This window comes from Jaculus jaculus, chromosome 5 (assembly GCF_020740685.1).
Source record: "Jaculus jaculus isolate mJacJac1 chromosome 5, mJacJac1.mat.Y.cur, whole genome shotgun sequence".
Classification (NCBI taxonomy): Eukaryota; Metazoa; Chordata; class Mammalia; order Rodentia; family Dipodidae; genus Jaculus; species Jaculus jaculus.
Genome location: NC_059106.1, coordinates 72,296,144 through 72,354,570, shown reverse-complemented (window position 1 = coordinate 72,354,570; position 58,427 = coordinate 72,296,144). Strand labels below are relative to the sequence as shown.

Below are 58,427 nucleotides of genomic sequence, written 5' to 3'. Positions count from 1 at the left end.
AAAAACCGAAAAAAGAAAAAGAAAAAAAAGAAAGAAGCAGATAGAGAATGGGCACACCAGAGCCTTTAGCCTCTGCAAATGACCTCCAGACTCGTGAACCACCCTGTATATTTGGTTTTACATGAGTACTGGGGATTGAACCTGGGTCCTTTTGCTTTGCCAGCAAGTCTTAACCCCTTAACCGCTAAGCCATCTCTCCAGCCTGGTTAAACTTTATTGTCAACTTGATTGGGTTTAGAGTTACCATGCAGGGCTGGGGAGATGGTTCAGTGGTTAAAGGCTCTTGCTTGCAAAGCCTGCCAGCCCAGGTTTGATTCCCCCAGTACCCACATAAAACAAGATACACAAAGTGGTGCATGCACCTGGAGTTTGTTTGCAGTGGCAAGAGATGCTGATGTATCCATTCTCTCTCTCTCTCTCTGTCTCTCTCTCTCTCCCCTTCTCCCCTCTCTCTTAAAGATAAATAATTTTAGCATTACCATGGAACCACATCTCTAGTTGTGTTCATGAGAATGTTTCCAAGATTATCTTCACTGAGGAGGGAGGACACGTCTGATTATGGGTGGACCCACTCCAGAGCTATGGTCCTGGGATTGCTTCCTCAGGTGGGTACACTGTTACCATACGCCTGCAAATAAATTAAAAAAAAAAAAAAAAAAAAAAGAGCCAGGCAGTGGTGGCACATACCTTTAATCTCAGCACTCAGGAGAATGAGATAGGATAATCACAGTAAGTTCGAGGCCAGCCTGAGATTACGTAGTGAATTCCATGTCAGCCTGGACTAGAGGGAAAAAAAAAAAAAAAAAAGGTGCTTGCTTGTAAAGCCTGACAGGTCAGGTTTGATTCCCAAGTTCTCATGTAAAGCCAGAAGCACAAAGTGATGCACACGTCTGGAGTTCATTTGCAATGGCAGGTGGCCCTGGAACACTCATATTCATTCTCTCTCTCTCTCTTTCTCTTTTTCAAATAACTAGCTAAATAAATAAATAATATTAAAAACAATAATAAAAGATGGCCCGACAGTTAATGCTCTTGCCTATAAAACCTAACAACCTGGGTTCAATTCTCCACTACCCATGTGAAGCCAATTGCACAAGGTGACACTCATTTGCAGCAGCTGGAGACCCTGGCATGCCCATTCTTATTCATAGTCTCTCCCCACCCCCGGCAAATAAAATATTTAATTTTTTTTTTCTTGGGTTTTCGAGGTAGGGTCTCACTCTAGCCCAGGCTGACCTGATACTCATTACGTAGTCTCAGGGTGGCCTCGAACTCAAGGTAATCCTCCTACCTCACATATGCTACCACACCTGGCTTTACTTTTTCACTTAAAAATTTTTTTAAACCAGATGTGGTGGCCCAAGCCTTTAATCCCAGCACTCAGGAGGCAGAAGTAGGAGAAGCGCCATGAGTTTGAGGCCACCCTGAGACTACATAGTGAATTCTAGGTCAGCCTGGGCTAGAGTGAAACCCTACCTGGAAAAACCAAAAAAGAGAAAAAGACAGCTGGAACTTGCTTGTTAATAACTGATGACCTCAGCTTGGGAATGACACATCACTCCCACTCACAGACCATTAGCTAGAACAAGTCACATAGGCCCAATCTAACTGTAAGAGAGGCCGGAAAAAGCAAAGGGCACTTAGTCGGCAATATTCTCCTTGCCACAGTTCCCTGTAATCATATCCTTGACTGTTCTTAGACTCTATGGTCTCAATCCATTGCAGAGCCCCCTAGACAGCGTGGGAGAGAGGGGGTCCTTGTTCCCTGGTCAGATGGTGCTGAAGATGGTGTGTACCTCAATTCTAGTCAGACCACTTTGGTTCTTCTCCCTATGCAGCTGGTAGAAATGGCACTCAGAATTCTATCTTGCTGCAGGGTATAATGAGTGTTTTATTACTGTAATCCTGGCACTTGGAAGGCAGGCAGGAGGATCAGGAGTTTGAGGCTAGCCTGGGCTACATGAGAAACCATCTTAAAAAAAATAAATTCTGGCCGGGTGTGGTGGCGCACACCTTTAATCCCAGTACTCAGGAGGCAGAGGTAGGAGGATTACCATCCTGAGAATACATAGTGAATTCCAGGTCAGCCTGAGCTAGAGTGAGACCCTACCTCGAAAAACCAAATTAATTAAATAAATAAATTCTGCCAGGAGGTGGTAGCCCACTCCTTTAATCCCAGCACTCAGGAGGCAGAGGTAGGAGAATTGCCATGAGTTCGAGGCCAACCTGAAACTACATAGTGAATTCCAGGTCAGCCTGGGCTAGAGTGAGACCTTACCTCGAAAAAATATATAAATAAATTCTAAGCCAGGAGTGGTGGTGCATACCTTTAATCCCAACACTCAAGAGGGCAGAGCTAGGATGGTTGCTATGAGTTCAAGGCCACCCTGAGACTACATAATGAATTCCAGGTCAGCCTGGGCTAGAGCGAGACCCTACCTCAAAGAAAAAAAAAAAAAAAAAATTCCAGTTTCCTAAAAAGCCTGGCCTTGAGCCAGACATGGTGGCACACGCCTTTAGTCCCAGAACTTGGGAGGCAGAGGCAGGAGGATCACTGTGAGTTTGAGGCCACCCTGAGACTACATAGTGAATTCCAGGTGAGCCTGAGCTAGAGTGAGACCCTACCTTAAAAACCAAAAAAAAAAAAAAAAAGAAAAAAGAAAAAAGGAAAAGAAAGAAAGAAAGAAAGAAAGAAAAAGAAAACCCTAACCTTGGGGCTGGAGAGATGGCTTAGTGGTTAAGGCACTTGCCTGCAAAGCCAAAGAACCTAGGTTCAATTCCCTCATGTAAAGTCAGATACACAAGGTAGCACATAAGTCTGGAGTTCATTTACAGTGACTAGAGGCCCTAGCACACTCATATTCTATCTCTTTCTCTCCCAAATAAAAAGTTTTTTGAAAAATCTAGCTCTGGGCTGGGCGTGGTGGCACACACCTTTAATCCCAGCACTCGGGAGGCAGAGGAAGGAGGATTGCCATGAGTTCAAGGCCACCTTGAGACTACAGAGGGAATTCCTGGTCAGCCTGAGTTAGAATGAGACCCTGCCTCTAAAAAACAAAAAGAAAAAAGGGCAGGGGCTGGAGAGATGGTTTAGCTGTTAAGCACTTGCCTATGAAGCCTAAGGACTCTGGTTTGAGGCTGGATTCCACAGGACCCACACAAGCCAGACGCACAAGGTGGTGCATGCATCTGGAGTTTGTTTGCAGTGGCTGGAGGCCCCAGCATGCACATTCTCTCTCTTTCTCTCTTTGCCTCTTTTTCATTCTGTCTGTCTGTCACTCTCAAACAAACAAATAAAAAGTCTAGCCTCCAAGTATCTAAAAGTCTGCCTTAATTCAAAGGTGCCACCATAGGGACTTTGGCAGAAATTTGGCTTCTCCTAAATGGCATTAGACTTTATAGTGGCCTCATTTGCCAAGGATTCTCTTCTCTCTTGAATCATCACTCTTGGACAAAGAGCCAAAGGCAATTCCTCCCACTTTTTCTTCTGTATCCTTCCTTGATAGAAACTGGGGAGTGACTCAGTCATAGCATGAAGAGACTAGAATTCTCATCTATTCAGTCATTCAGTAAACATGTATTATACTTCCTTTCCACTAGGCTCTTTACCAGGTGCTAGGGTCATAATAGAGATGAAATACATAGTTTTATGGGGGTGATAGGCAAGAAAGCAGCCATTTGGGAGATTGGATGATGGGGTTTGGAACAAAAGCTATGACAGAGCTAATGGGAGTGGCGGGGGGTGGGATTGGCAAGCTCTGTTTAGGGTGGTCAGGGATGGCTTTCCTGTGGAATAGCTCTCTTAGCTACATCTCAGTAAGACTGGACAAGCTTATATGAAGAGAAGAGGAAAATTCCAAAATGAGGGAGCCAGAAGGAGATCCATACAGGGAAGGCAAAGGCATGATCATTCTGAGGCAGTTTGAGCAGCAGAGTGTGTCAGGAAGACAGCATGTCTGAAGTGGGGTCAGAGAGGTGAGAAGGGAAGGTTCTATATTATGTTTGCATTGGTGCAAGAAACAGAAGCCCACCATGAATAAGCCTGCACCAGAAGAGGGACTTTTGGTTCAAGTAACACGGTAAACTGTGAATACCACCACAGCTGGCCCCAAGGACCGACTGAGGATCAGTTGCGTTCAGGGAACCACCCAACCTCTGAACCCTGTCGTTCATCTTTGCTTGTTTGAAAGTCAGTTTCTTGTATGTTGTTGATGTGATTAAAAAAAAAAAAAAATACAGGGCTGGAGAGATGGCTTAGCGGTTAAGCGCTTGCCTGTGAAGCCTAAGGACCCCGGTTCGAGGCTCGGTTCCCCAGGTCCCACGTTAGCCAGATGCACAAGGGGGCGCATGCGTCTGGAGTTCGTTTGCAGAGGCTGGAAGCCCTGGCGCGCCCATTCTCTCTCTCTCCCTCTATCTGTCTTTCTCTCTGTGTCTGTCGCTCTCAAATAAATAAATAAATAAATAAATAAATAAATAAATAAATAAATAAATAAATAAATAAATACAAGGGTCTGGAGGGATGGCTTAGAGGTTAAGGCACTTGCCTGCAAAGCCAAATGAACCCAGGTTTGATTCCCTAGGAACCACATAAACCTGATACACAAAGTGGTCCATGCATCTGGAGTTTGTAGTCGCTGGAGGCCCTGGCAAGCCTATTTTCTCCCCACTGCGTCTCTTTCTCACTCACTCACTCTCTCTCTCTTTCTCTCTCTCTTTCTGTCTGCCTCTTTCTTTCTCTCTCTCAAAAAAATAAATAAAATTTAAAAAAAAAAAACAGGCCTGAGAGATGGCTCACGGTTAGGGCGCTTGCCTGTGAAGCCTAAGAACCCAGGTTCAATTACCCAGGACCCACATAAGCCACATACCCAAGGTAGTACATGCGTCTGGAGTTCATTTGCAGTGGCTGGAGGCTGTGACAGCCCAGTCTCTCTCTCTCTTTCATAAATATATGAATAAATTTTTTAAAATAAAAAAGAAGTGACAAGTTAAATCTGGGCGAAGGTTGCTCTGAGCAGTAGGGGGACTGCCTTGATGAAGGTCACATAGTGAGGAGACTTCCTGTCCTGTCTCCGGTCCTTCTTAAAAGAAATAATAAAAGGGGAAAGTGAGGGGGAAGGGAGGGTATTACCATGGGATATTTTTTATAATCATGGAAAATGTTAATAAAAATTGAGAAAAAAAACAAAAAATAAACAAACAACAACAAAAGAAAAACAATAAACCGTGTGTGGTAATGCACACATTTAATCCCAGCACTCTGGAGGCAGGAGAATCCACGTGACTTTGAGGTCACCCTGAGACTACATAGTGAATTCCAGGTCAGCCTGGGCTAGAGGGAGACCCTACCTTGAAAAACCAAAAAAAAAAAAAAAAGTAAATAAATAAAATTAAAAAAAAATAATAATATAAGCCTGTGTGGTAATGCACACCTTTAATCCCAGCACTCAGGGAGGCAGAGGTGGGAGGATTGCCTTGAGTTCAAGGCCAGCCTGAGATTACATAATGAATTCCAGGTCAGCCTGTACCCTGTCTTGCAAAATCAAAAACTTAAAAATTAGCCAGGTGTGGTGGCACATGCCTTTAATCCCAGCACTCGGGAGGCAGACACTGTGAGTTCGAGGCCACTCTGAGACTACTTAGTGACTTCCCAGTCAGCCTGGGTTAGAGTGAGATCATGCCTCAAAAAAAAAAAAAAATTAAAAATAAGGGCTGGAGGGATGGCTTAGCAGTTAAGGCGTTTGCCTGCAAAGTCAAAGGACCCTGGTTCAATTCCCCAGGACCCACATTAGCCAGATGCACAAGGGGGCGCACTTGTCTGGAGTTTGTTTGCAGTGGCTAAAGGCCCTGGTGCACCCATTCTCTCTTTCCCTCTTTCTCTGTTAAATAAATAAGTAAATAAAAATAAAATGTCTTTAAAAAGCAAAAAAAATAAAAATAAATAAAAATAAATAGCCAGTAAGATAGAAAGGAGATATAAAGGGAATAGAAAGGGGGGACTTAATAAAATGGGAGTGAAAAGGCCTAAGTGAGGTCAGGGGAAGAGATTGAGTAAAGGAAAGGTGGAGGGAGGCTAATAAAAATCTAAGAGGATATAACTAAGTCATATGGAAACCTACTTTTTTGGACAATGGAACACTCAAGAGCCATACATTATCACTAGAAAATTTTCAGTGCCAGGGATGGGATACCTTCCAATGAGTTGTTGGCCAGGGAGGTCCCTGGTACCCCCAAAACATTATAGGCCATTGCTAAGGCCCTTGGTTTCCCACCAGGAATAGATGGTAAGACCCTATTGCTGAAGACTCCACATACTTGGGCTGCAAGGTTACTGAGAAATCCTGCTGGAACCAAACCGAAAATCTCCTCCATGTAGACCAGCTGACAGAAAGCTGGAAAAAGCCACACTGCATGCAGTTCAAAGGGAGAGAGAAATCACCAGTGAAGATACACAACAGTGGACACTGCAAGCCTCATATTTGGTCAGCCAGGGCAAATAAGACAACAGGTACAATAGTGGCACTTCTGTTATGGGGGGAACCAACCACCCTCTAATCTGACTGGAGGCCCACTCCATGGGAGGGAATACATCCCTGATACTGAAAACATACAACAGGGGTAGTCATGAGTCCTAGGGGTGTAATGTCTGCTGCTCTTTGGCTAAATGTATATACTATGCTCATCAAACTGCCCAGTAAGCTCTTCTCTTAACATCCATACCCATATATTAATGATACTCTCACTTTTGGTTAGAGAATCTCTTTTCAGATGGCAGTGACCTTGGGATGACTCAGAAGGCACCATGGTGCTGAGAAGAAGTGACAGAGAACTGCTCTGCACTGCAATATGCAATATCTCTATCACACCTTCCAAGTCCATGGTGGAAGAGGTGGCGGAAAGAATGTAAGAGCCAAAGGAAGGGAAGGACTCCTTATAATGTGCTCCTCCAGACACAAAATGGCCTGGATATCCATGACCTCACAGTGCCTGATACTACCTACACAAAACCATCATAAAAAGAGGAAAAGATGATGACATCAAAATAAAAGAGCGACTGAGTGAGAAGGGGAGGGGATATGATGGAGAGGGGAGTTTCAAAAGGAAAAGTGAGGGAGGGAGGGGATTACCATGGGATATGGTTTACAATCATGGAAGCTGTTAATTATTTTAAAAAAATAAATAAATAAAATAAAATAAGGGCTAGGGAAACAGTTTACCACTCAAACCAGAGTACCTGACTTCAATACTCAGAACCCACATAAAAAGCCCGAAGTTGGGCTGGAGAGATAGTTTAGCAGTTAAACGCTTGCCTGTGAAGCCAAAGGACCCTGGTTCAAGGCTTGATTCCCCAGGACCCACATTAGCCTGGTGCACAAGGGGGCACATGTGTCTGGAGTTCGTTTGTAGTGGCTGGAGGCCCTGGCGCGCCCATTCTCTCTCTCTCTCTCTCTATCTCTCTCTGCCTCTTTCTCTGTCTGTCACTTTCAAATAAATAAATAAACATAAAACAAACAAACAAACAAACAAAAAAGCCCGAAGTCCTGGCAGGTTTTTGTAATCTAAGCACAATTAACAGGGAGTGACAAGGAAGGTGGAGACAAGAATTTTCCAGAAACAGTGAAATAACACAACAAATAGCAGAGTGAGAATGCAGAGAGAGACCTGAATCCTGAGAATCCTGCCTCAGGGGCTGGAGTGATGGCTCAGCAGTTAAAGGCTCCTTGTTTACAAAGCCTGACAGCCCAGGTTCAATTTCCCAGTACCCACATAAAGCAAGATGCACAAAGAGATGCATGCATCTGGATTTTCTGTTTGCAGTAGGCCCTAGTGTCCCCATTCTCTCTCTCACTCTAATAAATAATATAGTTTGAAAAGAGAAATTTTGCCTCAAACAAGGTGGAAAGTACCAACTTAAAAAGGTAGCCGGGCCAGGCGTCTTTAATCCCAGCACTTGGAAGGCAGAGGTAGGAGGATCTCTATGAATTCAAGGCCACCCTGAGACCACATAGTGAATTCCAGGTTAGCCTGGGCTAGAGTAAGACTCTATCTCAAAAATCCAAACAAAAAACAAACGTTATTCTCTGGCCTTCAAACACACACACACACACACTGTGGCACATACATGCCTGCACATATGTAATACCTCAAATCTACCATTTAAACCAATCTTTTTTTTTTTTTATTTTTATTTGTTAGAGACAGACAGAGGGAGGGAGGGAGGGAGAGAAAGAGAGAGAGAGAGAGAGAGAGGGAGAGAGCACTCCAGGGCCTCTAGCCACTGTAAACAACCTCCTGATGCACACACCATGTTCATCTGGCTTACGTGGGACCTTGAAAATCAAACCTGGCTCCTTAGGTTTTGGAGGCATGGGCTTTAACTGCTAAGCCATCTCTCCAGCCCTAAACCAATCTTAAGTGTACAGTTCAGGGACATTAAGTCCTTTTTACTATTATGATTAATAATCCTATTAATATAAGATCATCCATCTACAGTACTTTTTTTTTTTTTTCCCGAGGTAGGGTCTCACTCTGGTCCAGGCTGACCTGGAATTAACTCTGTAGTCTCAGGGTGGCCTTGAACTCACGGCGATCCTCCTACCTCTGCCTCCCGAGTGCTGGGATTAAAGGCGTGCGCCACCACGCCCAGCTTACAGTACATTTTTATCATTCCAAATCAAAATTCCATATCCATTAAACACTAACTTCACACTTCATTCTGTGTGTGCTCACATGTGTGTGGTGCTGGGCATGGAACCCATGGCCCCGTACATGCTGGGCAAATATACAACTAGAGCCCTGTTTCATTTCCTCAGACCACTTTTCTCTCTAAATTGGAACTGTTCCCCACAGTAATCCAGAGTTTATGCCTTCAGCTTCCTCACCAGAGAGATGAATGAGTATTTTTGAGCCATATCCTCAAAATCCTATAGAAAGACTCTGATCAAAGCCAGACGTGGTGGTGTATACCTTTAATCCCAGCACTCTGGGAGGCAGAGGTAGGATTGCCATGATTTTGAGGCCACCTTGAGACTACATAATGAATTTCAGGTCACTCTGGACTAGAGTGAAACCCTACCTCGAAAAACAAAAACAAACAAACAAAACAACAACAACAAAAACCAAAAACAAAAAACTCTGATCAATTAGGTTTGCTACATGTTCACTCACATCACTGGTCATGGGACTTGAAATGTCATGATTGATAGCCCTCATGTTATGGTTTTGACCTTAAATGTCATTCAACAGCTTGTGTGTTGAATGCTTAGTTTCTAACATAACTGTGTTGGTAAAACATCCTACATAGCCTCATGTATTTGTGATTAAACCTTGTGCTTATTCCCCAGCTGATGGTGCTTTTGGGAGGTTTATGGAATCTTTGGGAGGTGGAGCCTTGCTGGAGGTGTATTGTTGGGGGTGGGCTTTGGGATCTTATAGTCCAGCCCTGATTGCCACACTCAGCTCACTCTTATTTTTATTTATTTGATAGAGAAAAAGAGAGAGAGAGAGAATGGGTGCACCAGGGCCTTTAGCCACTGCAGACAAACTCCAGACACATGCGCTCCCTTGTGCATCTGGCTAATGTGGGTCCTGGGAAATCGAACCTGCTTAACTGCTAAGCCATCCCTCAGCTCACTCTTTTAAAAAAATCTATCTATCTATCTATCTATCTATCTATATTTGTAAGCAAAGAGAGATAGAAGACAGACAGACAGAATAGGAGGCACTCCAGGGCTGCAAACATACGCCAGACACATGTGCCACCCTGTGCGTCTGGTTTTATGTAGGTACTGGGAAATTGAACTTGGGTCATTAGACTTTGTAGGCAAGCACCTTAACCACTGAGCAATCTCTCCAACCCTCAGCTCATTCCTTCTACTTCCTCCCTGTTGGTGTGAAGATGTGAAACCTGGCTGTCTGTTCCTGCCGTGATGAAACTTCCCCTTGAGGCTCTAAGCTGGAAATAAACTCTTTCTTTCCACAGATTGCTTCCAGTTGGATGTTTTGTCCTTGGCATATTTCAAGATGGTTATTTAGAGAAACTGCAGACAGAAATAGCTCTGAAAATCTGTTCTTAGTGAAAGAAATTTCCATCTCTCTGCATATTAGTAAAGAAAGCAGCATTGGTGCTGGAGAGATGGCTCAGTGGTTGAGGGCACTTGCAAAACCTGCTGGACCAGGTTCAATTCTCCAGTCACCCACTTAAAGCCAGACATGCATTCATTTGCATGGGCAAGAAACTCTGGTGTGCCCCTCCCCCATGTGCAAATTTTAAAAAGATTAAAACAGCAGGTGCAAACAGAAGCTTTTCACAGGACGGAGATGGAAGATAGCCACTGGTGAGCTTCTGGGGGTGTTACCTGGGAGACTTTCTGCATAAGAGGTGGCTTTTGGTCCCCATGTAAACTGCTGTCCTTCACTATGGCTTGGGTTGTCATCATCCCACATTCAGGAGTCCCCAAACCTCTGTTCCTTTTTGTAACACATGCTGTTTTGTAAACTTCAACCATCTGGCCCTTTCCTTGAGTCTTAAATTTTCTATGTGGCTCTTGTATTAATGCCCATGATATAGTGTGTGTGTGTGTGTGTGTGTGTGTGTGTGTGTGTGTGTGTGTGTGTCTAAGAGGGATTGTAGGGAATTGAGCCCAGGGCCTCACTAACACAACAAATTTCATTTGCTTATTCTTTCCCTTTTAAAATAAACAAACAAAAAATTATCTATTATCTGTTTATTTATTTTAGATAGAAAGAAGCAGATAGAGTGGGTAAGTATGGGTGTGTCAGAGCTTCCTATCACTGTAAATGAACTCCATACACATGCACCACTTTGTGCATCTGGCTTTACATGGGTACTGGGAATTGAACACTGTCCATCAGGCTTTACAAACAAGTGCCTTTAACCACTGAGCCATCTCTCTAGCCCCTTATTCCCAAACTCTTTTATCAAAAAAAAAAAAAATTATTGGTTTTTTTGTTGTTTATTTATTTATTTTGTTTTGGGTTTTTCTTTCTTTCTTTCTTCTTCTTTTTTTTTTTTTTTTTGTTTTGTTTTTCAAGGTAGGCTATCAGTCTACCCAGGCTAACCTGGAATTCACTATGGAGTCTCAGGGTGGCCTTGAACTCATGGCAATCCTCCTACCTCTGCATCCTGAGTGCTGGGATTAAAGGTGTGTGCCACCACACCCAACTTTTTTGCTTTTTTCAAGGTAAGGTCTCACTCTAGCTCAGGCTGACCTGGAATTCACTGTGTAGTCTCAGGGTGGCCTCGAACTCACAGCGATCCTCCTACCTTTGCCTCCCAAATGATGGGATTAAAGGCACACGCCACTACTCCCAGCTTGTTATTTTTATTTATTTGAGAGCTATAGATAGACAGAGAGAAAGAGGCAGATAGATAGACAATGCCCGGGCCAGGCCTCCAGCCACTGCAAACAAACTTCAGATGCATGGGCCACTTTGTGCATCTGGCTTATGTGGGTCCTGGGGAATTGAACCTCCAACCGGGGGTCCTTAGGCTTCACAGGCAGGCCCTTAAAGGCTAAGCCCCATCATTGGTTTTTATGCGATAGGGTCTCCCTCTAGCCCAGGCTGACTTGATGCTCACTCTGTAGTCCCAGGCTGGCCTCAAAGTCACAGCGATCCTTCTATCTCTGCCTGTTTTGTGCTGGAGTTAAAGGCGTGCAACACCACTGCTGGCTGTTATTCCCTTTTTAATCTGCCTACTGTCAATTCATTAAGGAATCTTCAGAAAGAAAAGAAAAATTTAAACTCCCTATGTGTGGTGGTTTGAATAGATGGCCCCCAATATATTCAGTGTTTTATTAGTTTGTGGATTTGCAGCTACCTGGCTGGAGGAGGTGTCACTGGGCCGTCCAGCCCCAGCTGCAAAGTGTGGTGGTGGGTTTGAAATTCCAATATAAAGAAATGCAAAGTGAGCCCGGCATGGTGGTGCATGCCTTTAATCCAACCACTGGGGAGGCAGAGGTAGGAAGATTGTCTTGAGTTTGAATTCCAGGTTACCTTGGGCTAGAGGGAGGGAGACCCTACCTGAAAAAAAAAAAAAAAAAGATATGCAAAGTGCCAGAGTTCCTGAAATGTGTTTCTTGGCTTTTGGCTTGTGGTTTCTCTCTCTGCTTGGACCTGTGAAATCAGGCCAGCTTCTTCTGCCATTGTGGAACTTCCCCTGGATCTGTAAGCTTCAATAAATATCCCTTCCTCCATAACTGTGCCTGGTCTGGAAGTTCATTTCAGCGAACCTGAAGCTGTCTGCCACACTATGCCTGCTAGACTGTGGGTGTGACAAATTATAAACAAAATAGGGGCCCTCCCTCCCTACAGTCCTAAACATAGTTACAGATCAGGATAAATACAAAGAAGGGAAAATACTGAATATAGGGGTTAGGAAATATTTTGGAGTAAATTTAGCAGGTTTTTAAGGTCACCACTGGTCAGATGGGGAGTATTGAGGCGGAGCTGGCTCTCTTGGGTTTCTGCTTGAGAAGTAAGAACAGACTAAGGGGAAGGCGTGGAAAATGAGGTTGGGTTGGGTTTGGATGCGCGAGGCTTGAGTTGTCAGTGGGATCTCCCAGTTGATCTGAGCCCTCTTCACTTAAGCCGAATTGCGCTGCCCTGAAAAATTGTGGCAAGTAATGGAAGCCTGCCTGAGCCAGTCCAATAAGGCTGGCCTTTAGGTAGCCACAATGGAAAGTGGGGCTGGAAAAGGCAGAAGAGAAGGGAAAGGCTGTATTCTTGGAGAAGGAGAGCCATGCCCCTGGGGACCGGACCACAGGTTACGGGGACTCCCTCCCTCCCTGCTCCGCCGGGCCCCACGAGGGGAGGGGGCCGCTGATCGCCTAGAAACCCGAGCAGCCCAGGCTCCCCGAGCTGCGAGACCCGCCAATCGGGCTGCGCCTGGTGGCGATGCCACGTGACCAGCCTCCCCTCGCCTCCCTCCCGGGCCTTCCAGGGAAGACGGGCATCCCCGCCAACCCGCCCCCGGCCTCCGCGTGCCGCAGCCGCAGCCGCGTGGGCGGGCGCTCCCGCGGGGCGGGGATTCCGCCGCAGTCCGCTGCAGAGCCGAGGGGAGGGCGGAGGAGGAGCCTGTCGGTGGAGCGCAGCGCCTGCGGTGTTTTTCGCCAAGGTCAGGCATGCCCACACTCGCTGGCAAAGATGCCTCTGAAATCTTTCCTTTGCAGTCCTCCCAGCCATCCCCTTAGCCTCCGTCAGAGATGGGCTGCAGCATCCCTGGTCCTACCCGAGTGAGCGAGTGTGTGTGTGTGTGTGTTGCCTCGAAACCTTTCCCTTGCAGTCCTCCCAGCCATGCCCATCTCCTCATCGCCTCTTTCAGAGATGGGCTGAAGCATCCCTAGTCCTACCCGAGCGCCCTCTCTCCCCCCCCCCCCTCTGTGTGTGTGTTTGTGTACTCAGCAAGCTTCCCTGAGTGTTTCTCATTTGCACAGCTCTTGGTTGAAGCCTGACGGGCATATGCCAGGCCCCGGGTGTTCAACTCCTTGCACTGCAAAAGTCAATCAATTGGGCTGGAGAGATGGCTTAGCGGTTAAGCACTTGCCTGTGAAGTCTAAGGACCCCGGTTCGAGGCTCGGTTCCCCAGGTCCCACGTTAGCCAGATGCACAAGGGGGCGCACGCGTCTGGAGTTCGTTTGCAGTGGCTGGAAGCCCTGGCGTGCCCATTCTCTCTCCCTCCCTCTGTCTGTCTTTCTCTCTATGTCTGTTGCTCTCAAATAAATAAATAAATAAATGAACAACAAAAATCAATCAATCAATCAAAGCCCCATGGGACTCCCAGTGCCTTCCCTATAAAATAACATTTAGCTTCCTTTTATTTTAAATTTATTATAATTATTTTTTTTTGAGATAGGGTCTCACTCTAGCCCAGGTTGACCTGGGATTCACTCTGTAGTACCAGGTTGGCCTAGGAATTCACAGCGATCCTCCTACCTCAGCCTCCCAAGTGCTGAGATTAAAGGTGTGCACCCCCACAACCCTGCCCTAGATCCCTTTTCATCAACCCTAGCCTAAGGCTTTCTCAGTACCACGCTTCTTGCCCTGGAGAACCCAGCCCTCAGGACCCCACGCCTTTCCTGGAACCCATATGGTTTGCATACAGCACTGCTGTTCTCTGGGTGTGTCTTCTGCCTGGCTCTGTGGGTACCCAACTTCCAAATAACAAAACAAGCCGGGCGTGGTTGCCCATGCCTTTAATCCCAGCACTAGGGAGGCAGAGGTAGGAGGAGCGCTGTGAGTTCGAGGCCACCCTGATACTACATAGCGAATTCCAGGTCAGCCTGAGCTAGAGTGAGACCCTACTTCGAAAACAAAACAAAACAAAACAAAAACCCAGAAGGTAGAAAAGCCTTTTAGCAAAGGCCACAAACTTGAAAGGTTTGTAGGATTCAAGAAGGAAAGATAAGGTGAAGGGAAGATGCACAAGGAAAACCTGCCTGAAGGACAGGGACCCCGGCTCCCCATTCAGGCTAACTTGCTCATGGCACAAAGTGTTGGTCTTATGATGCCAGATTTTCTGACCTAAAAAAAAAAAAATTAAAGCCCCAAATCCATATTTTTATGAGTGAACTCTCTCTCTCAAATAAATAAAATGAAATGAATAAAATACGAAATAAAAAAGAAAATCCAAGCCAAACAAACAAACCATGTGTGTGTATATATGGAGAGAGAGAGAGAGGAAGAGGAGAGAGGAGAGAGAGAGAGAAAGAAAGAAAGAATGAGCATGCCAGGGCATTCAGCCACTATAAACGAACTCCAAACGTATGTGTCACCTTGTGCATCTGGCTTATGTGGGTCCTGAGGAATCGGACCTGGATCATTAAGTTTCTCAGGCAAATGCCTTAACCGCTAAGCCATCTCTCCAGCCCTGTTTTGGTTTTTTTGAGGTAAGGTCTAGCTCTAGCCCAGGCTGACCTAGAATTCACTGTTTTCCCAGGGTGACCTCCAACTCATGGTGATCTTTCTTTCCTTTGCCTCCTGAGTCCTGGGATTAAAGGCATGTACCACCACACCTGGATGAACTTTTATTTTTTATTTTTGCTTTTGTGTGCATTGACATAGACGATATAGATATATGGAAAGAGAGACAAGGTCTCATGTAGCCCCAGATTTGCCTTGAACTCACTATGTAGCTGAGGATGACTTTGAACTTCTAATCTTGCTGTTTCTACTACTTGAGTGCTGGTATTGCAGGAGTGTGCCCAGCTTCATTTGATGCAATAGATTGAATTCAAGGGTTTGTGCATGCTAGGTTAGCACTCTACCAATTAAACTGTATCCTTAGCCCCAAGGTCTTGAATTTCTTTCTTTCTTTTTTTATAACTATTTTATTTTCATTTATTTGAAGGATGTAGAGAAAGAGGAAGAGAGAAAGAGAGAGAATGGGTGCACCAGGGCCTCCAGTTGCTGCAAATGAGCTCCAGATGCATGTGCTACTTTGTGCATCTAGCTTATGTGGGTCCTGGTGAATCGAACCTGGATCCTTTGGCCCCTTCCTTCCTTCTTTCCTTTCTTAATTTTTAAAAAATATTTATTTATTTATTCGAGAGAGAGAGGAAGAGGCAGAGAAAAAGAGAATGGGCGCACCAGGGCCTTCAGCCACTGCAAATGAACTCCAGACACATGTGCCCCCTTGTGCATCTGGCTAACGTGGGTCTTGGGGAATTGAACTGGAGACCTTAGGCTTCGCAGGCAAACACCTTAACTGTTAAGCCATTTCCCCAGCCCCTCCCCTTTTTAAAAAAATCTTTATTTATTCATTAATTCATTTATTTATTTATCAGAGAGAGAGAGTGGGGGGGGAGAAGGGAGGGAGAGAATGGGCATGCCAAGGCCTCCAGCCACTGTAAAGGAACTCCAGATACATGTCCCCCCTTGTGCATCTGACTTATGTGGGTACTTGGGAATCAAACCTGGGTCCTTAGGTTTTGCAGGCAAGTGCCTTAACTGCTAAGCCATCTCCCTAGCCCAAGGCCTTGAATTTCTGAAAAGCTGATATGGAAGCACCAAAGAAAAGTGCCTGGATTTGGAGTTGCTCCTAATGTGACTAGCTGCTTTGCACAAGAGGTGCTAACTGAAAAACTAGGGAAGGCTCAGATAATTTGCCAGAATCTGGAAGACTGGTTTTGGGGGGATGGATGAGGGGACAAAGACACTAGGGAGTGTTATGCAGTAAGAAGCCAGCTACAGCCACCCATCCACCAAAGTCACCTGCCATGAATGGCGGCTCACGTGAAGTTCATGTGTTCTCCCATCTTTTGTTGTTGTTTTCTTTTCTTTTTAAATTTTTATTAGCATTTTCCATGATTATAAAAAAAAAATCCCATGGTAATCCCCCCCCCCACTTTCCCCTTTGTTGTTGTTTTCTTAAAAACATTTTATTTAGGGCTGGGCCTGGTGGTGTACACCTTTAATCCCAGCGCTCAGGAGGCAGAGGTAGGAGGACTGCCATAAATTTGAGGCCAGCCTGAGACTACATAGTGATTTCCAGGTTGGCCTGAGCTAGGGTGAGACCCTACCAACAACAAACACCACTACCAACAACAAAATATTTTATTTACTTATTTATTTGAGAGAGAGAGAGAGACAGACAGAGAGAGAGAGAGAGGGTCTCTAGCCACTGCAAACTCCAGACACATGCATCACCATGTCCATCTGGTTTATGTGGATTCTGGGGAGTTGAACCTGGGTCCTTAGGTTTTGCAGGCAAGTGCCTTAACTATTGCACCATCTCTCCAACTCTTTATCTATCTATTTATTTATTTATTTCTGAAGTAGAGGTTGGCTCTAGTCCAGGCTGATCTGGAATTTACTCTGTAGTCTCACAATGGCCTCAAACTCACAGGGATCCTCCCTCCTCAGCTTCCTGAGTGCTGAGATTAAAGGCATGTGCCACCATGCCAGGCTGTTGTTCTCCCATGTTTGGGAGCAGGTCCTGTGCTTTCTCTTGAGGGAGGTGGTTGGAGAAGCCAACTTCTGCATAATGCCAGAAGGAGGAGTGTTGTTAGAAAGTGTGGAGGTGAGGGCTGGAGAAGTGGCTTAGCAGTTTAGGCACTTGCCTTGGAAGCCCGAGGACCCAGGTTTAATTATCCAGGACCTACGTAAGCCAGATGCACAAGGTGGTACACTGTCCGGAGTTTGTTTGCAGTGACTAGAGGCCCTGGCATGCCTCTTCTGTCTCTCTATCTATCTATGCTTGCAAATAAATAATACATATATATATTTAAAAAGAAAAGAAAGAGTGGAGGTGCATAGCTAACCAACACTCGTGTCCATTACCAGGAGCTGCTGGGAGATGGTCTTTGGCTATGAGGCTGAGGACAGTGTGAAGGGAAGCAGGAGCCAGCTGAGATCTGGATGTGGCAGCACACACCGACTTTCCCATCACTCTGGAGGCTGAGGCAGGAAGATCCAGAGACTCAGGCCAGCCAGGTATGGTGGTGAATGTCTATAATCCCAGCATTTGGGAGGCAGAGACAGGAGCATTTGCCGATGTCTCTAAAACAAAGAACAATGGACTGAAGAGATGGCTCAGCAGGTAAGAAATCAAACCTGAGGGCCTAAGAGGGCAGATTTGCCCTACGTTTGATTCCCTAGCACTCACCTAAACAGCCGCACATGTCTGTCAGCGCAGTCTTGTGAGGAGCACTGGAGAATGATCACTGGGGCTTACTGGCCAGCTAATCTGGTTCAGTGAAGAGACGCGCTCTCAAGGAAACATAGAGGAGCAACAGAGGACTACACACAATCTTTTCCTCTGACTTCTACAGCATGTGCACAGGATGTACACATCTGCACACACACACACATATACACTACATACACACCATTGCATGCATACTACACAATACAACAAAGACAGCTGAGGCTATCTTCCAAACCCAGGGTTTATTAGCTCACCCAGAGGGTTTTTTTTTTTTTTTTTTTTTTTCTTTTTTTGAGGTAGGGTCTCACTCTAGCACAGGCTGACCTGGAATTCATTCTCAGGGTGGCCTCGAACTCATGGTGATGAACTCATGACTTCTGCCTCCTAAGTGCTGGGACTAAAGGTGTGCGCCACCACGCTTGGCCCCTGAGGGTTTTTTGGAGCTGCAATGTGATCTCTGTCTCCTATCCCTGCACTCTTTGGGGAAAGTCTCTCTCTTTTTTTTTTTTTTAATTTTTTGTCCATTTTTATTTATTTATTTGAGAGTGACAGAGAGAGAGAGAGAGAGAGAGAATGGGTGCGCCAGGGCCTCCAGCCACTGCAAACGAACTCCAGACGTGTGCGCCCCCTTGTGCATCTGGCTAATGTGGGTCCTGGGGAATAGAGCCTCGAACCGGGGTCCTCAGGCTTCAAAGGCAAGCGCTTAACCGCTAAGCCATCTCTCCAGCCCGGGAAAGTCTCTTAATATACTGAGAGGCTGCTTTGACTATGGTGTTTGTGAATGGCTCCATGTTTTACTATGTTTTGGTGTGGTGCTGATCCACAAAGGTACAGGAGTTGGGCCAGGAGAATACCTCCAGGATGGACTCTGCACTTTAGTTTATTCTGAGGAGGTCTCAAGGGATTAGGAGGCCCTACATATATCTATAAAGTATTAGCTGCAGCCTGTTAAGCTCCTTGCTGAGTTTGTGGAAGACATTGCACTGAATACTCTATGTGCACATCTCTGTACCCTCGCAAGGAATGCATGATGGAAATACTGTTATCATCAGCCCTACTTTACAGGTGAAGAAATTAAAGCTGAGGGAGATGGAGTGACTTGCCCTGTGCTCTTCCACTGAACAACGGGCTGTGGCCCCAGCCCTGCTTTGAAAAGCTTTGAATGAAATGAGATCAAGCAGTACATACATGGTATTCTATCATCGAAGACTGGATGATGGGCTGGGGCTATGGTTCAATGAGAGAGCACTTGTCCAGTATGTCCAAGGGCCTGGTTTCATTCTCAGCACTAGGAAAAAAAAAAAAAAAAAAAGACTGTGTAGTAATGTATGCTCCAGCACTCTAGTTGCTGAGGCAGCTGGACTGACAACCACTTCAAGGCCTGGGTTACACAGTGAGGCATTATCTTTCTCTCTCTCCACACATAGGCCCTCTACAAAGCATATGCTCAAATTATTCTTACAATTTTTTATATTTATATTTATATTTATTTTATTTTATTTTATTTTATTAAGAGAGAGAAAATGGGCATGCCAGGGCCTCTAGCTCCTGTAAATGAACTCCAGACGCATGTGCCACCTTGTGCATCTGGTTTTACATGGGTACTAGGAATCAAATCAAACATACATCCTTAGGCTTTGCACACAAGTGCCTTAACCACTGAGCCATCTCTCCAACCCTTTGAAAGCTTTTTTAAATTTTAATATTTTTTGTTTATTTTTATTTATTTATTTGAGAGTGATAGAGAGACAGAGAGAGAAAGAGGCAGAGGGAGAGAGAATGGGCACGCCAGGGCCTCCAGCCACTGCAAATGAACTCCAGAAGCATGCGCCACTTTGTGCATCTGGCTTACATGGGTCCTGGGGAATCGAGCCTCGAACTGGGGTCCTTAGGCTTCACAGGCAAGTGCTTAACTGCTAAGCTATCTCTCCAGCCCCCCCTTTTTAAATACCAAATTACTTTTATTTCCAAGAAGGAAAAATGTTAAAGACGATGCAATGTGACGTTCCCAAGGTGAGCACCTTAAGAAAGTGGTAGAAGCAGGATGTGAACTTAGATCTGTGTAGTTTTAAAATTCTTTTTCTGGACTGGAGAGATGGCTTGGTTTTTGGAGGTAGGGACTCACTTTAGTCCAGGCACATGTGCCCCCTTATGCATCTGGCTAATGTGGGTCCTGGGGAATCGAACCTGGGTCCTTTGGCTTTGCAAGCAAATGCCTTAACTGCTAAGCCATCCCCCCAGCCCTAAAATATTTAAATAAATAAATAATTATAATAAAACACTGGTCCACTCTCCTATCACCCACACTTCCCCTCATAGACAAGAGGAAATGTCAAGGTCTATTGAGTTATCTGCCTCCCTAACTAAACAAGAATCATCTTTCAGAGTTTGGTCATGGACTTCCTGAGTCCTGCAGAAAAGGCCTTTCACCGGGTTGCTTGATAAATGTTCTAATGGCTGGACATGGTGGTACATGCCTTTAATCCAGCACTTGGGAGGCAGAGGCAGGAGGATCACCAAGAGTTTGAGGCCACCCTGAGACTACAGAGTGAATTCTAGGTCATCTTGGGCCAGAGTGAGAGCCTACCTCAAAAACAAAAAAATAAAAACAAAATTATTCATTTATTTTGAGAGAGAGAAAGAGAAAGAGAGAGAGAGAGAGAGAGAGAGAATGGGCACACCAGGGCCTCCAGCCACTGCAAATGAACTCCAGACATATGCGCCACCTTGTGCATCTGGCTTACGTGGGTCCTGGGAATTGAACCTGGGTTCTTAGGCTTCACAGGCAAGTTCTTAACTGTGAAGCCAGCTCTCCAGCCCTGCATATTTTACTTTATAGTGCTGAAACCCCAACCCAGGCCCTCGAGCCTGCTGTTCCACTGAGAACATCCCCAGCTCTGGGCCATTGCTTTGGACTTGACTTTGTTTTTGCTGCACAGATCACTTCAAGTGTAAGTCCCCTAAGGTGAGGTGGAAACACGCCCTTGCCCCTTCTGTTTGGGAGTGGAGGGAGACCATGTAGTGATCAACAGTTCTCTCTGAGAGCATCCTTTCCAACTGACCTCTCTGTGTTTCTTTCCTCTCCTGTCTTCCCCTCTGCTCCCCTCTTCTCTCTCTGTGTCCTGAACTATTTATTCTACTATTCCTGAATGGTTTAGCCCCTCAGTTGGTGATGTAATGGTGCTTGAAAATCATTGCTTCTTCCTCAAAGCCAAAAGGACTGGAAACTTGCATTTAACATATGTTACATGGTATTAAAAAGAAATCCAGAAGGAGAGCCAGTCCAACTGTCAGAAGTGATTATTTCTGCATGAGGAAGTTATATGTAATCTCTATTTTCTCCTTTTTCTTCTTTCTTTCTTTTTTTCCCCCCTCTAGGTAGGGTCCTACTCTGGCCCAGACTGACCTGGAACTCATTCTGTAGTCCCAGGCTGGCCTCAAACTCAGTGATCCTCTTGCCTCAGACTCCTGAGTGCTGGGATGAAATGCTGCTCTACCATGCCCGGCTATTTCTTTTATCTTTCTTTCTTTTTTCTTTTTTGGGGTTGGGGGACAGGGGGTCTCATTCTACAGGTTGGAATGCACTATGTAGTCTCAGACTGGCCCCAAACTCAACAGCAATCTTCCTTCCTCAGCCACCGGAGTGCTGAGATTAAAGGCATGTGTCACCTGGCTCAATTTTTTTTTTTTTAATCCTAAGCAAGTAAGAAAGTATGGCTGGCCAGGCGTGGCGACGCACACCTTTAATCCCAGCATTTGTGAGGCAGAGGTAGGAAGGTTGCTATGAGTTTGAGGCCACCCTGAGACTACATAGTGAAATCAGGTAGGTCAGCCTGAGCTAGAGTGAGATCTTACCTGGGGGTGGGGAGGTATGGAGCTGGAAAGATGATTTAGTGGTTAAGCTCTTGCCTGCGAAGCCTAAGGACACCTGTTCGAGGCTCGATTGCCCAGGACCCATGTTAGCCAGATGCACAAGGGACACACACATCTGGAATTCATCTGCAGTGGCTGGAGGCCCATTCTCTCTCTCTCTCTCTCTCTGCCTCTTTCTCTCTCTGACACTCTCAACTTAAAAAACAAACAAACAAACAAAAAAGGGTATGGCTGGAGATGTGATTTAGTGGCAGAATTTTGTTCCCAGTACCACCATAAACGGTAAACAAAAGTATTTTAAGTATTCTTTATTTATTTTAATTTATTTTATTTTATTTTTGTTTTTTTGAGGTAGGATCTCACTGTAGCCCAGGCTTACCTGGAATTCACTATGGAGTCTCAGGGTGGCCTTGAACTCATGGCGACCCTCCTACCTGCCTCCCAAGTGCTGGGATTAAAGACATGTGCCACCACACCTGGCAGTATTCTTTATTTTAACAGTTATATGTGGTCCTAATGATGCCCAGCTATGTGGGGTGGATTACTAGTGATGTCCAATTATGTGGGGAAGTTACTAGAGATGCCCAGCGATGTGGGGGTTATTAGTGATGGCCAGCGATGTGGAGCAGTTACTAGAAGCAGTCTCCGAGGTTATTTGTCCTGAGCAGGGCAGAGTGGGGGAGGTGAGGAGATAAGAGGTCATAAGAGACTGAAAACAAGTCACTGATTATCTGGGTCCAGCCCATACCTAACTCATGAGATGCATCTCAGTCTTCACAACTTAGTTTAGGAGCCAGATGTGGTGTCTGCCCACCTTTACTACTAGCACTTAGAAGGCAGAGGTAGGAGGATTGCTGTGAGTTCAAGGCCAGCCTGGGACCACAGAGTGAATTTCAGGTCAGCCTAGGCTAGAGTGAAACCCTACCTCAAACTTCCCTCTACCCTCAGCAAAAAAAATAAAAAAGCTTAGAAGATGAGTTGTGATTTTACAGCTGAGGAAACAAAATATCTACTTTACATATAGGTCAAGAAACCCATACAAAGAGAAGCTCTGTTGCTTGCCCAGGGACACAAAGCTAGAAAATGATAAGGCAAAATCTGAATCCAGATCTGAGTGACTTCATCATGTGCATCCTTTCTTTGCTTTTTATTTTATTTTTTTTTAATTTTTATTAGCATTTTCCATGATTACAAAAAAATATCCCATGGAAATTCCCTCCCTCCCCCCCTTTCTTTGCTTTTTAAAAATATTTTTATTGGGCTGGGCATGGTGGCGCATGCCTTTAATCCCAGCACTTGGGAAGCAGAGGTAGGAGGATTGTCATGAGTTCGAGGCCACCCTGAGACTACAGAGTGAATTCCAGGTCAGCCTGAGCTAGATTGAAACCATACCCCAAAAAATAAAAAAACAAAACAACAACAAAAAATTATTGGGTGAGAGATTGCTTAACAGTTAAGGTGTTTGCCTACAAAGCCAAAGAACCCAGATTCAATTCCCTAGGACCTACATAAGCCAGATGCACAAGGGGCACATGCATCTGGAGTTCGTTTGCAGTGGCTAGAGGCCCTGGTGAGCCCATTCTCTCTCTGTCTCTCTTCTCTATCTCTCTGCTTGCAAATAAGTAAATAAAATTTAAAAAAAATTATTTGTTTATGTGCAAGGAGGGAAAAGAGAGAAAGGGAGGGAGGGAGAGAGATTGAAAGAAGGAGCATGCCAGGGCCATTTGCCACTGAAAATGAACTCTGGATGCATGTACCACTTTGTGCATCTGGCTTTGTGTGGGTACTAGGGAATTAAACCCAGACCATCAGACTTTGCAAACAAGTGTCTCTAACCATTGAGCAGGCTTCCCAGCTCCTCTGTATACTTACAACCTCTGGTCTTGGCAGCCATTCCAAGCCTCTCCTATTGAACAGTATTTAGATCAAACCAGCTAGTCACCCAGCTAGATACCCATCAATATTAGAATTAGTTGATGTGGTAACACATCTATAATACCAACACTTGGGAGAGGCTGAGGTAAACTCAAGGCCAATCTGGGCTGCATTATGAGAACCTATCTGGAACAAACAAAAAACAACAAACCAAATTTAGTAGAACTACTAGAGAAGCCAGGGAGGCAAGGATCACTGTTTCATTTTCTAAATAAGAAAATTAAGGCCACAGAGGCCATTGCTCAATATAGTTAGCCAGAATAGCAGCATTCCTTCTCAAATCTAGGTCTCCCCCACTTCCTGAGGTAGCCTTTCTAGCCCAGGCTGACCTGGAATTCACTATGTAGTCTCAGGCTGTCCTCGAACTCATGGGGATCCTCCTCCTCCGCCTCCTGCGTGCTGGAATTAAAGGCGTGCGCCACCACGCCCAGCCTTGGGTCTTTTTTCTTTTTTTGGACAGCTCTTCTCTCAAACTACCTCTGCCAACTGCTAAGGCTTCCTTCATAAAACAAATTACTCATGGTAAATCGCTGCCTGGATTTCCCCTTTCTCAAAAGACAGGAAGTCTGTGTGTTGACAGTCCCTGTGGGTGAACAATTTCAGATCAGTTATAAAGTGGGCAGAGCCCATTCTGGAGGGGTTGGACTGCCAGCTACTTGCACTGGCCCAGCTGCACAGCTTCCCCAGGGTCACGTGGCACCTCTGCTCAGCTGAGCAAAGTAAAGAAGAGAAACAACCTCCCCCCAGCGTTAATAAAAACTAAATATTATTTATGTTTACTTGACATTAACTTTTCCACCAACCACTGCTCTCAGCAGTGGACATGCGAACCTATTTGAGCTCCAAAACAGCCATAGAAGAAAGCTCTGTAACGCTGGCACCCAATGATACTAAATTCAAGTCACAGTCCAGACACTTGCCACTGTGTGACTCCATGGCAGTTAGTCACATTCAGTCAAATCCCCTTGAGCTCCTGCTACATTCCACACACCGTTCAGTGGACACAAGGATCATGCTCTCTCCAAGCTTGCCTTCTACAAGATGAAGTAGATACACAAACAGCATTAGACAATGAAAAGGCCTTTGGAAAAAATCAAACAGGGTGGGATGAAGAGCCACGACCACTGATACAGAACTGGAAGAGGGCCCATAGTAATTTCTCTGTTTGTTTGTTTAGTTTTGTTTTTTCAAGGCAGGGTCTCACTCCAGTCCAGGTTGACCTGGAATTCACTATGTAGTCTCCGGCTGGCCATGACTTCATAGCAATCTTCCTACCTCTGCCTCCAGGTTGGGTTTAAAGGCATGCACCACAACACCCAGTGTGTGTGGGGGGGAGGTGGGGAGAGAATGGGCACACTACAGCCTCTACCCACTGCAAATGAACTGCAGAGGTATGTGCCACCTTGTGCATCTGGTTTTATGTGGGTACTGGGGAACTGAACTCTGGTTGTTACGCTTTGCAGGCAAGTGCCTTAACCGCTGAGCCAGCTCTCCAGCCCTTTATTTAAACTTCAAAAAAAAAAAAAAAAAAAAAAAAACAACTGGGGTTGGAGAGCTGGCTCAGCGGTTAAGGCACTTGCCTGCAAAGCCAAAGGACTTCGGTTCGATTCTCCAGGACCCACATAAGCCAGATGCACAAGGGGACGCATGTATCGGGGGAGTTCGTTTGCAGTGGTTGGAGGGCCTGGCGTGCCCATTCTCTCTGTCCCTCTCTCTGCTTCTTTCTCTCTCTCTCTAATAAATATGTGAAAATAAAGTAAAAAAAAATTATGCTGAGCATAGCACAGGCCTTTAATCCCAGCACTCTTGGGAGGCAGAGGTAGGAGAATCGCGGTGAGTTCAAGACCATCCTGAGACTGCATAGTGAATTTCAGGTTAGCCTGGGCTAGAGTGAAACCCTACCTCAAAAAAACTCTAATAAATAAATTAAAAATAAAAAAGTATTTTATGCTGGGCATGATGGCACATGCCTTTAATCCCAGCACTTTTGGGAGGCAGGGGTAGGAGGATCATCATGAGTTCAAGGCCACCCTGAGACTACAAAGTGAATTCCAGTTCAGCCTGGGCTAGAGTGAGGCCCTACCTAAAAAAATAAAAATAAAAATAAACAAACAAATAAATAAATAAACATATATATCTCCATCTATCTATCTATCTATCTATCTATCTATCTATCTATCTATCTATCTGCACGAGAGATGGCTTAGCAGTTTAGGCACTTGCCTGTGAAGAGTAAGGACCCAGGTTGGATTTCCCAATACCCACATGAGCCGGACACACAAAGTGACGTATATGTCAGGGATTCATTTGCAGTGGCTAGAGGCCCTGGTTCACCCATGCTCTCTCTTTCTCTTTCTCTCTCAAGCAGATAAATAAATAAAGCATTTAAAATAAAATATTAAACACATTTTAAAAGTTGATTTGCAAGGGGGAAGAGAGAGAGAGAGAGAATGAGAATGGACTTGCCAAGGCCTCCAGCTGCTGCAAACTTCAGATGCATGCACCACATCTGGTTTATGTGGATATTGGGAATTGAACCAAGGTCATTAGGCTTTATGGGCAAGATCCTTAACTGCTGGGCCATCTCTCGAGTCCTATTTAAACTTTTTTTTTTTTTTTAAATCCTACTCTTTCTTTTTTTTTTTTTTTGAGGTAGGGTCTCACTCTAGCCCAGGATGACCTGGAATTCACTATGTAGTCTCAGGGTGGCCTCGAACTCATGGCGATCCTCCTACCTCTGCCTCCCAAGTGTTAGGATTAAAGGCATGTGCCACCTCGCCCAGCTAGCCTACCCTTTTAAAAAAATACATTTATTATTATTATTATTTTATTTATTTATTTTTACTTGAGACAGAGAGAGAGTGAGAGAGAATGGACTGCCAGGGCCTCTGGCCACAGCAAATGAACTCCAGTCACATGTGCCACCTTGTGCATCTGGCTTACATGGGATGTGGAGAATCAAACCTGGGTCCTTAGGCTTTGCAGGTAAGAGCCTTAACCACTAAGCCATCTCTCCAGCCCTAAATATATTATTTATTTATTTATTTGAGAGAGAGAGAAAAAAAAATGGCAGCGCACCAGGGCCTCTAGCCAATGCAAACGAACTCCAGATGCATGAACCACCTTATGCATCTGGCTTATGTGGGTCCTGAAGAATTGAGGCTGGCTTTGGCTTTGCAGGCAAGCGTCTTAAACATGAAGCATTCCCTCTAACCCTATTTAAACTTTTTGAAACAGGATTTCATGCTACCCTATGCAGCCCAGCCATGGCAACCAGGACTCTACCTACTTCTTCCTGTGCCATTGCAAGGGGGAAGATAGAAGGACAAGGGGTATCAGAGTGGAAGAATAACTACAGAGGATCCCTGGAGCAAGCTCTAGAATCTTCCTAGGGATGCCTTCTGGGATATTGTTCATGGTTATGTAGCTTTCCAGTCTGTCCCTCTGACCCTTTTCTTTTTTCCTGTTTCTTTTTTTCTTTTTACTTTACTTTTCTTTTCTCTTTCTTTCTTTCTTTCTTTCTTTTTTTTTTTTCGAGGTAGAGTCTCTATCTAGCCCAGGCTGATCTGGAATTCACTACGTAGTCTCAGGGTAGCCTTGAATTTATGGTGATCCTTTCAGTGCTGGGATTAAAGGTGTACACCACCATGCCTGGCTCTCTTTTCTTCTTTTCCTTCTTCTTTTCTTCTTTTTGATATTTATATTTTATTTATTTGCGAGCGAGCCCACACATGAGAGAGAGAGAGCGGCAGAGAGAGAAAGAGAGAGTGGGTGCGCCAGGGCTTCTGGCTACTGCAATGAACTTGACTCATGTGCCCCCTTGTGCATCTGGCTCATGTGGGTCCTGGGGAATCAAACTGAGGTCCTTTGGCTTTGCAGGCAAGCGCCTTAACTTCTAAGCCATCTCTCCAGCCCCCCACCTTTTTTCCTTTTGGTTTTTCATGGTAGAGTCTTGCTCTAGCCCAGGCTGACCTGGAATTCACTCTGTAGTCCCATGTTGGCCTCAAATTCACAATGATCCTCCCTCCTCAGCCTCGCAAATGCTAGGAGTACAGGCATATGCCACTGCACCCAGCTGTTCTCTTCCTTCCTTTCTTCTTTTTTTTCTTTTGAGGTAGGGTCTCACTCTAGCCCAGGCTGACCTGGAATTCACTCTGGAGCCTCAGGGTGGCCTTGAACTCACAGCACTCCTCCTACCTCTGCCTCCCAAGTGCTGGGGTTAAAGGCACTTGCCACCTTGCCTGGCAACGTTTCTTTTAGACAACCTGTAGTGGAATCTATTGTTTGTAATGGAGAAGGTTGACTGATAGATAACTTTTTATTTCTTTGTGTTTTTATTTGACAGAGAGAAAGAAGGGAGAGAGAGAATGAGCATACCAGGGCCTCCAGCACTGCAAATGAACTCCAGACACATGCGCCACCTTGGGCATCTAGCTAATGGGGGTCCTGGGGAATCGAACCTGGGTCCTTTGGCTTTGCAGGCAAACGCCTTAACTGCTAAGCCATCCCTCCAGCACTGATACATCTTTTTGGGGGGAAGGGGACATTGGGAAATGAATCCAGGGCCTTGCACATGCTAGGAAAGCACCCTACATCTGAGCAATATCTCAGCCCCATGGCCAAAAATAAAATAAAATAAATAAAAAAGTGTCACTTTTTTAAATGACACAGAGAGAGGGAGCGGGAGAGAATTGACGTACCAGGGCCTCCAGCCACTCTAGTTGAACTCCAGGTGCATGCACCACCTTGTGTGCATGTGCGACCTTGCACACTTGCATCACCTGTGCTCATGTGGGACTTGGAAAGTCTAACATGGGTCCTTAGGCTTCACAGGAAAGTACCTTAACTGCTGAACCATTTCTTTTCTTTTTTTGGTTTTCCACGGTAGGGTTTCACTCTAGTCCAGGCTGACCTGGAATTCACTATGTAATCTCAGGGTGGCCTCAAGCTCATGGTGATCCTCCTACTCCTGCGTCCCGAGTGCTGGGATTAAAGGCGTGCGCCACCACGCCCAGCTCTTGCTAAACCATTTCTTCAGACCTGTAGTGTCACCTTTTTTTTTTTTAGAGAGTGAGACAGACACAGAGAGAATTGGCATGCTAGGGCCTCAGCTACGGAAATTGAATTCCAGACCCTTGCGCCACCTAGTGGGCATGTGTGACCTTGTGCTTGCCTAACTTTTGTTCATCTGGCTTATGTGGGATCTGGAGAGTCAAACACCAGTCTTTAGGCTTTGCAGGCAAGTGCCTTAACTGCTAAACCATCTCTCCAACCCTAGTGTCACTTTTATTTATTTGAGAGAGAGAGAGAGAGAGGCAGACAGGCAGAGCAGGGGGAGGGGTGCCAAGGCTTCTAGTCACTGCAAAGGGGCTCCACTTTGTCCATCTAACTTTGCGTGGGTACTGGGGAATCAAACTCCGGTCCTTAGGCTTTGCTGACAAGTGACTTAACCACTAAGCCATTTCTCTAGCCCCCAGTGCAAATTTAATGCTGCATGCCTACTTCTGGACCTGGTATCTTACATTCATTACTTCAAAAACTCTACATAGATCTGAGAGATAGATAATCTCATTTTGCAGATGAGGAAATGGGCTGAGAAAGGCAGAGTGACTTGACCAAAATCCCATAAGCCAATGACTGGAAGAGTAAGGATTCAGGCCCACGTGCTTTCCCAAAGATGACATAAAAGCTCTGGAAGGATTTTCTATTTCAACATGTGCTTCTGTCTGCAATGACCATCACTCAGCTCTGCCTGCAGAGGGAATATTGTGAATCTGCTCTCTAAACCAGAGATGGTTCTGGCTGGGCATGGAGGTGCACGCCTTTAACCCCAGCACTTGGGAGGCAGAGGTAGGAGGATCACTGTGAGTTCTAGGCCACTCTGAAACTACATAGTGAATTCCAGGTCAGCCTGGGCTAGAGTGAAACCCTGCCTCGGAAAAAAAGCAAAGAGAGAGAGTCTTGAGCTGCCTGGAAGAGCTTGGGTCAGTACTTCAGTGTGTGAAACTCTTTTCCCTACTACCTCTTGGACCACAGTCATTTCTTCTCTGAGGTTCAAGCTCAACTGTCACTGGGTGGCCAGATTCCCAGGGAAATGTGAAGACAGAAAACATCTGGGGCAATGTGGTTGCCAGGCAACAATCTACCACTCACTCACATGACAGAATCAAAAGAGATTTTCTGATCTGACAGAGGTACGTCAATCTGCAGCCTGGATACCTAGACTCTATCTCTGATCTGTGATGTGATCTTGAGAAAGTTCCTGCCTCTCTCTAGGCCTCAGTTTCCCATCTTTTGTGTAAAGAGCAGTTGGGATTTGTGAGCTATAAAATGAATAGACGCTATGTGGTCAGAAATAGAATGACAAAAGCTGAGTTTGGTGGCTGAAGTAAAAGGATAGCTGTGAGTTTGAGGCCATCCTGGGGCTACAGAGGCCAGCCTGGGCTAGAGTGAGACCCTGTCTCAAAAAATAAATGGGTCAGAAGTAGTGGTGTACATCTTGTGAGACAGAGGTAGGAGGATTGCTATGAGCTCAAGGCCAGCCTGGGACTACTGAGTGAGCTCCAGGTCAGCCTGGGCCTCAGTGGCACTCTACTTTGAAAAACCAGAAATAAATAAATAGAATGACAAGGTCATAAGAAACTCCTCAGGCAGGTCATGGATGAAGAAAAACTTAATTCTGTCTTTTTTGCCCCAAGCTGTCCTGACCCTAGGTACTAGTTGAATCCAAAGGATTCCTGCCCTGAGATAATTCCAGCCGCCCAGAGTCCATCACAGGGCCACCCTTGCAGGACAGCATCTGGAAATCATCTTCATGCCCGCAGGAGTGCAGATGCTACCTACCCAACAGCCAGCTCCCCACAGGGAGTTTCCTCAGCTTCTACCAAAGTGGAGCCTCCCAGCCCTGGGCGTTTCCCTGGACACCCATCAGAGGACCTTCTGACGGTGTTTGCAGAGACTGTGCTGATGGTTAAACCCTGAGGGTGGTGGTGTGTTTCGTGGCCATCAGCAGGGCTGACACGTTCCATTTCACATCCATTACAAAATATAATGACAGCAGCTGGCATATGCTGGGCCTGGCACAGCCCTAAATGCTTTATGTCTATGATCTCACTTAATCTTCAAACAATCCAGAGGGATGGGGAGTGAGGCCACAGAGGAGGACAAATCAAGGTCCAGAGAGAGATGACTGGCTCATGGTCACATAACAAGTCAATTCCAGGTAAGTTCTAGGGTCGCTCTCTCCAAGGCCTCCCCATATCCACACCTTTCCAGAAAACAAAGGGAGGCCCAAGTAAAAGTAGTGAATACAATAAATCTCATTTTAAGAATTCATCAGGGGCTGGAGAAATGGCTTAGCAGTTAAGGCGCTTGCCTTGTGAAGCCTAAAAACCCAGGTTCAATTTTCCACCATGTAAGTCTGATGCACATACATGGTGGCACATGTGTCTGGAGTTCAATTGGAGTGACTAGAGACTCTGGCATGCCTATATTCTCTCTCTCTCTCATAAATACATAAATTAAAATAAAATATTTAAGCTAGGCATGGCAGTATACGCCTTTAATCTTAGCACTCAGGAGGCAGAGGTAGAAGGATAGCCATGAGTTCAAGGCCACCCTGAGATTACATAGTGAATTCCAGGTCAGCCTGGGCTGGAATGAGACCCTACCTCAAAAAAACAAAACATAACAACAACAAAAAGAATTTTTCTGGCCAGGCATGGTGACCTTTAATCCCAGCACTTGGGAGGCAGAAGAAGGAGTATCACTGTAAGTTTGAAGCCATCTTGAGACTATAGAGTGAGTTCCAGGTCAGTTACAGGTAGGGTTACAGCAAGGCCCTACCTCAAATAAACAACATCAATAGAAAAATCCTCAGAGTTCATAGAAAGTCAAACGGAATAAAGCATTCTCAGACAAGGATCTCCCAGAGGTTATCAGGGGTAGCTCACAGTCCCAGTATTCCCTTGGGCAGCAAGGGAGCTGGGGTATCACTCATATAAACCTTCTGGCTGAGATGATGTGCATGTGTAGAATATTCTCCCCCTTGATAGTCTTGCCTGGCTAATAATGCTCACCTATCCTCATTGAAGTTCAATGTCACTTCCTCTGAGAAGGTCTCTGTGAGCCCCCAAGTTCCCTCACCTCCTTTGAACCTCGTGGTTCCAGCTGTTTCTTTCTTTTTTGTTTTTTGAGGTAAGGTCTCACTCTAGCTCAGGGTGACATGTGGAATTCACTATGTCGTCTCAGGGTGGCCTCGAACTCACAGTGATCCTCCTACCTCTGCCTCCTTAGTACTGAGATTAAAGGTGTGTGCCCCAAGCCTAGCCCAGCTTTTTTTTTTTTTCCCCATAAGAACTCTAAGTTAGTTTACCCTTAGTTTTTTTTTTCTTTTTTAAATTTTTGTTAATTTTTATTTATTTAGTTGAGTGTGATAGAGAGAGAAAGAGTTGGAGAAAGGGAGAATGTGTGCGCCAGGGCCTCTAGCCACTGCAAACGAGCTCCAGACATGTTCGCCCCCTTGTGCATCTGGCTAACGTGGGTCCTGGGGAATCAAGCCTCTAACTGGGGTCCTTAGGCTTCACAGGCAAGCGCTTAACTGCTAAGCCATTTCTCCAGCCCTTAGTTTACCCTTTGGACTCCCATCAGTGGCACTTTTTTTTTTTTTTAAGGTAGGGTCTCGCTGTAGCCCAGGCTGACCTGGAACTCACTCTGTAGTGTCAGGGTGGCCTCCAAATCATGGCGATCCTCCAACCTCTGCCTCCTGGGGTGCTGGGATGAAAGACGTGCGCCACACGCCCGACTGTCAGTGGCACATTTAAGCTGACTTTAAACTAACCTTCTAACCACTGACCCCCAAAGATGCCACTTCAGAATTCAGTATCATCCTCATAAAATGGAAGTAATCTTTGAACATTTAAGAGGATGGTTGTGCACCACATATAAACAAGCTGGAATCCAGGCATGGTGTCTGTTACACACCTGAAATTTCACCAATTGGGGAGTCTAAAGTGGGCAGATAGTAAGCTCAAAGACAGCCTGGGCTACGGTGTCTGTTCAAGCTCAGCCTGGCCTGCATATTTAGATCCTGTCTCAAAACTAACTAACTAACTAACTAACTAACTAACTAACTAACTAACTGGCTAACTAACTATCAGCAGCTATTTCCAAGAGGTAGGCTCATAAGAATAGGAAAGTAGGCTGGTGTGTGGTGGCTCACACCTTTAATCTCATTTAATCTCTTAGCACTCGGGAGGTAGAGGTAGGAGGATCCCTGAGAGTTCGAATCCACCTGGTGACTACATAGTGAATTCCATCCAGGTCAGCCTGGGCTAGAGTGAAAAGTTACTTCAAAAAAAACCCCAATAAATAGCCGGGTGTGGTAGCACACACCTTTAATCCAAGCACTTGGGAGACAGAGGCAGGAGGATCGCGGTGAGTTCAAAGCCACGCTTGAGACTACATAGTGAATTCCAGATCAGCCTGAGCTAGAGTGAAACCCTACCACGAAAAACCAAAAAAAAAAAAAAAAAAAAAATCCAATAAATAAATATTTATAGAGAGAGAGGGGAAGGAAGGAAGAAAGAAAGGAGGAAGGAAAAGAAGAAAGGAAAGAAGGAAGGGGAAGTAAAACTCACAGGGCTCAGGAAGCTTCTGAAGTCGTTCAAAGGCCCCTCCCCCAAGGTTAAAGCAACTGCTGGCAAGAGGAGACTGTCCCATGGGCCCCGCTGCCCTCAAGCTTTGCAGGGAGCTTTGGTGAGTGGTCACCCATGCTGCGTGGGGCCTTTTGGTGATGCAGCTCCCTAACACCAATCGCCTTCCTCTAAGTAACCCCGATGAACCCACTGGATCACCAAGCTAGACTTGGATGGACTCATTTCTATGATCTGTTGTCAGTGCCCTGTCTGGGCTAAATAGACATTTGTTCATGTCTCCCAAGGAAGAGTCATACACAAACAAATTAATAAAACCTGAAAAACAAAAATAAGCAAACCAAGGGCTGGAGAGATGGCTTAGCGATTAAAGCACTTGCCCATGAAGCCCAAGGAACCAGATTCAATTTCCCAGGACCCACGGAAGCCAGATGCACAAAGTGGCACCATGTGTCTGGAATTCATTTGCAGTGGCTAGAGACTCTGATGTGCCCATTCTTTATCTTCCTCTTTCTCTCTGCAAAATCAATAAATATAAAGTTGTTTTTTTTTTTTTTCTAAATAAGCAAACCAAACCCAAACAGACTGGACTCAAGGAGCACTCCTGAATTCTCTAACCTTAATTCCTTTCAAGAAATGAATTCATTTTCTTAAAGGTAAAGGCCTGACCCTTGGTTTCCCATAAAGAATAGATGGTAAGACCCTATTGCTGAAGAGTCACATACTTGGGCTGCAAGGCCACTGAGAAATTCTGCTGGAACTGAGTTGATAACATCCTTCATGTATACCAGCTGAGAGAAAGCTGGAAGAAGCCATTCTACATGCAGTTCAATGGGAGAGAGAGAAATCACCAGTGAAGATACTCAACAGCGGACATGGCAAGCCTTATATCTGGCCCGCCAAGCCAAATAAGCCAATGGGTGCAATAGTGGCATGTCTGTCATGGTGGAAACCAACTGCTCTGTAATTGGACTGGAGGCCCACTCCATGGGAGGGAATACATTCCTGATACTAAAACCTACAACAGAGCCATAGGGGTATAACGTCTGCTGCTGTCTGGCTAGATGTATATACTATGTTCACCAAACTGCCTAGTAACCACTTCTCTTAATGATCATACCCATATATTAATGTTACTCTCACTTTTGGTAGAGAACCTTCTCTTCAGATGGCAGTGACCTTGGGATAACTCAGAAGGCACCATGGTGCTGAGAAGAAGTGACAGAGGAGTGCTCAGCACTGCAATATCTCTATCACGCCTTCCAAGGCTCAGGGTCAATTGTGGAAGAGATGATGGAAAGAATATAAGAGCCAAAGGAAGGGTAGGACTCTTTACAACATGCTCACCCCAGACACAAAATGGCCTGGATATCCATGACCTCATAGTGCCTGACACTACCTACATAAGACCATCATGATAGGAGGAAAAATCATGACATCAAAATAAAAGAGAGACTGATTGAGAGGGAGAGGGGATGTGATGGAGAGTGGAGTTTCAAAGGGGAAAGTGGGGGGAAAGAGGGCATTACCATGGGATATTATTTATAATTATGGAAGCTGTTAATAAAAAAATTGAAAAGAAAACAATCAAAAAATCTAAATAAAATAAAAGGACTTTTGTGAGCCAGGCATTGTGGTGGATATCTTTAATCCCAGCATTTGGGAAGCTGAAGTAGGAGGATGGCAGAGAGTTGGAGACCAGCCTGGGGCTACAAAGTGGGTTTCAGGTCAGCCTACCTGGCAAAAACCAAAACCAACCTACAAACAAAAAAAGTACTTTTGTTACAGGGCTTGGGAGATGACTGAATGGGTCAAGTGTTTGCCACGCATGAAGACCTGAATTTGGATCCACGGTACCTGTGTAAAAGCCAGCTATAGTGGCGTGTTCCTGTAATCCCAGTGCTGGGGAGGGGAGACGAGGATGCCTAGGGCATGGTAGTTAGCTAGAGAAGCTGAATTGGTGAGCTCTACGTCATTAAGAGACCTTGTCACAAAGAATAAGGTGGAGAGGAATTGAGGAAGACATCAACATCGACCTCTGGTGTACACACATAAGCACAAGCACACACTTCGACACATACCCACACACATATGAGCATGCATGCACATAACACACACTGAGAATAATAAAGTGAGCCGGGCGTAGTGGCGCACTCCTTTAATCCCAGCACTCGGGTGGCAGAGGTAGGAGGATCGCTGTGGGTTCAAGGCCACCCCAAGACTACAGAGAGAGTTCCAGTTCATCCTGGACTAGAGCGAGACCCTGCTTCAACAACTCCACACCCCCCCAAAATAAGGTGATTAACTGAAGATGACACCTGACTGACCTCTGACCTCTGCACACACATGTGTGTACTTTCACATACATGTATGTCCACACACATACATGCATGCCTACTGTAGACAGGCCAAGAAAAAAAAAAAAAAAAGGAAAGAAAGGATCTTTGTGATTACTTCAGGCTCGCTTAGTAATAATCCAGGATGATCTCCTCATTTTAGCACCCTTAATCGTATCTACACAATCCCTTTTTGACATCTAAGGCGACCTTCACAGGCTCTGGGGATTTCAACCTAATAACTTGAAGTGGCTGTTCTTCAGCCTATTTTTTTCTTTCTTCTTTTTTTTTTTTTTTTTTCTTTTCTTTTTTTGGTTTTTCAAGGTAGGGTCTCACTCTGTTCCAGGCTGACCTGGAATTGACTATGGAGTCTCAGAGTGGCCTTGAACTCACAGCAATCCTCCTACCTCTGCTTCCTGAGTGCTGGGATTAAAGGTGCACCACCACACCTGGCCTTTTCGGCCTATTTGCAGCCTGTCATGCCTTGCTCTGTGAGCGTGATGCTCAGTCCGTGGTGTTCCATGAATTGCATCATAGCAAGAGGGAAAATGACTGCCCCAGCAAATAGCCCACCACCTGACGACCTTGGAGCTGTGGGAATATTGAAATACTGGGTGTAGTACGAAAGAACCCAGAGCCCCTTTAACTCAGTGGGGGGAGGGGGGAGGTACCTGCTTCCTCCCCTCCCCCAGGGGGATTCTCTGTTCCTGGAATGGTGGTCATTCTTGCTCTAACCTGCTTCAAGGTGCAGTGTGAGCCTACTTTCTGGAGACAAGCGCTTTCTCCCAGCAGGCAGGGCACCCATGGCATGTTAAAGAATGATTCCATGGAAATTCTACCTGATGAACCAGTGAGTTTATCGGGCTTCCTTACGGGGCATGGGTGAGGGGAGACTTACAGGAGTGTGGAACTCTAAGGCAGCCATAGCGTAGAAAAGTCTTGTCCCAGCATGGACGCAGATGGAGATCCCAGTCCTTTCATCTCCCCCCAAGGCCAGGAAAGTTCAAGCATCACCGTATACCACTGGCACCAGGGACCTGAGATGGCTGGTGGATATTCCCACCCTCCTTCTAGGGGGAGTATCAACAAACCCAATCTCAAGGATCTCTCCTGAGCAGTCACAGTTGTTTTTATTTTTTTTTCAATATGTTATTTTTATTTATTTATTTATTTGTTTGTTTGTTTGCTTGTTTATTTATTTATTTACTTGACAGAGAAAGAGGGAGAGAGAGAGAATGGGTGTGCCAGGGCCTCCAGCCACTGCAAACAAACTCTAGATGCTTGCGCCCCTTTGTGGGTCCTGGGGAATTGAACCTGGGTCCTTTGGCTTTGCAGACAAATGCCTTAACCACTAAGCCATCCCTCCAGTCCTAATTTTTTAAATTTTATTTTAATTTATTTATTGTGGGGGGAAGAGGCAGGTAGAGAGAAAGAAAGATAATTTGCGTGCCAGGGCATCCAGCCGCTGCAAATGAACTCCAGATACATGGGCCATCTTGTGCATCTGGCTTATGTAGGTCCTGGGGAATCAAACCTGGGTCATTTGGCTTTGCAGGCAAGTGCCTTAATTGCTAAGCCATCTCTCCAGCCCTGTTTTTTTTAAAAAATATATGTTATTTTTATATATTTGAGATAAAGAGGGAGGGAGAAAGAGAAAGAGGCAAATAGAGAATGGGCATGTCAGGGCCTCCAGTCACTGTAAACAAACTCCATGCAAGTGTGCCACCTTGTGCATATGGTTTACCTGGGTCCTGGGGAGTTGAACCTAGGTCCTTTGGCTTTGCAGGCAAGTGCCTTATGTGCTCAGCCATCTCTCCAGCCCTGTTTTCTTTAAAATATTTAATTTATTTGCAAGCAGAGAGAGAGAAAGAGGAAATGTGAGAGTGAGAGAAAGAATGGACATGCCAGGGAGTCTCTTGCTACTGCAAACGAACTCCAGATGCACATTCCACTTTGCACATCTTGCTTCGGGGAAATCGAACCCAGGCCACTAAGCTTTGCAAGAGTCTCTAACTGCTGAGCCATCTCCCATAGCCCATAGTTGCTTTTGACAAAAATGGCAAGTTGTGGGTTGCAGAGATGACATGGTGGTTAGGACACTTGCCTGCGAAGCCTAGGGAGCCATGTTTGACTCTCCAGATCCTAAGTAAGCCAGACACACAAAAGTGAGGCAAGCACAAGGTTGCACGTGCCCACGAGATAGCCCAAGCATCTGGAGTCCCATGAGTGCAGTGGCTGAGGCTCTGGTACGCCAGTTCTCTGCCCCCTCTCTCCTTCTCTCTAAAAAGAAAATAGAAAATATAATAAGAAATAAAGATAAATGATAAGCTTTGGACTGGAGAGATCGCTTAGTGGTTAAGGCACTTGCCTGAGAAGCCTAAGTACCCAGGTTCAATCCCCTAGTACCCACATAAGCCATAGGCACAAGTGACACATGTGTCTGGGGTTTGTAGTGACTAGAGGCCCTGGTGCAACTATTTTCTCTCTCCCCTGCCCTCTTTCTGCCTCTCTCTCCTCCTCAAATAAAATAAATAAATATTTTTTCCAGACGTGGTGACATATGCCTTTAATCCAGCACTTTGGAGGCAGAGGTAGGAAGATTGAGTGAGTTTGATGTCAGCCTGAGAATACATAGTGAATTCCAGGTCAGCCTGGGCTAGAGTGAGACTGTGCCTTGAAAAATAAAAACCAAAACCAAAACAAAAAAAATTCATGGAGTTATTTGAAAGAGAAAGAGAGAGAGGGAGGGAGGGAGCACGAGTGAGCATGCCAGGGTCTCTTGCCACTACAAAGGAACTCCAGATGCATGCACCTCTTTGTGCATCTGGCTTTATGTGGGCACTGGGGAATCTGCAGGCTTTAAAAGCAAGCACCTTTAACCACTGACCCATCTATCTAGTCCTGTATCTTTTTAAAAAATATTTTTATTTTTATTTATTTATTTGAGAGAGAGAGAGAGAGAGAGAGATAATGGGCACACCAGGGCCTCCAGCCACTGTAAACAAACTTCAGGTGCATGTGCCACCTTGTGCATATGGCTTATATGGGTCCTGGGGAATCAAACCTTAGTCCTTTGGCTTTGCATGCAAGTTCCTTAACTGCTAAGCCATCTCTCCAGCCTTAGTCCTGTATCTTTAAAAAACATATTTTTTATTGACAACTTCCATAATCATAAACAATATCCCATGGTAATTCCCTCCCTCCCCCTACTTTCCCCTTTGAAACTCTACTCTCCATCATATCCCCTCCTCCTCTCAATCAGTCTTTTATTTTGATGTCATGATCTTTTCTTCCCATTATGATGGTCTTGTGTAGGTAATGTCAGGTACTGTGAGGTCATGGATATCCAGGCCATTTTGTGTCTGGAGGAGCACATTATAAGGAGTCCTACCCTTTCTTTGGCTCTTACATTCTTTCTGCAACCTCTTCCTCAATGGACCCTGAGCCATGGAAGGTGTGATTGAGATATTTCAGTGCTAAGCATTCCTCTGCCACTTCTTCTCATCACCATGGTACCTCCTAATCATCCCAAGGTCACTGTCATCTGAAAAGAGAAGGTTCTTTAGCCAAAAGTGAGAGTAGCATTAATATATGGGTATGAATGTTAAGAGAAGTGCTTACTGGGCAGTTTGGTGAGCATAGTATGTATGTACATTTAGCCAGACAGCAGCAGATATTACACTCCTAGGGCTCATGACTACCCCTGTTGTACATTTTCAGTATCAGGGATAGATTCCCTCCCATGGAGCGGGCCTCTAGTCCAACTAGAGGGCAGTTGGTTTTTCCCATAACAGATGTGCCACTATTGCACCAGTTGGCTCATTTGGCCTGGCTGGCCAAATATAAGGCTTGCAGTGTCCACCGTTGGGTATCTTCACTGGTGATTTCTCTCTCTCCCATTAAACTGTGAGCAGCATGGCTTTTTCCAGCTTTCTGCCAGCTGGTCTACATGGAGGAGGTTTTCAGTTCAGTTCCAGCAGGATGTCTCAGTGGCCTTGCAGCCCAAATACGTGGAGTCTTCAGCAATAGGGTCTTACCATCTATTCCTGGCGGGAAACCAAGGGCCTTAGCAATGGCCTGTAATGTTTGGGGGACATCAGGTACTCCATGGCCAATAACTCAATGGAAGGTATCCCATCCCTGGCACTGAAAATTTTCTAGTAAGAATCTATGGTTCCTGTGTGTTTCATTGTCCAAAACTGTAGGTTTCCATATGACTTATTTATAACCTCTTAGATTTTGAGTAGTCTTCCCTCTACCTTTCCTTACTCAATCTCTTCCCCTGACCTCACTTAGGTCTTTTCACCCCCATTAATCTGTTCTTCTACTTACATATATATATAATACCATCCTATTAGGTCCCCCCCTCCTTTCTAATCTCTTTATATCTACTTTCTAGCTTACTGGCCTATGCTACTGAGTTTTCTTCCTACTCACACAGAAGTCCAGTTATTTGTAGCTAGGATTCACAGATAAGAGAGAACATGCGACATTTAGTTTTCTGGGCCTGAGTTACCTCACTTAGTATAATCCTTTGCAGAAAATGAAGTTATGAAATTTGCAGGAAACTTTTAAATGTTTATTTATTTGAGAGAGAGAGAGAATGGGCATGCCAGAGCCTCTAGCCACTGCAAATAAACTCCAGATTCATGTTAAAGGTCTGAAGAGGTTGCTTAGCAGTTAAGATGCTTGCCTATGAAGCCTAAGGACCCAGACTTGATTACCCAGAACTCACATAAGCCAGATGTATATGATAGTGCATGTGTTTGGAGTTCGTTTGCAGTGGATAGAGGTCCTTTCACACCCATTCTCTCTCTCTCTCATAAGTCAAAATAAAATATTTGAAAAATATATATGTCTGGGTCTCTAGCTGCTGCAAACAAACTCCAGACATGTGCACCACCTTGTGCATCTAACTTACATGGGTCCTGGGGAATCGAACCTGGGTCCTTTGGTTTTGTAAGCAAGCACCTTAACCATTAAGAATCCCTTCAGCCCTCATTTTATATCTGGAAGATACAGTTTGCCGCATTTATTGTTGTCAAACAATCAGAATTTTAATTTCTTTGTATCAACTAATTGGGATAAAGCAGTGATTGTGTTCGCTGAGCTTAACTGTTGGAGTCAGAAGGACCTGGATTCAAACCTTGGCCCTTGCATTAGGCAGCTGTTTAATAGTAGTTTTACTTCAATAAAGAGCCTCGGTGGATGGTTCGTTGTATTCTGTTTGTTGGCCCATCTACGAAGAAAGGATGACACATGCAACAAGTAAAAAAAGGATAAATAGACTGTGCTTCTCCAAGTATGACGTCCGAATCCCCGGGCGTTAACGTCACCTGAGAATTAGCCCTACCTTGACGCACTGACTCAGAGACTGAGCACCAGGTTCCGTGTTCACTGATACGGATCTGATGTAGATGCAATGCGCTGGTATTACAATATCACTCAAGAAATGATTCTCATTGTTATCACTGTTGTTTACTATGATAGTTTTAGTTCATTCCCTTTGGTATGGAGTTGGGGATGTCTCTCCCCCTTTCCAGGAGTACTGTGTGCAGGAGGGTGGCTTGTTAATGTAACTGACTGCCCACACAGCTGTCCTTTAATGAGGTAGTCTCCCAGCCTTCTCTCTCTGTGCACAACTCCCAGCTATGGGGAAACGAACTCACTGTTTATCTGGGCAGGTTAAGCTCTGCCCATACCTGCATGCCAACTGTGTGTGTCCCGTGAAGACCTTCCCCAGAGACCTCTTCTCCAAGCCCCTGGGTTGTGCTGAAGTCTTGCTGCAGTTTCCAGGCAGCTTTCTTGCATGTTGAATCTCAGATGAAGTCTGACCAGCCAAGGCATGAGGCGAGGCACAGGCGAGGTTTCCTTCTTTAACAGGACCTCGTTTCTATTTGCCTGGTGTTTTGGCAGCTTCGCCCTGCTGACTCACTGTGGTCTGAGGTCAACCAAACCCCTAGGCCTTTTTCTCAGGAACTGCAGATGCTCCAGTTGATTGGGTCACCCTGTCCTTGACATGTGCAATTCATTTCTTAAAAATAACACAACTTGCAAATTATAAAGTGCAGGTTAATGAGGTATGGCGGTGCACACTTGGAAGTCCAGTACTCAGAATGCTGAGGCAGGAGGTTCTTGAGTTTGAGATTAGCCTAGGCCCTTATCTCAAAACAAACAAACAAACAAACCCCTTACACTTACACAATTTCTATTTTTGGTGGAAGAAAAGTTGGAGAAAACCAAACTAATGTACAATGTACTCGAATAATTGCTAATTCTTCTTTTTTTTTTTTTTCTTTTGGCTTTTCGAGGTAGAGTCTCCCTGTAGCACAGGCTGACATGAAATTCACTATGTAGTCTCAGGGTGGCCTTGAACTCACAGTGATCTTCCTACCTCTGCCTCCCTAGTGCTGGGATTAAAGGTATGAGCCACCACACCTGGCTTTCTTTCTTTCTTTTGTTTTGGTTTTTCGAGGTAGGGTCAGTCTGTCTGGCACTGTCCCAGGCTGACTTGGAATTCACTATGTAGTCTCAGGGTGGCCTGAAACTCACGATCCTCCTACCTCTGCCTCCCGAGTGCTGGGTTTAAAGGCGTGGGCCACCACAGCCGGCTTTATTTGTTTGAGAGGGAGAGAAAGAGACTGAGCACATCAGGGCCTAGAGCTACTGCAAATGAACTCAAGACACATGCATCACCGTGTGCATCTGGTTTACATGGGTAATTAGGGATAGAACCTAGGTCCTTAGGTTTCTCAGGCAAGTGCCTTAACCTCTAATCCAACTCTCCCACTCCCCAAATTCCTTTTTATTTTTATTTTTTCCTAGGTAGACACTGAATACGCGAATGAATGCTGAATGCCTCGGAGCTGCAGGTGTCACTCGCTAGACCTTTTGCTTTGTCAGGTGCAGGGACGCGCGCCCTCCCTATCTGGGACGCCAGGTCACCCTTTCCCCTAGGGGTCAGGGTTTAGAAGCCTTCCAAGGGCCGCGGGAAGCACGCGTAGGGGGCGTGGCCGAGATGCGAGGGCTGCCGGAGTGGAAGCTTGCTGCCCAGGCGGGGCCACTGCCTGGCGACCATCCGAGTCCGTTTCTGACTGCGGCTGCGCAAACGCCGCTCTCTCGGCCTGCAGTTCCACGCCCTGGCCCGGATGGCCAAGAAACGGACGGCTCACGAACGAGAGGCAGCAGCCCGGGTAGCGGGCGAGTCGAGATCCAAGCCTGACAGGGGCTTTCTTGCTCCCATTCTGACCTCAGCCCTTCAGTTCTAGACGTATTTAGCTAAGACACGTCTGCTCCGCCAGCTTCCATTTCTGGATTTGGAAGGAGACGTTGTGAGCTCTCTGCCTACTTTCATATGCTTAGAAGTCTTACATTTCTCCCAGGAAACCTCCAGAAATCTCCCAAAACCAGGCCAAGCCAAAAACTTAAGTTTTTTTTTTTTTTTTTTTTTTTTTTATTCCCCCGAGGTAGGGTTTCACTCTAGCTAGGCTGACCTGGAATTCACTATGTAGTCTCAGGCTGGCCTCGAACTCGCAGTGATCCTCTTATCTCTGCCTCCCAAGTGCTGAGATTAAAGGCATATGCCACCATGCCCAGCAAAAAACAACTTTTTTTTTTTTTCCAGTTTTTAAAAGGAAGATTTATTTAACAAGGTTTACTTAGTACAACACATCTAAATGGAATTCACAATACAAGGAAAGATTTAAACCAAAGCCTCAGAATTCCATACAAACAACATGACCAAACTCCTAAAATATTGGGATTACATCTCAAAATTGTCCCAGATCTTAAAAAAAATAAAAGTGTACACTCACGTGCCTTACAGGGATATTAAACCAAAAACCTAGAATTAACAAACATGCCAAATGTTGTCACTTTGAATTGTAGACACAGCTCCTATATTTGAGTTTTACAGAAAAGCATGTCTTTCAACATGCATCTGAAGTTTTCAATGTATTGTGGTATAAGAGCAACATTTAACATAAGTGAAACTGCTTTAAAACTAAATATGCTTACTGCTTAAGTACACTCCTACAACATAACTAACTTGAGGAAAGCTGAAAGTTGTTTTAACAGTTATGGTCAATACTGAATTTTGTTATTACATCCTAGATGAATGTTTCAGTGTTCAAAATTACTGAGCTTAAAGTTTTAAACAATCTTAACTTTCACTTTACAGTAAGCATGAATCACAAGCCTGTAATGCAAAACTGTTAATTTTTTTTTCTTAAAAAAAAAAAGAAAAAGAAGGAAGAAAGAAAGAAACTGACCAGTAGTGATCAGAAGCAATTATATTTCCCATTTACCAATCATACTGGATATACTAGACATCCCTCCCATTCTATCCAACTCCTATAAATGCACAGCTTTAATTTCTGTAATAGCTGTTTAATGTTCCTTCTCTACCTAAGCAAGGTTTGACTGATAGTCACTGGAGTTTTCCTGCAGAACTTGGTCATATCCACTCATACTGCTCTGGCCACCATAACCACCTCCATAACCACCACTCAGCTGCTGGCTAGCAGGACCCCCATAACTAGACTGGTTGGATAATCCCATCCCTCCCATCATTTGGCTTCCATAAGCACCACCACTTGCCCCTGCTGTAGAATTCAAAAAGAGTTCTACATAGCTGTGATCATAAGCCCCTCCACTTGTTCCTGCAGTAGAATTCAAGAACAGCTCTACGTATCTGTGCTGCATATTAGCCTTATCTTTTGCCATAGCTGCCACAGCATCCTCATGAGTAGCAAATTCAACATCTGCCTCACCAGTAACTCTGCCATCAGGTCCTATTTCAATGTGTACTCTCATGGGATTGAGAGGTGAGAAAAAATTATAAATATCATTCTCAGTGGCTCTGTAAGGCAACCCTCTCATGTGTACACAGTGCCCTGTGGTACTCTGGAAACTGGACCCACCATCTCCATATCTATGATCAGACATTCCTGAGAAACAGTAATTGAGGTCTCTTCCAAATCTATCAGACCCAAAGCCATACCCGTCATTATAGCCACCATAATCATCATAACCTCCATAACCTCCACCATAGTCACCTCGCCTCATCCTTTCAAAGCCAGCTCCTCTGCCAATACTATTAGACCCTCTACCAGCCCCTGGCCTATCATAGGGACCTGGACGCTGCATGGCCATGAGCTTTCGAGGGGGATCATAGTGGGTTTGGACTTCAGCTCTGCTACTCTTGAAGATTTCAATGTACCTGTGTCCTATTCTTTCCTTGTGTTTCTTTAAGGCCTTTTCAGCTATCTCCTGTGATGCAAACTGCACAAATGCCTCCCCTGTGCTCCTCCCCTGAAAGTCCACCGGCAATGTCATCCCATTTGGCACAATTTCCAACCCTGAAAAGAACTGAACAATCTCTTCCTTGCTATAGCCAAATGGGAGTCCTCTAAGCTGGACGAAGCCATCATTGGCAGTATCAGGACTATTTGGACCTGTATGCTTCAACACCCAATCCATTTCAACACTGTTGGACTTGAATGCTTCAACATATCTGTGTCCCATGGTTTCTCTGTCTTTCTTCAGAGCCAATTTCACTTCATCTTCAGATTCGAGTTCGACAAATGCTTCGCCACTTGGTCTACCTTCTCTGGTGTAGATGAAACGAATACCTGATGTGCCGTTTTGGATTTTGCAATCAGAGAAGAAGCGCATCACTTCCTCAGCTGAGCAGGACCAGGGCAGGCCTCTGACCTTCACCACGAACCCCTCCCTGCCTTCTGTGCTCAGCATCATGGTGACTGTTAGGCTCTTGGTGGCAAAGTTGGATCAATGCAATTTCAATGTGGCCTTTGACCCTGCTAGAGTTTCTTCCAGGAATCTGGTCAACAGAAATACTTCAAAAATGTTCGCTGCAGCAGCACTCTAACGATCACGGCTAATTTTCTTCCTTTTTCCTGCAAACGGCTATAGCGAGACGATAGACGATGACCAAAACTACTTCTGCTCACGTAAGCGGCTGATCACGTGAGCGTCTACGTCATGTGAGCGCAAAAAACAACTTTTTAAAGCCCACTGAACAGTCCCTTCAAAGGAACAGAGAGCTTTGTGAGAAAAACATGGAAATTTGAAGCTGGGCTCTGTCTTTAGTTTCCTTACCTACAATAATGGCCTAGGGGCTGAAGAGATAGCATAGCTGTTAAGGTTCTTGCCTGCAGAGCCAAACGACCCGGGTTCGATTCCCCAGTACCCATCCATGATTCCCCAGTACCCATCCATGTACAGTCAAATGCACAAAGTGGTGCATGCATCGAGTTTGTTTGCGGTGCCAAGAGGCTCTGGTGTGCCCATTCTCTCTCTCTCCTTAAAAACAAAAACAAAACAAAAAACGGCCAGGGATTACAAATTGTTTCCACCCCAAGGGCAGCTGCCAGGATTAAGGAATCTGTGGCACTTGGGCTGCTATGCAGGGTTGGGAGCAGGGAGCTGTCAACCTTCAGGCACAGCCCTTTCTGCTCCCCCCACACTCCACTTTGTGGTAAGATGGGAGGGCCTGTGTGACATTCCTAAACCTGGTGTTGCCACAGCTAATTAGCCAGTCTGGGGATTCTGTAAACTGAGAGGCTGATTGGCCTCAGGGCCTGCGGGAAGGGAGTTTTTACAGAAGGAAATGGCTGTGGTGAGACAATGATAGAGCAACTTTGCCAGGATCTAGGTGGAAAGCCCCTAGCCTGCAGTGTTCTCACAGTGGGGTACGGGACCCACGCTGCGGCTGCCCCTTCCTCCACCGCCGTCACCCCGGGTTCACCTGATGCTGCGGTATGACAGACCAGTGATGCGTCTGACCCGGTGAAGCTTCACACCAGTCACTTGCCGCCTCTAGCCTGGGAACCTTCTCTCAGAGCACTTACTCACGCATCCATCCCAGCAGCCAAGCCTGGCTCCTACTCCAAAGTGTGGTTCGGGGCAACAGCATCAGCAGTTAGATCCTGAGCTACCACTGTGGGCTGGGGAGGTCCTTTCCCTCTTTCTGGAGGGACAGTGGCTCGGAAGTGGTGCAGTCTTGAGCCCAAGATACTGAGGCTAAGGCAAGTTGTTTTGCAAACTCTGGGCTGTTGGACAGTCCTGTGGAGAGATGAAACCACCCAGGACAGATGGAGGACAGTCACTGCTCACCGAGAAGCTTAGAGAACCCCAACCTTGTTTGTACTTCCTCATTTGCATTCCCCTGTGGGCCTCTTCTTTGTTCTGTTAAATTGGACTGGGATGAGATTCAAGGATCGGGGTCTTCTTGCCCAGCTGTGATCACAGCAAGAACTTGACTTCTGCATCTTAGTTCCCTGTCTGTCCATTCCCCACTCTCAGGATAGTTGAGCTTAAATGAGTAACGGGCATAAAAGTCTTTTTTTTTTTTTTTTTAAGGTACATTCTCTGTAGCCCAGGCTGACCTGGAATTCACTCTGTAGTCTCAGGGTGGTCTTGAACTCATGGCAATCCTCCTACCTTGGCCTTTCAAGCACTGGGATTAAAGGCGTGTACCACCATGCCCCTCTATAAGATTTTTTTTTTTTTTTTTTTTTTTTACAAATTTTACTCATTTATTTATTTGTGAGGAAGAGAGAGCAGGGAAAAATTGAGCATGGGCACTCCAGGGCCTTTGCCACTGCAAACGAACACCAGAAGCATGTGCCAATTTGTGAGTCTTGCTTTATGTGGGTACTGTGGAACTTGAATCTGGGTTGAGAGGCTTTGCAATCAAGTAGCCATCTCCCCATCCCAGAATTTTTTTTTAATTTTTATTTATTTGAGAGTGACAGAAAGACACACACACACACAGAGAGAGAGAGAGAGAGAGGGTGGGGGGAGAAAGAGAGAGAGAGAGAATGGGCACGCCAGGCCCTACAGCCACTGCAAATGAATGCCAGATGCATGTGCCCCCTTGTGCATCTGGCTAACGTGGGTCTTGGGGAATTGAGCCTCTAACTAGGGTCTTTAGGCTTCACAGGCAAGGCTTAACTGCTAAGCCATCTCTCCAGCCCAGAAGCTTTTTTTAAAAAAAATAATTTATTGGGCTGGAGAGATGGTTTAGCGGTTAAACGCTGGCCTGTGACGCCTAAGGACCCCGGTTCGAGGCTCGGTTCCCCAGGTCCCACGTTAGCCAGATGCACAAGGGGGCGCACGCGTCTGGAGTTCGTTTGCAGAGGCTGGAAGCCCTGGCGCGCCCATTCTCTCTCTCTCCCTCTATCTGCCTTTCTCTCTGTGTCTGTCGCTCTCAAATAAATAAATAATTAAAAAAAATAATTTATTTATTTGACAGAGAAAGAGGGAGAGGGAGGGAGAGAGAGAGAGAGAGAGAGAATGGGCATGCCAGGACCTCCAACCACTGCAAACAAACTCCAGATGTGTGTGCCCCCTTGTGCACCTGGCTAACGTGGATCCTGGGGAATAGAATCTGGGTCCTTGGGCTTTGCAGGCAAACACCTTAACTGCTAAGCCATCCCTCCAGCCCTGGTTTTTTTTTTTTTTTTTAAATTATTTTACTTATTTGTTTGAAAGTGACAGAGAGAGAAAGAGGCAGAGAGAGAGAGAGAGAGAGAGAGAGAGAGAGAGAATGGCCACTCCAGGGCCTCCAGCCACTGCAAAGGAACTCCAGATGCATGCGCCCCCTTGTGCATCTGGCTAACATGGGTCCTGGGGAATCGAGCCTCGAACCGGGGTCCTTAGGCTTCACAGGCAAGTGCTTAACCGCCAAGCCATCTCTCCAGCCCGTTTTTTTTTTTTTTTAATGTAAGGTCTCGTTCTAGTCCAGGCTGACTTGGAATTCATTCCGTAGTCTCAGGCTGGCCTTGAATTTACAGTGATCCTCCTTTCTTTTCCCAAGTGCTGGGATTAAAAGCATGTGCTACCATACCCAAGTCAGAAGTATTTTGAACAGGAAAGAAAATGGGTATTAGATAGATGTGATAGGCAGGCCTATAAATCCCAGAACTCAAAAAGAAAAAGAAAAAGAAAGAAAGAGAGAGAGAGAGAGAGAGGGAAAGAAAGAAAGAAAGAAAGAAAGAAAGAAAGAAAAGGTAGGGTGGGTGTGGTGGCGCATACCTTTAATTCCAGCATTTGGGAGGCAGAGTAAGAGGATTACATGAGTTCAAGGCCGCCCTGAGACTTCATAGTGAATTCCAGGTCAGCTTATGCTAGAGCAAGACCCTATCTTGAAAAAAAAAAAAAACAACCCAGCACTCAGGAGACCAAGGATGGTAAATTCAAGACTAGCCTGAGCTGTTATGAAGCAAACCCTGGACCAAAGTAAAATAAAATAAGATAAAATAAATTTAAAAAGCTGGATGTAGTGGTGTATACCTTTAAGCCCAGCACTTGGGAGACAGAGGTAGGAGGATCATTGTGAGTCTGAGGCCAGCCTGGGACTACAGAGTAAGAGCTAGGTCAGCCTAGGTTACAGTGGCACCGTACCTTGAAAAAACAAAATAATGATAATAATAGAGATAAGAAAGTGGACAGTGAACACTAAAGTGGTCCTGGCCCAGCCTGTGTCCCCTGCTACCTGCGGAATCTGGGGCATACCACCTCCACAGTGCTGCTGGAAGTAACCTTTGGAATCATTTCCCTGAGGACCTGTACAGATACCCTTGTTGTCTCTCCACCACTCCCAAAAGATAAAGAACCAATTTCAGCTTCCATTTAGGATTCTGTTACTTTTACCCAGTTCTTTCTGCTAAGACACACCAAGAATGTTTCCCAAACAAGCCTGGGAGTTTCATCTCTAGACCTTTTTTAAAAAAAAAAAAATTAATTTTTTTAACAACTTCCATGATTATAAAAAATACCCCATGGTGATACCCTCCCTCCCCCCACTTACCCCTTTAAAACTCCACTCTCCATCATACCGCCTTCCCCATCTCAATCAGTCTCTCTTTTACTTTTGATGTCTTGATCTTTTCCTCCTCTTATGATGGTCTTATGCAGGTAGTATCAGGCACTGTGAGATCATGGATATCCAGGCCATTTTGTGTCTGGAGGGAGCATGTTGTATGGAGTCCTGCCCTTCCTTTGGCTCTTACATTCTTTCTGCTACCTCTTCTGCATTAGACCCGAGGCTTGGAAGGTGTGATACAGATATTGCAGTACTGAGCACTGTGGTCATTTCTTTCCATCACCATGATACCTTCTGAGTCGTCCCAAGGTCACTGCCATCTGAAAAGAGAAGATTCTCAACCAAAAGTGAGAGTAGCATTAATATAAGGGTGTGAACATTAACAGAAGTGCTTACTGGGCAGTTTGATAAGCATAGTATATACATTTGGCCAGACAGCAGCAGATGTTACACCCCTAGGGCTTATGACTACCCCGTTTTAAGTTTTCAGTATCAGGGATGTATTCCCTTCCCATGGAGCAGGCCTCCAGTCCAATTAGAGGGCAGTTGGTTTCCCCCACAACAGATGTGCCTCTATTGCACCTGTTGGCTCATTTGGGCTGGCTGGCTAATTACAAGGCTTGTAGTGTCCACTGTTGAGTATCTTCACTGGTGATTTCTCTTTCTCCCATTGAACTGTGAGCAGCATGGCTTTTTCCAGCTTTCTGTCAGCTGGTCTACATGGAGGAGGTTATCAGCTCAGTTCCAGCAAGATTTCTCAGTGACCTTGCAGCCCCAGTATATGGAGTCTTCAGCAATAGGGTCTTACCATCTATTCCTGGTAACCAAGGGCCTTGGCAATGGCCTATAATGTTTGGGGGTTATCAGGGATCTCCCTGGCCAACAACTCACTGGAAGATAGCCCACCCCTGGCACTGAACTACGGCTCCTGAGTGTACCATTGTCCAAAAAGTAGGATTACATATTTTATTTATATCCTCTTAGATTTTGATTAGCTCTCCCTCCACCTTTCCTTAACTCAATCTCCTCCCCAGACCTCATTTTGGGCCTTTTCACCCCCAGTCTTCTACTTTCATATATACAATACCATTCTATTAAGTACCCCCCTCCCTTCCTTTTTCTTCCCTTTCTATCTCTTTTCTAGCCTACTGCTTTGTTGTTTTGTTTTCTTTTGTTTTTTGTTTTTCGAGGTAGGGTGTCACTCTAGCCCAGGCTGACCTGGAATTCACTATGTAGTCTCAGTGTAGCCTTGAACTCACGGCGATCCTCCTACTTCTGCTTCCCGAGTGCTAGGATTAAAGGCGTGCACCACCGTGCCTGGCTTCATCTCTAGACTTTCATTGACTGCACTTGGCTTCTTTTACCTCAGAGCTGCTCTTCTTCCACTGATCTCAGAACTACAGGCTACATCCCGGGGGAGAGGGGGTGCTGGAGCTTGGCGTATATTGTCCTTAGCTCTTTTTCTTGCCAATCTTCTCTGTATCATTCCCGTTTTAGTACATGTGCTGCTGAAGCAAGCACAGCTGCTTTTCTTTCTACCCACAGCTATAGAAGCCCCCCAGGCATGACGATTCTGTTCTCTGAGAATCCATCCTTTGTCTCTCAGATGTACCCCAGACTTTGAGGAACATTAGGACACACTTTCTCTATGCTTGTCCCTGTATTGACACTGGAGCCATACTAGTAGGTCAGGCTTCTTTGTTAGGGCCTTGAGTTGGCTTAGAGTGGCAGGAAGGTCAGGTAACCATAAGTCTGGACTTGTCTCTTTGCTCTCTTCCCATGTTCGGGAGTAGGGCTTGTTTTGTTTTGTTGGTTGTTTTTAAATATTTTATTCCTTTATTTGAGAGACAGAGAGAGGAAGGGAGGGAGGGAGGGAGGGAATGGCAGGCCAGGGCCTCTAGCCACTGCAAAGGAACTCCAGATGCATGCGCCACCTTGTGCATCCAGCTTCATGTGGATACTGGGGAATCAAACTTGGGTCCTTTGGTTTTGCAGGCAAGGCAATGCCTTAACAGCTAAGCCATCTCTTCAGCCCTTGTTTTTTTTTTTTTTTTTTTTTGAGGTAAGGTCTTACTATAGCCCAGGCTGACCTGGAATTCACTAGGTAGTCACAGGCTGGCCTTGAACTCATGGCGAACCCTCCTACCTCTGCTTCCTGAGTGCTGAACTCTTATAGTAAGGAAGAGAAATGGATCAGCTGGCTGACCACGGGTAGGCCCTCTCCCTCTCTCTTGCAGCCTGTGTCTTGATGGAAGTGAAGACAGGAAGTTTGGAGGCCTTCCAGTTCCAACACATTGAAGGCCATGGCTCCTGGGCCTACTAAGCAGGTGGAGAAAGGAGACAGAGGCACAGTTTGTCAGTTGCCTGACAGAGATGCTGGTTTCACCCTTGCCAAGAGCTGCTGGGGCCTGGAGCTCCTTCCCTTGTCCTCACCTCTCTTCCCATGAAGGTGTAAAGCCTTTTCTGGAGATTTGCCTAGCATATAAAGGTTGCTGAGTAACTCCTTGCCTGAGCCCTGCTGGGTTATCTGCCTGGTGAGCGGCTGCTTTTCTCCAGCTGGCTCAGTCCTGGAGTCCTGGCTGGGGAAGGAGAGCCCTGGATCTCTGCCCAGCGCTGCAGCAGCAAAAGGACTCTCTAGTCAGACAGACCTGGGCTTGAACTCCAGCTCTGCCGCTTAGTAGATGAGAGGATGTCAGGGGTTAATTTCAGCCACCTGGCAATTTCACTGTCAACTTGATTGGGCCAGGGAGTGCCCTGATCATTTCAGACGCGGACTGCAGCTAAATCATTAGCTGTGCTGGGCCTTCCCAGCTTGCCGACTCACCCTGCAGACCTTGCTGGCTTCCATAATTGTGTGATTACATGTAGATACGATTGGTTCTATCTCCCTGACTAACACAGAGACCTTGAGTAATTTGCCTGCTCACCTTGAGTGTCCCCATCCTCCTCTCAACTCCTCCCCCTTCTTCTCCTTTAAAAAAAAAATATTTTTTTTGAGGTAGGGTCTCAATCTAGCCCAGGCTGACCTGGAACTCATTCTGTTGTCCCAGGCTGGGATCTCAAACTAAAGGCGACCTTTTTTCCTCTGTCTCCCAAGTGCTGGAATTAAAGGCAGTAGGCCACCACATTCAGCCTTTTCTTCTTGTCTTTATTCCCTCCTCTTCCTCCAACTCCTTTTGGTAGTGCTGAAGATCAAACCCAGAACTTGTACATGCCTCCTTCCTGGAGTCTAGAGTATCCCCAAATCCCTTATCACACTCAAGAGTTCCTCTCCCCAAGGGCCCAGGCACCCCCACTGGGTCCTAGAGCTCCCTGGAATTGAAACCCATGGGGCTTTGCCTGCCCTGCCAAAGGCTGCACCATCAGAGCCCAATGACAATGACTCCCTTTTCAGGGGCTCAGGGCTTGCAGCTGTCTATGGCTTACAGGTCTCTCCTCAGTGGTGGCGTCTACATCCCTTAGAATGATCACAGCAGAAATGGGCACTGCCTGCCCAGTGTGGGACTCAACTCCAGGAAGAACTATCGTCTATCTCCTCTGGGCTACAACAAGGCTGGGAAAACAGTTGTTTGGGCTCTCGGGACACACTCAGGCTCAGGTCAGGGCTATCCCCAAGTCAAACATATCTTTGGAGCCATCCTCATATTTGTTCAGAAGTCTTTTTTGCTTTTGGTTTTTCGAAGTAGGGTCTCACTCTAGCTCAGGCTGACCTGGAATTCACTATTCACTATGTATTCTCAGGGTGGCCTATTAACTCACGGCGATCCTCCTACCTCTGCCTCCTGAGTGCTGGGATTAAAGAAGTGTACCACCATGCCCCTCTTTCTTTCTTTCTTTTTTTTCTGGGAAAATTTCTGGGGCATCCATCATCCCCAGTGTGGCCTGGGCCACGGCAAAACGGGTAAGAGTGGAGATTTTCATACATGATCACAGCAGCTTATCTGCAGGAACACAAAGGCTGGGTTCTTATCTTAGTTCTGACTTTGTGTGAACACAGAGGCAGCGTTCACATCCCCCAGGTTGCAGTCTGGGGGGTGGGGGATGAAGAGTGGGCTCCACCCCACTGTGGATGCAGTAAGATCAAAGGGAAAAATTCTTTGCCTTTGAAATCTGAATGACAGAAGAAAAACACCGGTGGGGTGGGTCGGTAAGGAAGAAAGCCTGAAGTCAGGCACGACAGACCACAGGGTGGGCCCCAGGTCTCCCTTTTAAGCCAGATGGCCTCAGACAAGTCATCTTGCTCTTGGTAACTGGTAGATTGGACGTAGAGTGTCCCCCATAGTCTCATGTGTCTAAATACTTGGTTCCCAGTCTGTGGTGCTGTTTGGGGAGTTTGCAGAACCTCTGCAGGGTAGAGCTTTGCTGAAAGAAGCGTGCCACTGGAAGCGGGTCTTGAGGTGTTACAGTCCGGCCCTGCTTGGTGCTTTTATGCTGGTTGCGTTCTCTCTGCCTGTGTGAAGATGTGGAGCTGGCTGTCTGCTCTTGCCATGCTGTCCACATCATGAAGGAACTTCCTCTCAAAACCTTAAGCTGTGGGGCGTGGTGGCGCATGCCCTAAATCAAGCACTCGGGAGGCAGAGGTGGGAGGAATGCTGTGAGTTCGAGGCCACCCTGAAACTCCATAGTGAATTCCAGGTCAGCCTGGGCTAGAGTGAAACCCTACCACGAAAAACCGACAACAACAACAAAAAAGACAACATAAAACAAACAAACAAAAACCCTTAAGGTAAAAATAAACCGTTTCCTTCCTTAAACTGCTTTTGTCCCACCAACCAGAAAGTAACTCATCCAGCAACACTTCTCTGTTTTGTTTTGTTTTTTCTGTGTCTGGGTAGCCTTGAACTCATGGTGATCCTCCTGCCTCTGCCTCCCGAGTACTGGGATTAAAGGTGTGCGTCACCACACCCGGCTCTCCCTGGTTTTTTTTTTTTTTTTTTTTTTTTTTTTTTTTTTTTGGTTTTTCGAGTTAGGGTCTCACTCTGGCTCAGGCTGACCTGGAATTCACTATGTAGTCTCAGGGTGGCCTCGAACTCTCGGCGATCCTCCTACCTCTGCCTCCCGAGTGCTGGGATTAAAGGCGTGCGCCACCTCGCCCGGCTTCTCCCTAGTTTTTTGAGGAAGGGTCTCAATCTACCTCAGGCGGTACAGGAAGGCATAGCTTGGCCTGTGTCCTCCACGGAAGTAGCAGTAGTGTGGGCCAGCAGGGACTGGAGAGGCCTGCACCTGTTCTTTGTCACCTTGGGGCTTTTACCTGGGGCCACTCAGTCCTTGAGCCTTGTTTTCTCACACAAGCATACATACTCTGTCCCGCCACTTGCTACAGGGACTTTTGCTCAGGCTGTTCCATTTAAAAAGTGCACATCCTGGGCTGGAGGGATGGCTTGGTGGTTAAGGTGCTAGCCCATAAAGTCTAATGACCTGGGTTCAAGTCCCCAGAACCCACATAAAACTAGATGTACCAAGTTGCAAACTTGAAGTTTGTTTTTTTTTTCTCGAGGTAGGGTCTCACTCTAGCCCAGGCTGACCTGGAATTCACTATGTAGTCTCAAGGTGGCCTCGAACTCACGGCGATTTTCCTACCCCTGCCTCCCAAGTGCTGGGATTAAAGACGTGTGCCACTATGCCCGCCAAACTTGAAGTTTTGTTTGCAGTGGCTGGAGGGTCCGCCATGCCCATTCTCTCTCTTTTTTTCTGTCTGCATAATACAAAACATAAACAAAGTATATTTTTAAAATGCACATCCCTTCTCTACTTGGGAAATCCAACACATCAATTCTGCCTCCTTCCCCTTGGAAGCCTTCCAGGCTGCTGTAGGGAGTCAGTTGCTCCCTCCCTGGAATCCCCCAGCCTGGGGCATCCTTTTATTCTGTGCAGCAAAGAACTTTCCACCCTAAGCCAAATACTGCTCTCCTTATCTGTTCCCTTCCTGCTTGAGGGCAGGATCTAGCTCAGCTTTCCTCTGTGCCCCAACGACCTGGAGAGATGCTAAATAACCTGGCCTCCTCTGGGTCTCCAGGCAAGGGCATCTTCTCTGTGGTACCTTACGTGCCTAGCTGGCCATGGCGGATATCAACAGCCGGGCAATCTTACTCATTTACCTTTCAGGAAACTGAGGTCCGTGGAAAGGGACAGATTTGACAAGGTCTCTCAGTTCCCCAGCTACTCAGCTGAGGACACAGGGATTCTGATGCTTGGTCTCCAGCTCTGGCTGTGACAGCTGTGAACAGTGTCTGGCATTAAGCCAGGGTGCCTGGAGGGCCCCCGGGGGCCCAGGCCCTGCAGCTGCTCACTCCACGCTGGCTCAGTCCCTCTGGCTGGGCTGTCAGCCAACAGCAGCATGGGGCTCTGCCTGCCCCTGCCAAAGGTTGCACCATCAGCAATTTGAGGTGGCAGTCAGGCCACTTCCCCCAGGGTAGCTCAGACACAAGGCGGGGAGCAGACTCTCCAGACTGTGGGCTCTGGGGCTGGTCTCCCAGGAAGTCTCCCTGACTCTGACTTGACCCTGATTAGGCCGCAGGCAGCAGTGAAGTGCACATTGGAGCCCAGGACAGAACAGGTGCTCAGCAAACGCTGTGATGGCAGCTTGCACAGCACAGGCTGGGGTTGGGGGTACAGCCAGGATAAAAAGTCAGGCTCTGGGGCTGGAGAGATGGCTTAGCAGTTACGGTACTTGCCTGCAAAGCCTAAGGACCCAGGTTCAATTCCCCAGTACTCACCTAAGCCAGATGCACAAGGTGGCACGTGCTCTGGAGCCTGTTTGCATTGGACAGAGGCACTAGCATGCCCACTCTATCTGCTTTGCTCTCTCTTTCAAATAAATTTTTTAAAAAGTGCTTTTAAAAGTCAGGCTCCACTGCTTTCTGGCTATGCAGGTTACTTCATTACTCTTCTAAGCAGAGTCTCTGAGATGGGGTAACAGTCATACTTGTCTCATAGGGTCATGGGAGAATTGAATCATTTAGCACACCTCATTGGTGACCTCTGAGGTCAGGGCAGCTGGTGCACATAGGCCTTGGACAGTATGTCTTGCTGCACTCACCCACACACTGGCTCCAGCTGTAGGAGGCATCAGAGCCAGACAGGCTGGGTCCAAGGCCCAACGTTGGCGTTTACTGTGTGACCTCCAAGTTGTTTCTGTCAACCAATCTTGCAGGAGGTTGTGTCAACTGGGATAATGCAGAGGGTTGCATGTGTTTGGCACACAGGAGATGCTCAGAATCTCTTAAAGGGATGTCCTTCCTTCCTCTCCACTGCTCTCTCAACTTCCCGGCCTAAATCTGTCACCTTCTCAGGGTTTGGTATAGACTCCCATCCTATCCCTGAACCTTCCTGTGACTGCTGCAACCTCCCTGCCCACCTTTTTTTTTTTTTTTTTTTTTTGTCCTCCAAGGTAGGGTCTCACTTTAGCCCAGGCTGACCTGGAACTCACTATGTAGTCTCAGCAGGACCTCAAACTCACGGTGATCCTCCTATCTCTGCCTCCCGAGTGCTGGGATTAAATATGTGCACCACCATGCCAGGCTTCATTGCCCTTTTCTTTTTTCTTTTTTGCTTTTTCGAGGTAGGGTCTCAGTCTAGCCCAGGCTGACCTGGAATTCACTATGGTGTCTCAGAGTGGCCTTGAACTCACAGCGATCCTCTTACCTCTGCCTCCCAAGTGCTGGGATTAAAGGTGTACGCCACCATGCCTGGCTTATTGCCCTTTTCTATGCCACACAGCTCAGTGTTTTCAACTGGACTGCTTTCATACTAGTCACCTTCCAGACTGTTACTCCCTTCCTCAACTGCTCAGTTCCCAAAAAGAATACACATTCCAGAGAAGCTGATTCTACTTTCTTCCTCTCACCTGTAATCCCTCCCCCAAATTCTCAGTATGAGGCACACGATCGAGGCTAACAATTGCCTCCAAAGGCTTATTCAAAAGTGAGTACGAGGGCTGGAACGACGGCTTAGTGATTGAGGCGCTTGCCTACAAAGCCAAGGATCCATGTTCGACTCCCCAGATCCCATGTCAGCCAGATGCACAAGGTGACTCAGGTGCACAAGGTCACACATGTACATAAGGTGGCACACACATCTGGAGTTTGACTGCAGTGGCTGGAGGCCCTGGCATGCCAGTTCTCTCTCTCACTCTCTTTCATAAAGGTGTGTGCCACCATGCCCAGCAAAAACAAACAAACAAAAAGGGCTGGTCTGGAAAAAGGCTATAAGGAAGGGAGGAGAGGGACTTTAGGGGATGGTACTGTATATATGTAAGTAGAAGAACAGATTACAGGGAGTGAAATGGCCTAAGTGAGGCCAGGGGAAGAGACTGAGTAAGAGAAGGGTGGGGGGAGGGTCACTCAAAATTCAAGATACTCTGAATAAGACATAGGAAAGCCTACTTTTTTGGATAATGGCACATTCAGAAGCCAAAGATTGTTACTAGAAAATTTTCAGTGCCAGGGATGGGATACCTTCCAGTGAGTTGTTGGCCAGGGAGGTCCCTGTTCCTTCAAAGACATTATAGGCTATTGCCAAGGCCCTTGGTTTCCCATGAGTAGTAGCCGGTAAGACCCCATTCCTGAAGACTTCACATGTGTGGGCAGCAAGGTCACTGAGAAATCAAGCTGGGGCTGAGCAGAAAACCTCCTCCCTCTAGACCAGCCAACTGAAAGCTGGAAAAAGCTGTACTGCATGTAGCCGTATGGGAGACAGAAGTCATCAGCGGTGAAAAGAGTGGACAGTGGAAGCCACAGTTTGGCCAGATACACCAGATGACCAAATGGGTGCAATAGTGGCATGTCCGCTCTGGGGGAAACAAACTGCTCTCTAATTGGACTGGAGGCCCACTCTATGGGAGGGAATACATGCCTGGTACTAAAAACCTAATCAAAGCCTATGGCAGGGGAGGTCATGAGCCTTAGGGGTATAAAGCCTGCTCTTGTCTTATGCATGTATTATTCTCACCAAACTGCATTGTAAGCACTACACTTAATGCTCACATTCATATATTAACGCTACTCTCACTTTTGATTAGAGGAGCTTCTCTTTTCAGATTATGACATCTGGGATGACCCAAAAGGCAACATAGTGCTGAGAAGTGACAGAGGAGTGTCCAGCACTAAAACATCTCT

General features: G+C 46.0%; 1 protein-coding gene across 1 annotated transcript; it reads right to left on the bottom strand.

Annotated features, from left to right (window-relative positions):
* Positions 1–43,077: 43,077 nt before the first annotated feature.
* On the bottom strand, positions 43,078–45,439 carry LOC123460879 (heterogeneous nuclear ribonucleoprotein H2-like). The gene has a single exon (XM_045151007.1). It carries the CDS (start codon positions 45,216–45,218, stop codon positions 43,869–43,871), a length of 1,350 nt encoding a protein of 449 aa, XP_045006942.1. The 5' UTR covers positions 45,219–45,439; the 3' UTR covers positions 43,078–43,868.
* Positions 45,440–58,427: the final 12,988 nt, after the last annotated feature.

Coding starts and splice junctions, on each gene's coding strand:
- LOC123460879 (XM_045151007.1), bottom strand. CDS start 45,218: ATGATGCTGAGCACAGAAGGCAGGGAGGGGTTCGTGGTGAAGGTCAGA.